We start from the raw sequence: 72,089 nt of genomic DNA on the forward strand, positions 1-72,089 counted from the left end.
ATATACAATTAGGTCCCTCTGTTCCTGCACCTCCTTTAGAGGCTCTGCCTTTATTTAATACAGACTCACTACATTTTTCCTACTGAAATGAATCACCTGATACTTCTCTGCATTGAACTTCAGCTGCCACTTGCCGGCCTAATCCAGCAACATGTCTATGTCCTTTTGAAGTTCAAGACTATCCCAATCACAGTTGACAATGTTTCCAATCTTCCAATCATTTGCAAATATTGAGTTTCCTCATCTCCCTGCACACCACAGTCTAGGCCATTAATATATATATCATTTGAATAATGTTTTGTTTTTCTATTCTTCCCATCACATTTCCCCACCTTGTATTCCATCTGCCAAATGTTTGCCCATTGATTTAACCTTTCTATATCCTCTTGCAGACACTTTCTGTACCCCTCACAACCTGCTTTCCCACCAATCTCTGTATTGTCTGAAAATGTGGTGATGCTCTCTCCATTCATCTGAGTGATTAATATAGATTGTAAATAGCTGAGAACCCAGCACTGATCCCTGTGACACTCTACTGGTTACAGTTTGCTAACTTGAAAGTGACCCACTTCCATAGGATAACAGAGACTGACGGACAGAGAGTTAATGACAATCACATTATTATAGATTGACAGAGAGCGAGTTCCACACTCAGCCAGTAACAGAGATTCACAGTGTGTTAATGCCACACTAGAGTAAAGTATTGGAGACTAAAGGATAGAGAATTAATTCACACTCACATAAAGTAACAGAGACTGTCAAAGAGAGAGTTAATTCTATATTCAATTACTCTCAACGAATGAAAGAAATGCTGCACTCATATACAGTAACAAAGGCTGACAATTAATTCCACTCTCACATGCAATAACAGAGATGAACAGAGAATTAATGCCTCACTTACATACAGTAATATAGAATACCAGAAACAGAATTAATTCTGCCCTCTCACACTAACGAAGATGGACAGAGATGTAATTCCACACTGAAACACAGGAACAAATACTGACAAATGAGAGTTAATTGTGCACTCACACACAGTAATGGAGATGAGGGAGAGTTAATTCCACATTGACATACAGCAATAGAGGCTGACAGATACTGAATTAATTCCACACTCATACAGACTAATGTTTAATGATAGGTAGAAAGTTATCATAATTCTGCCCTGAAACATAGCAACAGAGACTGACGGATAGAGAGTTAATTGTGCAAATTGACAGATATCGGGGATTAGTTAATTCCACATTCACATACCGTAACAGAGATGGACAGAGAGAGAGAGTTAATTCCACACTCTCATACAATAGCAGTGACCTGGTTCACACTTGAAGAATTCATCTGACATGCATCATACGGCCTCTTCATTGTTTCATCATATTTTCTATCTTCCTCATTATCCAAGGAGCCCTGGCTTTGGTTCCCCTCCCTTTCCCCCTTATTGGAAAGTACCTGGTCTGTACCTGAAACATCTCCTGAAAGATCACCCATTGCTCTGTTACAGTTTTTCCTGTCAGTCTCTAGTTCCATTTTACCCTGGCTAAATCCCCTCTCCTCCCATTGAAGTTCGCTCCCTTCCAATCACTCTTACCCAAGGGTCCACCCACAGACACTTGGTTCACGTGGCCAACCTTGGCCCACCTCATTCCCCAGCACCAGATCCAGCAATGCCTCCTTCCTAACTGGACTGAGAACATTCTGGTCGAGGAAGTTCTCCTGAACACATTTCAGAAATCCCCAGATACCATCGCTTTATAGTTCTTATACATCTCTGTGATTTCCCTGCGTATTTGCTTCTCTATCTCACCACACCTCCATTTTTTTCCCTCTCTCTCTTTTCTGAACACTTTGTAGCCTTGAATATGAACCTGATCCTCACCATTTTTAAACCACGTTTTCATCATTGCCACCACATCATTTTCCCACATGGCTCTTTGTGCTTCTAGCTCACCAGCTTTATTCACCAGACTTTATGCGATTACGCACATACATTCTAAACCTGTCCTTGTATACCTCTTAGATTCCTTCTTCATCTACTCCTATCTTATATGGTTCTACTTCCTTCTCTAGTTATTGCTCTTTTCTACTTCTTTATAGTGGTGCCCACCCCCCTGCCAGTTCAGTTCAAACCCTCCCCAACCTCACAAGTGACCCTCCTCATGGTGCAACCTGTTCCTTTGGAATAGGTGTTTCCTGTCCCACAACTGGTCCCAATGTCCCAAGAATCTGAAGCTGCCCCCCCACCTCCTGCACTGGCCTCAAGCCATGTATTGATGCTCCCTATTTATTTCTACTCTCGTTATCACATGGCACTGGCAGTAATCCAGAGATTACCCCCTTCGAGTGCTACATTAACTCCCTCCCCAGCTTCTGAAATTCTGACTGAGTGACCTCAATACCTGTCCCCACTGTGTCATTGATACTGACGTGTACCACAACCTCTGGCTCACTCCCTTCCCCCTGCAGAATAATCTGCACTCTCCCCGTGATGTTCTTTACCCTGGCCCCAAGGAGACAACACACCATGTGGGACTCTCAATGACAGAAAAGCCTGTCCGTCCGCCTGACTATGAAATCTCCAATAATGGCTGTGTTTCTACTCTTTGCTGTTCCCACCTGTGCAGTTTCTTGCCCATTGATGCCATGGTCTGGACTGCACTCCTTCAGGGTGTCACCATTCCCAGCAGTCTGCAATTCTGAGTACCAGTTTGACAGTGAGAACAGTGACTGTGGGAGAGACAGGTTAAAATACAGAGACTTCAGGAGGAAGAGGCTAAAACAGCGAGAGTTCAGGCACAGAGAGGTTGAAACAGCGAGACTTCGGGAGAGAGAGCTTAACACAGGCAGACTTCGGGAGGGAGAGGTTAAAGCTGCGAGGATTCGGGACAGAGAGGTTAAACGGCAAACTTTGGGACAGAGAGGTTATACAGAGACACTTCCGGAGGGAGAGGTTAAATAAGCAAGACTTCGGGAGAGAGAGGTGAAAGCAGCGAGACTCAAGTAGGATTAAGGGTAAAATAAAAGCAGGAGCCCATATTCTATTTAGTTAAGTTATGCCTGGGGAGCTCAGTGCTGTGATTTGCACATCCTGCGCTATGTGGGAAATCCTAGACTCTCCCGGCGCTCTGGATGACCATGTGTGCAGGAGGTGCCTCCGACTGGAGGAACTCGAGCTCCTGGTTTTGCAGCTTGAGCGGCAGATGGGGGCACTACGGTGCATCCATGAGGCTCAGAGGCTCGTGAATAGCACGTTTCAGGACGTGGTCACCCTGCAGCTGAAGGAGGTGCAGGCAGAGAGGGAATGGGTGGCAGCCAGACAGAAGAAGAGGACCAGGCAGGTAGTGAGGGAATCCCCGAGTGCACCACACTTGCAAACTGTTTTTTGGCTTTGGAAAATGATGAGAATGACGGTTCCCCTGAGGAGGCCAACCAGGGCCAAGGCCATGGCACTGTGGGTGGCCCAGCTGCTCAGTGGGGGAGGACAGAGGCAATAGTGGGAAGGGATTCATTAGTAAGGGGAGTAAACAGGCGCTTCTGTGGCAATAGGCGTAACTCCTGGTTGGTATGTTGCATCCCAGGTGCCAGGCTCAAGGATGTCCCGGAACAGCTGCAGGGCATTCTGAAGAGGGAGGGTGAACAGCCAGAGGTCATGGTCCATGTTGGGACCAAAAACATAGGAAGAAAGAGAAATGAGGGCCTGCAAGCAGACTTTAGGGAATTAGTTAAGAAATTGAAAAGCAAGACTTCAAAGGTGGTAATCTGCAGATTACTCCCAGTGCCACACAGGAGTGAGTATAGGAGCAGAAGGATAGAGCAGATGAATGTGTGGCTGGAGAGATGGTGCAGGTGGGAGGGCTTTAGATTCCTGGGGCATTGGGACTGTTTCTGGGGTAGTTGGGACCTGTACAAGTTGGACAGGTTACATCTGAACAGGAGCAGGAGCAGCATCCTCACGGGGAGGTTTGCTAATGCTGTTGGGGTGGATTAAACTAAATTGTCAGGGGGTGGGATCCTGCAAAGTTGTTCAGAGGGGAGAGAAGCTGAGATGGAATGAGAAGTTAAAACACTAGAAAGTGAGTCTGGAAGGCAGAGGAAGCATAGGCTAGTTAAGAAAGAAGTGAGTTTAGCAAGGCTAAGTGGAATGCATTTTCATGCATGGAACCTGAGGAATAAGACAGACGAGCTGAGGGCACAAATTGGCATGTGAGAGTATGATATAGCTATGACCGAGACTGAGCTAAAAGAAGGGCAGCTCAACATTCCTGGTTATAGGGTATTCAGACATGATAGGGGGAGACGGGGCTGTAGGTGGATAGAAGAGGAAGGGGGTAGCAATATTGATCAAGGAATCAATTGTAGCGGTGAGGAGGGATCAGATGAAGCCATATGGGTTGAAGTAAAAAAACACAGAAAGGGCAAACAAGCTGTTGGGTGAGATAGGGAGAGATAGAGGATTAAATATGTAATCAAATTTCAGAGATGTGTAAGAATAAAAAGGCCGCAATAGTCGGGGATGTTAACTACCCAAACATAACTGGGATAGTTTCAGTGTGCAAGGTAGGGAGGGAGCAAAATTCTTAAGTTGCATCCAGGAGAACGTTTTTAGCCAGTGCGTAGAAAGCCCAACAAGGGAGCAGGCAGTTCTGGACCTAATATTTGGAATGCGCCCGGGCTGGTGGAAGGCACATCAGTAGGGGAACATTTTGGAGATTGTGACCATAACTGAGTTAGATTCAGGATAGTTATAGAAAAGGATAAGGTTGGGCCGAAAATAAAAGTTCTAAACTGGGGAAGGGCTAATTTTACGAAGATGAGATACGATTTGGCCCAAGTGGACTGGGAGCAGCTACTTGCAGATAAAACTGTGTCAGAGCAGTGGGAGGCATTCAAGGAGGGAATAGCGAGAGTACAGGGCAAGTATGTTCCTGTACAGACAAAGAGGGGGGGATCAAGTAAAGAGGACCCTGGATGTTAAGGGACATAAATGTTAGGATTAAGGAAAAAAGAGAAGTTTCATGACAGATAACGAGGGCTCAATAAGGCTGAGTCCTAGAGGAGTATAAAAAGTGCAGGGGGAACTTAATAAGGAAATTAGGAAAGCTCAGAGAGTGCATGAGAAAGCATTGGTGGGTAGAATGAAGGAAAATCCAAAGGGTTTTTTTAAAAACATAAACAGTAAGAGAATAAGTAGGGAAAGAATAGGCCCAATCAGGGACCATAAAGGTGACCTGTGTGTGGACCCGTACGACGTTGGTACAGTCCTCAAAGAGTACTTTGCATCGATCTTCACAATGGAAAAGGACAACGCAGGTATAGACATCAGGGTGAAGGACTGTGAAATATTGGAGGAAATTAGCACAGAGAGAGAGGAGGTACTCAAGAGTTTAACGGCCTTAATAATGGATAATCAGCATGCCCAGATGAGATGTATACCAGGCTGTTGAAGGAGGTGAGGGAAGCGATGTCAGGGGCCTTGTCAGTTATTTTCAAATCTGCCCCGACCACAGCGGAGGTGCCAGAGGACTGGGGGATTGGTAACATTGTCCCGTTATTTAAAAAGAGAGGAAGGGATAGATCAGGAAATTACAGGCCTGTCTGTCTAACCTCGGTGGTGGGGAAGTCCTCAGAAAGAACTCTGAGAGACAGAATATATCTGCACTTAGAGAGACTCGGATTAATCAGGGATAGTCAGCATGGATTTGTTAAGGGAAGGTCGTGTTTGACAAATTTGATTGAATTTTTTGAGGAGGTAACCAGGAGTGTTGATGAGGATTATGCATTTGATGTGGTCTACATGGACTTTAGCTAGGCTTTTTTTTAAGGTCCCTCTCGGCAGACTGGTCAAGAAGATAAGTGCCCATGGGATCCAAGGCAGAGTGGCACATTGGATCCAAAATTGGCTGAGAGGCAGGAAGCAGAGGGTGATGGTGGAGGGATGTTTCTGTGGCAGGAATTTTGTTTCCAGTGGGGTTCCGCAGGACTCAGTGCTGGAGCCCTTGCTGTTTGTGGTGGACTTAAATGATTTGGACTTAAATGTAGGGGGTATAATCAAGAAGTTAGCGGATGTCACGAAAATTGGCCCCGAGGTAAATAGTGAGGAGGATAGCCATAACCTGCAGGAGGATATCAGTGGACTGGTCAGGTGGACAGAGCAGTGCCAAATGGAATTCAACTTGAAAAAGTGTGAGGGAATGCACTTTGGGAGGGCTAACAAGGCAAGGGATGACACTGAATTGTAGGAGCTTGGAAAGTACTGAAGATCAGAGGGACCTTAGTTTGCATGTCCACAGATCCCTGAAGGTCGCAGGGCAGGGCATTTGTTACCCATTCCTAACTGCCCTTGTTCAGGGGGCATTTCAGAGTCACCCACATTGCTGTGGGTCTGGACCAGGTAAGGATGGCAGGTTTCCTTCCCTAAAGGGCATTAGTGAACCAGATGGGTTTTTGCGACGATCGACAATGGTTTCAAGGTCATCATTAGACTTGCCCTATGGGATTCCAACCCGGGTCCCTAAAGCATTACCATTACGCCTACATGCCTTTATTAGCTGAGGCATAGAATACAAGAGGTTATGCTTGAACTGTATAGAACACTGTTTCGGCCTCAACTGCATGCAGTTCTGGTCACCACATTATAGGAAGGGTGTCATTGCACTGGAGAGGGTCAGAGGAGATTTACCAGGATGCTGCCTGGGCTGGAGGTTCTGAGCTATGAGTAAAGATTGGATAGGCTGAGGTTGTTTTCGTTCGAGCAGCAAAAGCTGAGAGGGGACCTGATAGAGGTAAATAAGATTATGAGGGGCATAAATAGGGTGGGTAGGAAGGCCCTTTTTCCATTACTAGAGGTGTCAATAACCAGGTGGCATAGATTTAAGGTAAGAGGTAGAAGGTTAAGAGGGGAGTTGAGAATATTTTTCACTCAGTGGGTGGCGGGAGTCTGGAACTCACAGCCTGAAAGGTGGTTGAGTCAGAAATTCTCATAAATTTAAGAAGTATTTAGACATTCACTTGCATTGCCATAGCCTCCAGGGCTATGGACCAAGCGCTGGAAAATGAAATTAGTGTCGTCGGATCTTTGTTGACCCGCGCTTACACGATGGGCCGACTGGCGTCCTTCTGTGCTGTAAGCGTCTCTGAGTCAATGAGTGGCACAGACCCCAAAGTCTCCTGCATTTCCTGCCTCTTCCTACTTTTGCGATGGCCGCCCATCTACTACCCTGAACACACTCCCTTTGAGGTGTTTACCACCTGGAACATACGATCCAGGAAACTCTCATCCTCCCCGATGCTCCGCAGTGACTCCAGCTGCCCCTCAACTTCGGAAATCCTGAGCTCGAACTCGAGCAGCTGCAGGGACTTCCTACACATGTGGCCCCCAAGGCCGGAGGTTCCCAAATGGGTCAGGAACTGCAAGCAACAGGTCTCAGCTGCCCATCCGTGATCGAAAACAAACCTCTATTCCTTCTTATAGAATCGAATGAGTACCTTGTTTAAACTCTAAATTGTATTTAATATCTCTAGACCTGCTCTGCACTAATACTCTTATTACACTGACACTTACTGTCACACTTACCCTGATTGAAATGTTTAATTTTCCAGCTCCTAGTTTAAATCAAAGCCCTAATTTAGAGAAATCTGCAGAAACCAACCAGTTCCCTTCTTTCCCCTGATATCATGCTTTGACTATTTATTATAAACATGGCTGGTTTGCTCCAACCCCTCCCTCACAGCTCTTTATCCCCCCCACCGCTCTCACTCTTCTCTCCCTCTCTCTCTCTCACTGCTGCTCTCAGGCTGCTCTGCCGCTGCTCTTTATCCATCCTCCAGTCTCACTCAGCTCTCACCCTCACTCTCAGCTTCTCCACAGTCCCAAGTTTCTGACTGTTTAGGAAATTCTTTGATCTTTCTTTACTCCAAGATGGGTGATCTCACACATCCCCATGTTGAACAGCATCAGCCACAGTTTTGTTCACTCACTGAATCTGTCAATGACCCTTTGAAACTTGCTGCTCCCACCTACACTACTAACCATGTCACCTAACCTAGTGACATCAGCAAACTTGGATATTGTCTGGAATTTATTAAAATTTAAAAGAGCTCTGAGAATGGGAATAGAACAGCCGCCTGACGTGACAGAGCATTGGTTCTGTCTAAATCCCTCCACTCTGAAAACAACCGCTCACCTCTACATTATCCTTTCTGCCCCTTATTCAATTTTATATCCATGCTGCCACTGCCCATTTAATCCCACCTGCTTGAATTTTACTAACAAATCTGTTATATGGAACTTTTTCAAACACCTTTGGAAGTCCAGGCTCACATCATCAAACTCACTCCCCTGGTCAATGTTCTCTGAAACTTCATCAAACACCATTAAGTACTTCAGTCATGATTTTCTGTTCATCAATCTGTACTGGTTGACATTTATCAACCCATGTTCTACGAATGAATTTTATTCTGGATTATTGTCTCTAAACGTGTCCCCATCACCAGCATTAGACTAACTGGTAGTTTCTGGGTTTATTTCTCTCTATTTTAAACACAGATGTAACATTAACAACCTTCAGTTCTCTGGCTTCACTCCCATATCCAAGGAAAGATGAAAAGATTGTGGTTTAAGTCTCCACTATTTCCACCCTTCCCTCAGTAATCCAGGATGTATGGCATCTGGATCGGGTGACTTTTCTGCTGTGAGCGCTGCCAACCTTTTAACTGCCTCTTCTTTATCTTTTTCATCCTATCCAGTTTCTCCACCAGCTCCTCCTTTACTGTGACATTCGCAGCATCCTCTTGTTTTGTGCTGACAGATGTAATGTTCTCATTTAGCACCTCAGCCCTCTGCGTCCATAGGATCTCCTAACCAGCCACCCTTTCAGTGACTCTCTGTTTTTTGGTACAAGTCTGCATTGTTTTCTCTTGTGTTACCTTCCAATCCTTCCTCATGCACTCACTCTCTGCTGATCTAATTTCCTTTTAATTAGTTCTGTGCTGTACTTCATTTATTGTGCTTGTTTCTCTGATGTTTTATGAATCTGGCATTTATCATCAGCCTGCGTTTGAGTTTCTACAGAGCATAGGATGCACCTAGTCCCCACTCTCAACAAATTCATGTTTTCAAGTCTTCACTCTGCAATTCACTCTCTCTGTGTTTGAACTCACAGGTCACTCAATTTCTTGTTTGAATCTAATTGTACCACTTTCTTTATCACAAAGTAACTTACTTGTTCTGCAATGATGTATCTATTCCACTAAGTTCAATAAATCCTGTTCTTAACAGAATGCTTTATCTGGACAATATTTAGAATAATCTGCTGATTCCCAGATCGTTGGTCTCGGGGTCTGAGCTTGGTTTTGGATCATGAGCTCAGTTCCTATTGCCCGCACCTCTCCTCAAAATGTTCCTGCAATGTTTTTGTCCTCTCTAACTCTTTGCCTCCTGACCTCCCCTCAATCGCTGCTGAATTCCAGAAATTAAAACACAGAACAGCCCCTTCATATAAACCACTTCGAAATGAAGTCCTTCTTCCCCATTTAACGAGCAATTCGATCGAAGGTTCAGAGATGTTAAAACGATCATGTCAGAGAGAGCAACTATTTCCGATGTTTGGGAATCCAGGAATTGAGTGGGTGTTCGGGCGTGGGACGGTGGGTGGGTGACTGGGGCTGGGGGAGGTTGAGGGGTAGATGGCGGCAGTGGGAGCAGTCAAAAATGCTGAGCTTTCCGGAGGTGAAATTCGAAAACAGTGGAATTCCCCAAGGGTCAGCATCCGAACTATTACTTTTCTTGTTATATACATGACCTGGCCTTGGATATAGGGGACACAGCTGGCAAATTTGCAATGATGCAAAACTTGGCGACGTATTAAATAGAGAGCAGTAGAATGCAGCCTTCAGCAGGACATAAACATGATGGCACAGGCAAACAGTTTGAATTGTTAAAAAAATTTCGATAATTGTGAAGTGAACTTTTGGAGAAACACACGGAGATGTTGAGGATGGTCGTGTAAGTCCATTAGATGGATAAGAAAGTGTGTTGGCTGTTTAACTTCATAAGTAGAGACATAGAATACAATACACGGAAACGCCTTCAAGAACAAACCTAATAGAAGTATGTACAATAATGAGGGGCTATGAATTAGCAAACAGCGAAACCGTCACTTGAGCAAGTGGCTCGATTGCCAGAATCGTTGGTTGAAAATAATTGGCCAAAGAAGCAGAGGGTTAAAGAGGAGAAATGTCTTCGGACAGAGGGTTGTTAAGATTTGGAATGTGCTCTCTGAAATGCTGGTGCGATGAGATTCTGTAGGAACTTTCAAAAGGCAATTGGATCTGGACTTGGAGATTCCAATTTACAGGGTGATGGGGAACAGCTGGATTCTGGGACCAGATTGACCGCGCTATCAAAGACCGACACAGGCTCGATGGGCAGAGAGGCCTCCTGAGCGGTACGGTTCATTGTAACCCCAATTTCCCCAATTAGAGTTGAAACAGCACAGAATGAGGGCACTCGGCTCCATATGGGGAACAGTAAAGATTTAAAAAGATGCATCTAGCGGAGATGTAAATCGCGGAGTGATTAACAACTGCCGAGGCTGAAACCCACATCTGCGAACAGAAGGAAATCAGAATGTTGGCAGTTGTTACAGAGCGATATTGTTGAGCTGAATGTTCACACTGGAAGGCTGTAAAGTTCCTCATTGAAGGATGAGCCGCTGCTCCTCGAGCGAACCTTGAGCTTCATCGGAACATTGCAGGAGTCCGAGAACCGAGTGATCAGGGTGAGAGCCAGGTCGCCAGTCATTCTGTTTCACCAGCTTGACTGTGTGGATGAGTTGGTTGGACTTTCTGTTAATTTACCGCACATTCTTGGCTATCAGTTCTGTCGCAGGAAAATGCCACTTCAACACTTTCTGTCAAAAGTAACCCCATCCCAACTCTTACTGCCCTGAGAAACTGCCTCTTAGACATGTGATGACCAGCTATTGAGTGAGCGCTGCCTAACTTCCCTGACCATTAATTCCCCCGAATCGAATTAAAGTTGACTTTCTGCAACTCCTATAACACAGCTAAAATATGGTCAAGTAATATGAAGCTGTAACCCTCCCGCCCACCAACCCACCATTATCTGCCCTCACAACACGCCCCTACCCTCACTGCATCCCCACAACTGCCACCACCCTAACCACCCCCCCCAACCCACCCTACCAGCTCTGCCAGTCTGAATGTGCTTACAGACAAGATTGCAACTCCATGTTGAAATCAGGCTGTGAACATTTTGACCCGATTGGGCTGTGTACAAACGAGGTCACATGGTTTTTATGGCTCTGAAAGAAAACTTGCCTCGAAGACTGTGTTTTAAAAAGTGGGCTTTTTTTTCTCCTTTGAGAAGAGAAGGACCAACTGCTTGAGCAGCAAGACAGGAGCCTTTTGCAATCCAGAGTCAGTCCACAGCCGGAAGTTAGAATTAACTACTCCTGAGATGCTCTACACGCTGGAATACAGTGCACTCAATTATTCCATGAGACCGCCTGAAAAGCAGTGGCAGAGTCATTGATGTTTTCATGTATCAGTGATTGGGTAGCGATTGTATAACCCTGACCCCATCTCAAGACTCCACACCCTGTCCTTTGCCTTGATACATTGACATTTAAAGTTTGGCCAAATTCCCCCCTTTCTGAAGAAGGGTCATTAGGACTCGAAACGTTGACTCTGATGTTTTTTTTCTCCCCATAGATGCTGTTAGACCTGCTGAATTTTTCCAGCATTTCCTCTTTTTGTTTCAGTTTTCCAGCATCCGCTGTGTTTTGCTTTAATTTCCCCTATTTCTCTTTTTTGTGTCATGGTTTTCTCTTATGAGTGTGTGTCTGCGTGTGTGTGTCTGCATGTGTGTGTTCGTGAGAGTGTGTGTTTGTGAGAGAGGGAGATCACGTGTGTGTGTGTGACTTATGGTATCTTGAAAAATTAATTCGCATAATTTCATATTCCATACTGTATGTTGATAAGCTTTACTGTTCTATTTGGGAAGAGCTTTTTTATAATAAACAAATGAATTTATTGTTTATTGAAATAATCCACTTTAAATTCTCTTTTCTTCTCGGTAACAGTGATGAAAGTAAATAATTGGCCATTTTGGTGAGTGAATTGAACATTTGAACCAATGTTGCAATCTGTGGAGTAGTGGCACTAGGTATCGGCGCACTCCTCCCATCCCGCTCGGAACAGGGTGCTCACTCAGAAACTCAGCTCCAGGTCACTGTCGATTCCTTCTGTAAAGCAGATGACATATTGGGCTTCCCACTAAACATGCAGAAAACTAAGATCCGATTCCAATATCTGTGACTGAGGAAGACCCCCCGAAACGGCTGCACACAAAGAGCTTACTGAAAGGTCAAATTATGTTGTTTCAGTAAGTCATAGAAGTGCCCTTAGAGCAGGTTAAGCAGCATTTCCTGTGTTTCAATGATAAATTCTGATCTGAATTTAAAAGGAAAGGGTAAATATTTGTAATATTCATGAGATCCGTCCGCCAGATGACTGAGGCGAGCTCATTTCTTGATCTAATCACAGAGAGGTACAGACACACAGAAAAAATAATAAACAAATGGGTTAATTGGATTCCAATTCCGCTCCCCTGGTTAATGTTAACAAAAGCACCACTGAAATGGATCAACAGACGGATTTTTCAGAATTTATATTCTCAATGACTGACCGAGGAATCAGAAGCTGGGAACATATGAGAGTTACCTGGTTGTTAGCATAGTTTAATAGGAGCTGAGTTGACCAGCGCTTGATCACATGTTTTTCAAAGAAAAATAAGGTGAAGCGATCGTTATTCCAGTAACGTGGACCAGCGGGTACAGAGCTGCACACGTGCTTTGGAGGAGGGCAAGTCTCCCCTGTCGTCAGAAATGGGACTGAGTCTCCACAAAAATTATTCGCAACATCACCTAGTGAACAACACATGCAGACACGGAAGACGCTCAAGCGAGCGGACTTGCCGATACCGAGGACTGAACCAGGGACCTTTTCAGTCTAACGTTCCCCCAACTGAGCTACTTCAGCTGATAGAAGCACTTTCTTCGAGCCAGAATTGAACCAGAGACTGAAGGATGTTAGTATTACAGGTACCTACAGTCCTCCGCTTATATTAGAGAACATGATCGTATAATGGCAAAGGACAGCCAACACCTCGTTTCAGTTCCCTCCAGGTTTCCAGTTTTTCTTGATGAAGAGGGGGTGCAAAGCCCAACGAAGCATCAGTTCATTGCCATAATCTCTCGGCCAGTCGCTACACAGGGATTGTCCTACAAACAGCGTTCTTCATCCTTTGAGTGAATTGCTCCCTGAGGTCACTATTTAATGGCTTCACTCTAAGTTTAAGGTAATATCCATTTATTCTGCACTCCCTCGCCAGAGGAAATCATTTCTCCACGTTAAAACCTATTAATCATCTCAATTACCTCAACCAGATAACGCCTACAGCTTCTCAACTCAGGACTATGTATGCGTCACAGTGGGAGCACACCTAACAGCAGATCAGAAAACTGAGTGTGTAGCGCACATGGTCATGGCTACTTTTGCACCAAATCTGTATCTGAATTATTGGAATCCGCTTGTGATAAACACTGTCACCTTTCACTGTTTAGCAGATGAGTTTCATAGAGCCACGTATGTGATTCCCTCAGTTCCGCTTTTGCACAAAGCTGGGGAAATGCATCACAGATGTCAGTCTTCAGCCAGCTCCATTCACTCCAAGTGAATTCAAGAAATGGCTGAAGGCACGGGTAACCGCAAATGCTTTGGGCCCTGACACCATTCCTGCAGCAGTACTGAAAACCTGTGCTCCAGAAATAGTCTCGTTCCTCGCCAAGCTGTTCCAGTGCAGCTACAGTTTTATAAAATAATGGCTGGGCCATGAGCAGAACCTTGTGTCGAACAATGATCAGCACACTTCAGAAAGATGTGGCGACATTAGGGAGTGCACAGGAAACATTGGTGGGAAAATGATTTCACTGAGAAACCTCAGTTTGATGGGTACATTGGAGAAGCTGGGGCTGTTCCCCTTAAGTAGGGGATACTGAGAGGAATGTACAAAGTGGTGATCATCTGAAAGCCTGTTTGCTGCAGGATGAGGAATTTGGGAATATAGGAATATAAGGAGACAGTTCAACATCAGTCGTGTTCAACTCATGACTGGTCCCTATTTTCACTTCATCTATCCACTGTGGTTTCATAATCCTTAAATATCCTACATCTTAATAACAATAAAAACTTGTACCCAGTTTCAGTATCGAAAACTTTCAGCTGATCCTAAGCTTCAGTAGCAATTTTCAGAAGGTTCCACATTTTTATGAACTTTTGTGTGAAGAAGTGTTTCCTGACGTCACCCTTGAACGGCTTAGCTGAAATTGAATGTTATGTCCTCTTGTTTTGGATTCCCCAAAACAGGGAAAATTGTTTCTCTGTATCTAAACTATCAAGTCCCTTAATCACCTCACATGCTTCAATTCGACAACCTGAACAAAACACATGCGGGAACCTGGGTTTTATAAATAGAAGAATTGAGTACAAAAGCAAGGCAGCTATGGAGAATTTTTATAAACACTGAAATAGAAAGAAACTGGAGGCGACTGACATGGACAATGTTGGATAAATGGCCTCATCCTGTGCTATAACCATTCTATGATGCTATGATTCCAACCTACCACCACTCTTTAATCCTTTTAGAAACATCGAAGAAGGAGTAGGCTATTCAACCCTTCGAACCAGCTCCGCCATTCAATATCGTCATGGCTGATTCCCTATCTCAACGCCACACTCTCGCTCTTTCCCCATGCCCCTTGATGCCTTTCGAGTTCAGAAATCCATTTCTTTCTTGAATATATTCAGTGACGTGGCCTCTGTGGTAGAGAATTCCACAACTTTACCACCGTCTGAGTGAAGACGTTTCTCCTCATCTCAGTCCTAAATGGCCAACCCCGAATCATGAGATTCTTACCCTTTGTTCTGTACCTCCCAACAAGGAGAAATATCCACTATACATCCAGTCTGTCCAGCCCTGCCGGAATTGTATAGGTTTCAATGAGAACCTCTCTTATTCTTCGAAACTCCAGTGAATACAGGCCTAGTCGGCCCAATCTTTCCTCAAACGACAATCCTGCCATCCCTGGAATCATTCTGGTGAACTTTCGATGCACTTCCACTTTGACAAGTATATCCTTTCCTCGGGAAGGAGACCAAAACTGCACACAACACTCCAGGAGTGGCCGCACCAAGGCCCTGCACTGCTGCAGCAAGACATCCTTTCTGCTGTGCTCAAGAGGCCTTGCAATGAAGGCCAATATACCATTTGCCTTCTTAACTGCTTGCTGCATCTGCGTGCTTGTTTTCAGTGTTTGGTGTACAAGGACACCCAGGTCCATTTGAACATCAACATTTCCCAATGTATCAACATTGAAATAATATTCTGCCATTGTGTTTATCCTACAAAAGTGGATAAATTCAACATTTATCCACCTAAAATTGCATCTATCATAAATTTTGTCACTCACTCAACTTCCCTTAATCGCCTTGAAGCCTCTTTACATCGTCCTCACCATTCACACTTCGATGAAGTTCCGTGTCGTCTGATAACATGGAAATATTACATTTGATTCCCTCATCCAAGTCAATGATATGTATTGTGAAAAACTGGGGCCCAAGCACTGATCCCTGTGGTACCCTACTGGTCACCGTCTGCCATTCTGAAAAATACCCATTTATTCCTACTCTCTGTTTCCTGTCTGCCAACCAATTCTCAATCCACACCAAAATATCACCCCCAATCCCATGTGCTTAAATTTTGCACACAGACCTCTTACATGGGGCTTTATCAACAGCTTCCTGAAATTAAAAAGTACACCACATCCACTGGTTCTCCCGTATTTATTCTGTTAGTTACGTCCTCAAATAAACTCCAGCAGCATTGTCAAACATGATTTCCCTTTCATAAATGCCTGTTCATTTTGTCTAATCCCGTTGATGTTTTCTAAGTTTCTTGTTATCACATCCTTTATGATAGACTCTAGCATTTTCCCTCATGTCAGGCTAACCGAACTGTAATACCCTGTTTTTTCCCCTCCCCCTTTTTTAAGTTGTGGGGTTACATTTGACACCCTACAGTCTGCTGGGACTATTCCAGAATCTACAGAAATTTGGAAGATGGTAACCAACGCATCCATTATTTCCATGGCCACGTTCTTTAGTACCGTGGAATGTAGATTTTCAGGCCCTGGGGTTTTATTGGCTTTCAGTGCCATTAATTAATTCAGCGCTCCTTTTTTAGGAATACTAATTCTCTTCAATTCCTCCTTCTCACTTGACCTTTGGTTCGCTGGAATTTATGGGAATCTACTTGTGTCTTCCTCCGTGAGGATAGAACTAAAGTAGTTGTTGAATTGCCCTGCTACATCCTTGTTCTCTATTGTAAATTTTGTTGTTTCGAAATGTAAGGGCCCTACATTTGTCTTCATTAATCTTTTTCTTCTGCGTACTTATATAAGCTTTTACAATACTCTTTATGTATCTTTCAAGTTTACTCTCATTCTCTATTTTTCCTCTTTTAATTAACCTCTTGGTTCTCCTTTATTGAATTCTAAACTGCTTCCAATCCACAGGCTTGCTACTTTTTCCAGCAAATTTATATGACTGCTCTTTGGAACTAATACTATCCTTAATTTATTTTGTACACCATGGCTGGACCACTTTTCCTGTTGTCTTTTTGCGCCAAAAAGGAATATACACATGTAGCAATGCATGAATTCATTCCTTAAGTAGTAATCATTGCCTACCCACCGTCATGCCTTTTAATGAAGTTCCCCAATCGATTTTAGCCAAATCACTCCTCATGCCTCCGCAGTTTCCTTTGTTTTGATTTTGGACCATAGTTTTGGATTGGATTACTTCATTTTATAACCTAAGAAAGAGTTCTTTCATATTATGGTCACTGTTCCCTCACGGACTTCGCACAACAAGATTATTCATTAACCCCGTCTCATTGAAAAAAATAAACAAATCTATTATAGCCTGTTCCCTAGTTAGTTCTTCGATGTACTTGTCAAAAAAGCTATTTCAAGCACAATCCATCATTTACCACAGTATTATTGATAATTTGATTTGTCCACTCTATATGTAAATTAAAGTCACCCATGACAACTGTAGCACACTTGTTACATGCATTTCTAATTCCCTGTCTAATGCCGCCCCCTACCTTACCACTTCTGTTTGGAAGCCTGTATACACCTCCCGCGAATGTTTCCCGCACCTGATTGCGTCACAGCTCCACCTAGATTGATTCTGCATCTAGATTTTCTCTCAATATTGTATTGATGTCATCGTTAACTAAAAATGCCACGCCACCTACTTTTCCTTTTTGCCTGTTCTTCCTAAATATCGAACACCATTGGATATTCAGCTCCCAGCATTGGTCACCCTGCAGCCATGTCTGTGTAATCACAATCATATCCTATGCGTTGACATCTATTTGCATTGTTAATTCACCCACCTTATTGCAAATGCTCCATTCATTCAGCTACAGTGTCTTTAGGCTTTTCTTTTTACACATCTTTCTTTGTACTCTGGCCCTATTTGCTGCAGCCTCCGTTTCCTCTGCCTTCTACTTCTGATGTTTTTGCTTTTCTGTCTTTCATTTCTATCTTTGTTTCCCTGTCTCGTGTCTCCCCTCTCAGGTCCCCATCCCCCTGCCAGTCTAGTTCATCCGACTATCATTCTGGCGAAGCTGCACTGCAGCCTCTACATTACAGATGTATGTCCATGCAACTTCAGCTGCTTCATCAATGACCTTCCCGGCAAAGTAGATTCAGAATTCGGGATGTTCGCAGATGATTTACGCAATGTTTAGTACCATTTGCGAGTCATGAGGTTCTGAAGTTGTCCGTTGCATGAACAGTGAGGCCTGAACAATATTCAGACATGGGCTGATAGGTGGCAAGTAAGAATTGCGCCTCATCAGTGGCCAGGCAGTGACTATCTCCAGCCAGAGAGAATCCAGTTATCTCCCCTGAAGCTCAATGGAATTAACATCGCTGAATAAAGCACCATTCACATCCTGGGTGTTATGATTGAGCAGACACTATATTGGACTAGACATACAAATACTGTGCTTACAAAAGCAGTTCAGGTGTTGGGAATTCTGCAGAGAGGGACTCCGCTCCCCCAGCCCAAAACCTTTCCCACATCCACAAGGCACAGGTCAGACGCCTTCTGAATACTTTCCATTTGCTTGAATGCTTGAAACTCCAAGAGCACTCAAGAAGCACGACAACATACGGGACAAAGCAGCCCGCTTGCTTGGCACCTAATACACCACCTTTTACATCCAATCCCTCCAACAGCGACGCACAGTGGCGGCCGTGTATACCATCTACAAGATGCACTGCTGTAACTCACCAAGTCTCCGTCCACAACAACTTACAAACCCGTGAAATCTACCGCCTAGGAGGCCAATGGCAGCAGATGCGTGGGAACACAACCACCTGCAAGTTCTTCTTCAAGCCACACACCATCCTGACTTGGAGCTGTATCGCCGTTCCTTCACCGTCACTGGCACAACATTGTGGAACTCGGTTCCTAACATCATTGTGAGTATACCTACACCACATGGACTGCAGCGGTTTCAAGTTCTCGATGATAGTCAGGGATGGGCAATAACTGATGACTTAGTCAGCGAGAGCCAATTCCGGTGAAGGAATAAATAATAATAAACAATATGAATAATCTTTTTGTAATGTTTCCATTGTCTCTCAGCCGCAGTAGCTTCTGTGGGGGAGACTTCTTGATTTCCAATACTCTTCGCGTGAAGACGTTCTTCTTGTCAACGCCCCTGAACAAGGTAAATTCCCGCTTGGTTTGCAGACTGTCCACCAGGTTAAATAACGAAGCTAGCGAGTCATTTAATCATCGTGCGCATCAGATCAAACCTTCAATATAGTTATTCAAGGAATTACAAGAAATGTCGAGACAATCCGTCTGCCCTCATAACTTGGGTTTGATATCACAATGATAATTTCAGATTTCCATTCTGCATTACGCTGTCCCATACAAAAACTGGATTCAAACTCACGCGTGGGAAACATAATGGATTCACAGCTTTAAACTCTGGACCACCTCGCCACATGCATGACACTTATCTAACGACGTCATGGAGCGTTGGCATCCATGGACTGTTGAACTAAATGATCCTCTTTGGCACAGGTCCTGAATATTCAGCCAGATGATCAAAATGGAAATGGAGTTTCTGTTAGCCGACGAAATTTCCATCGCATCAGTTCAGGGACTGGTGTGAATGGACTGATGCGAAACATTTCAACACCATGTCCAGCATGTATCTCCACAGTGTGAAAACCTACTGCGGAAAAACTGAAATAGACAAACATTCCGCAGCAAAAACAAACCCCTCCCAGAGATTCCTCACAGAGGAATCCATAGACCATCGAAACACACGCTTCCTGACCTACATTGTCTGATCATTGAGACACATGTATCTGCTCCTGCCTGGCTTCATTCCATGAAGGCAGAGAATTTATATTGTTCCACTGAGCCGTGAAAGTGTCTCTAGAGCAGCTTAAAGAGAATTCCTTCTGTTTCACTGAGATGTTCTGAATTGATCTTTTTCTTTAAGTCGCAAAATGCTTTATTATTCAACACGTCTGTCCATTACAGGGCCGATGAAAGATCCAATCAGTGAGGTGCGCATTCACCGTTGTAAAAAATTATTTCAGGAGGTGTGAGAGTTGCTCGCGAGGCCAGTCTTTGTTACACATCCCAAACTGTCCTTGAACTCAGTGGCTTTCTCAGCGGGCAGTTAGGAATCAAACTCATATGTAGGCCAGACCAGGGAAGACACCAGTGAACCAGCACTGAGATTAGCGTTTAATTGCAGGTTTTAATTATTGAGTTTAATTTCCATCAGCAACTCTGGTGGGAAATGAACCCAAGTGCCCGGAATATTTCCACTGCTCCAATGTTTCGCCTTAGAGAGAGATGGAAATATCATGTCGAATGGACTCTAAGTTGGATGCCCATGTTATTGTGAACAAAAGTATTGAATCCAAGATCTTACAAGAAAAGTCGAAGCAAAATGACCTCATAACTTGGGCTGGAGAATCACATCAGTGATTCCAGGCAGAGCTTCTGCAAAATCACCGCAATAAGGCGGAAAAAAGTTGATAAAGTAACAACGAAGATGGGACTCGAATCCACACGTGTAAAGCACAAAGAATTAGCAGTCCATCGCCTTAACCTCTCGGTTATACTTTTCGCATGAACAACCCTTTGAAATAAATGATCCTCTTTGGTACAGGCCCTAAATATTCGGCCAGATGTGTAAAGATGGAAATGTAGTTTATGTCATTAAAATATATGTGCCTCACGTCAGATCAGGGACTGTTGTAAACCGACTGATGTGAATCACTTCAACACTTCAACCTAATATCCAACATCTAACGGCAGATCAGAAAAATGTGTGTGTGTCGCACATGGTCATGGCTACTTTTGCACCAAATCTGTGTCTGAATGAATGGAACCCGTTTGGGATAAACACTGTCGCCTTTCACCACTTAGCTGATGAGTTTCCGAGGGCCACGTATGTGATTCCCTCAGTTCTGCTTTTGCACAAAGCAGGGGAAATGCATCACAAATGTCAGTCTTCAGCCAGCTCCATTCACTCCAAGTGAAATCAAGAAATGGCTGAAGGCACGGGTAACTGCAAAGGCTTTGGGCCCTGACAACATTCCTGCAGCAGTACTGAAAACCTGTGCTCCAGAAATAGCCTCGCCCCTCGCCAAGTTGTTCCAGTGAAGCCACAGGACTGGCATCTACCCGGCAATGTGGGAAATTGCTCAGGTCTGTCTTGTCCACAAAAATAGCAGGAAAATCCAACCGGCAAAAACCGCCCCATCAGTCTTCTCTAGTTTATCAAGAAGGTGAGGGAAAATGTCTTCGACAGTGCGATGAAGTGGCACTTACTCAGCAATAACCCGCTCACTGAAGCTCACTTTGTTTCCTGCCAGGGTCACTCAGCTCCTGACCTCATTGCAGCCTTGGTCCAAACCTGAAGAAAACAGCCGAACTCAAGACGTGAGGTGCAAGTGACTGCACTTGAGTTCAAAGAAGCTTTTGACCTAATGCGGCATCAAGGAACTCCAGCAAAACTGAAGTGAAAGGAAATAAGGCGGGAAACTCTCCACTGGTTGGAGTCGTCCCCGGGGTTTCTAAAACATTGGAAAATATTTTTAGCATGAACTGTAATGCGCTTATGATTGATGCACTTTGTGTGACAATGAAAGGATTCCTTGTTTGCGTTCTCTTCTGCAGGTGGCTCGTTGGTCTAGGGGCATGATTCTCGCTTTGGAATTTTTGTTGAGTTGATATGCGAGAGGTCCCGGGTTCAAATCCCGGACGAGCCCATCTTAATGCAGCTTTTTTATTTCGCGCTCGAGGTGGTGGCAGTTCCGGAAATCAGGACCAGGTTTGAACACCCGGGGAGTCATTGCAGGGAATGCATCACTTCAACACACCTGATATAAATGAATGCCAAGTTTAAAGAACGTTTCTCCGTGCCATGAGACTCTGAATTTATTCTAATGCATCAAATGAGGGAACTGTCTATTTGTGGATTCACTTGGGAGGCTGATTGCACTCAGTTTCAATCTTGACTGAAAGGACAAGCAGAGCTGGGAATCCCAGTGTTTCATTTTAATTTACCACATTTTAGCTGTGTTCCGGTGCTTGCAGTGAGCTGGGAGGGGTTTCTTTTTGCGACCAAATGCTTGTATGTTCCGGTCTTTCCGCGCTGGATTTTCACACTGTGTAGAAACATGTTGGATATTAGGTTGAAGTGTTGAAGCGTTTCACATCAGTCGGTTTACAACAGTCCCTGATCTGATGTGATGCACATTTATTTTAATGACGTAAACTACGTTACCATCTTTACACATCTGGCCGAATATTCAGGGGCTGTACCAAAGAGGATCATTTATTTCAACGGGTCATGGATGCAAAAAGTATAGAAGGGGGTTTAATAGGCCGCATTTTGCGATGAGCTGGTCGAGAGGATAAGGCGATGGACTGCTAATCCATTGTGCTTTGCACGCGTGGGTTCGAATCCCACTTCCGTCGTTACTTTATCAACTGTTTCCGCCTTATTCCGGTGATTTTGCAGAAGCTCTGCCTGGAATCACTGATGTGATTCTCCAACCCAAGTTATGAGGCCAGCTTGCTTCGACTTTTCTTGTAAGATCTTGGATTCGATACTTTTGTTCACAGTAACATGGGAATCCGACTTAGAGTCCTTTCGACATGATATTTCCATCTCTCTCTAAGGGGAAACATTGGAGCAGTGGAAATATTCCGGGGACTTGGGTTCATTTCCCACCATAGTTGCTGATGGAAATTAAACTCAATAATTAAAACCTGCAATTTAGCGCTAATCTCAGTGGTGGTTCTCGGATGTCTTCCCTGGTCTGGCCTACATATGAGTTTGATTCCTAACTGCTCGCTGAGAAAGCCACTGAGTTCAAGGACAGTTTGGGATGTGTAACAAAGACTGGCCTTGCGAGCGACGCTCACATCCCCTGAAATAATGTTTTAAAAGGGTGAATGCGCACCTCACTGATTGGATCTTCCATCAGCCCCTGTAATGGACAGACGTGTTGAATAATAAAGCGCTTGTGACGTCAAGAAAAAGATCAATTCAGAACATCTCAGTGAAACCGAGGCTCAAACCCACATCTGCGAACAGAAGGGAATCAGAATGTTGTCAGTTTTTACAGAGCGATATTGTTGAGCTGAATGTTCACACTGGAAGGCTGTAAAGTTCCTCATTGAAGGATGAGCCGCTGTTCCTCGAGCGAACCTTGAGCTTCATCGGAACATTGCAGGAGTCCGAGAACCGAGTGATCAGGGTGAGAGCCAGGTCGCCAGTCATTTCGTTTCACCAGCTTGACTGTGTGGATGAGTTGGTTGGACTTTCTGTTAATTTGCCGCCCATTCTTGGCTATCAGTTTTGTCGCAGGAAAATGCCACTTCAACACTTTCTGCCAAAAGTAACCCCATCCCAACTCTTAATGCCCTGAGAAACTGCCACTTAGACATGTGATGACCAGCAATTGAAGTGAGCGCTGCCTAACTTCCCTGACCGTTAATTCCCCCTGAGCTTCTTTGCTAAGTCGAATTAAAGCTGAATTTCCGCAACTCCAATAACACAGCTAAAATATGGTCAAGTAATATGAAGCTGTAACCCTCCCGCCCCACCCACCAACATCTACCCCCACAACACGCCCCTCCCCTCACTGCATACTCCCAACTGCCACCACACTCACCCCCCGGACGCACCACCCCACCCACCACCCCCCCCCGCCACCCCCAGCTCTGCCAGTCTGGATGTTCTTTCAGACAAGCCTACAGCTCCATGTTGAAATCAGGCTGTGAACATTTTGACCCGATAGGGCTGTGTAGAAATAGGGTCACATGGATTTCATGGTTCTGAAAGAAAACATACCTGGGAGACTGTGTTTTAAAAAGTGGCCTTTTTTTTCCTTTGAGAAGATTAGCACCAACTCCTTGATGTTGTCACGGATCAGTGCTGGGGGAGCGACTGTGGAACACTGACCCCATATCAAGGACTGCACACCCTGACCTTTGCCTTGATCCATTGACGTTTAATGTTTTTCAAAATTGTCCCCTTTCTAAAGAAGGGTCATAAGGACTCGAAACGTTGACTCTGTATTTATTTCTCCGCACAGATGCTGTTAGACCAGCTGATTTCTCCAGCATTTTCTGTTTTTGTTTCTGATTTTCAACATCCCCATCATTTTGCTTTAATTTCCCCCATTTCTCTTTTTAATATCATGGTGTTCTATTATGAGTGTGTGTGTGTGTGTTTGTGAGAGAGGGAGAACGTGTGTGTGTGTGTTTGTGAGAGAGGGAGAGTGTGTGTGTGTGTATGTATGTGTGTGTGTGTGTGTTTGTGAGAGAGGGAGAGCGTGTGTGTGTGTGACTTATGGTATCTCGAAAGATTAATTCGCATAATTTCAGATCCATACTGAATGTTCATAAGCTTTATTTTTCTATTCGAAAATACCTTTTTTATAATAAACAAACAAATTTATGGTTTATTGAAATAATCCACTTTTAAACCTCTTTTATTCTCGGGAACACTGGTGAAGGTAAATAATTGGCCATTTTGGTGAGCGAAATGAACATTTGAGCTAATGTTGTGACCTGTGGAGCAGTGGGACTAGACCAAGGGCGCACTCCTCCCATCCCGCTCGTAACAGGGCGCTCACTCAGAAACTTAGCTCCAAGTCACTGTCGACTCCTTCTGTAAAGCAGATGACATATTGGGCTTCCCACTAAACATGCAGAAAACTAAGATCCGATTCCAATATTCGTGACTGAGGAAGAACCCCAGAAACTGCTGCACACAAAGGGCTTACTGAAAGATCAAATTATGTTGTTTCAGTCAGTCATAGAAGTGACCTTGGAGCAGGTTAAGCAGCATTTCCTGTGTTTCAATGATAAATTCTGATCTGAATTTAAAAGGAAAGGGTAAATATTTGTAATACTCATGAGATCCGTCCGCCGCATGACTGAGGCGAGCTCATTTCTTGACCTAATCACTGAGAGACACATACACAAAGAAATAATAATAAATGAGAGGGAAACAATGGATTAATTGGATTCCAATTACGGTCCCCTGGTTAATGTTAAAAGAAGCACCATTGCAATGGATCAACAGACGGATTTTCAGGAATTTAAATTCCCAATGACCGATCGATGGACCAGAAGCTGGGAACACATGAGAGTTGCACGGTTTTAGCATAGTTTAATGGGAGCTGAGTTGACCAGCGGTTTTTCATATGTTTTTATCAAGAAAGGTGAAACCGACCTTTATTCCAGTAACGTGGACCAGCGGGCACAGAGCTGCCCGTGTGCTTTGGAGGAGGGTAAGTCTCCCCTCCCCTCAGAAGCTGCACTGGGTATCCCCAAAAACTGATGGCATTACCAGCTGGCAAATAACACGAGCAGCAGCTGCCCAGGTTAAAGGATTTGCAACGTGTTGCCAAAACCTGGGATTGAACCAGGGACCTTTAGATCTTCAGTCTAACGCTCTCCCAACTGAGCTATTTCGGCTGACAGAAACACTTTCTTCGAGCCAGAATTGGCCCAGATACCTAAGGATGTTAGTTTTACAGGAAGCTACAGTCCTCCGTTAATATTAGAGAACATGATCGCATAATGACAAAGGACAGCCAACACCTCGTTTCAGTTCCCTCCAGTTTTCCAGTTTTTCTTGATAAAGAGGGGTTGCAAAGCCAAACAAAGCATCAGTTCATTGCCATAAGCTCTCGGCCAATCGCTACACAGGGATTGTCCAACAAACAGCTTTCTTCCTCCTTTGAGTGAATTGCTCCCTGACGTCACTATATGATGGCTTCACTCTCAGTTTTAGGTAATATCCATTTGTTCGGTATTCCCCGACAAGAGGAAATAATTTCTCCGCATTAAAACCTATTAATCATTTCAATTACCTCAACCAGATAGCGCCTAAACCTTCTCAACTCACGATTATGTAAACGTCACAGCGGGAGCACATCTAACTGCAGATCAGAAAAATGTGTGTGTATCACACTTCGTCATGGCTAATTTTGCACCAAATCTGTATCTGAATTAATGGAACCCATTTGTGATAAACACTGTCGCCTTTCACCGTTTAGCAGATGATCTTCATAGAGTCACGTATGTGATTCCCTCAGTTTTGCTTTTGCACAAAGCTGGGGAAATGCATCACAGATGTCAGTCTTCAGCCAGCTCTATTCACTCCAAGTAAAATCAAGAAATGGCTGAAGGCACGGGTAACTGCAAAGGCTTTGGGCCCTGACACCATTCCTGCAGCAGTACTGACAACCTGTGCTCCAGAAATAGTCTCGCTCCTCGCCAAGTTGTTCCATTACAGCTACCAGACTAGCATCTACCCAGCAATGTGGGAAATTGCTCAGGTCTGTCTTGTCCACAAAAAAAACAGGAAAATCCAACCGGCAAAAACCACCCCATCCGTCTTATCTTGTTTATCAAGAAGATGAGGGAAAATGTCTTCGACAGTGCGATCAAGTGACCCTTACTCAGCAATAACCCGCTCAGTGAAGCTCAGTTTGTTTCCTGCCAGGGTCACTCTCTTCCTGACCTCATTGCAGCCTTGGTCCAAACCTGAAGAAAACAGCCGAACTCAAGACGTGAGGTGCAAGTGACTGCACTTGAGTTCAAAGAAGCATTTGACCTAATGTGGCATCAAGGAACCCCAGCAAAACTGAAGTGAAAGGAAATAAGGCGGGAAATTCTCCACTGGTTGGAGTCGTCCCCGGGGTTTGTAAAACATTGGAAAAGATTTCCAGCATGAACTGTAATTCGCTTATGATTGATGCACTTTGTGTGACAATGAAAGGATTCCTTGATGGGGTTTTTGCTATGCCACCTGCTCGTTGGTCTAGGGGCATGATTCTCGCTTTGGGATTTCCGTTGAGTTAATATGCGAGAGGTCCCGGGTTCAAATCCCGGACGAGCCCGTCTTAATGCAGCATTTTCTATCGCGCTCGAGGTGGTGGCAGTTCCGGAAATCAGGACCAGGTTTGAACACCCGGGAAGTCATTGCAGGGAATGCATCACCTCAACACACGTGACATAAATGAATGCCAAGTTTAAAGAACGTCTCTCCGTGTCATGAGACTCTGAATTCATTCTAATGCATGAAATGAGTGAACTGTCTATTTGTGGATTCACGTGGGAGGCTGATTGCACTCAGTTTCAATCTTGACTGAAAGGACAAGCAGAACTGGGAACCCCAGTGTTTCATTTTAATTTACCACATTTTAGCTGTGTTCCGGTGCTTGCAGTGAGCTGGGAGGGGTTTCCTTTTGCTACCAAATGCTTGTAACTTCCGGTCGTTCCGTGGTGGGTTTTCACACTGTGTAGAAACATGTTGGATATTAGGGTGAAGTGTTGAAGTGTTTCACATCAGTCGGTTTGCAACAGTCACTGATCTGTTGTGGTGCACATTTATTTTAATGACATAAACTACGTTTCCATCTTTACACATCTGGCCGAATATTTAGGGGCTGTACCAAAGAGGATCATTTATTTCAACAGTTCATGGATGCAAAAAGTATAGAAGGGCGTATAATAACCCGTCTTTTGTGACGAGGTGGCCGAGAGGTTAAGGCGATGGACTGCTAATCCATTGTGCTTTGCACACGTGGATTCAAATCCCACCTTCGTCGTTACTTTATCAACTGTTTCCGCCTAATTGCGGTGATTTTGCAGAAGCTCTGCCTGGAATCACTGATTTGATTCTCCAACCCAAGTTATGAGGCCAACTTGCTTCGACTTTTCTTGTAAGATCTTGGATTCGGTACTTTTGTTCACAATAACATGCGGGTCAAACTTAGTGTCCTTTCGACATTATATTTCCATCTCTCTCTCAGGGGAAACATTAGAGCAGTGGAAATATTCCGGGGACTTGGGTTCATTTCCCACCATAGTTGCCAATGGAAATTAAACTCAATAATTAAAACCTGCAAATAAACGCTAATCTCAGTGTTGGTTCACTGATGTCTTCCATGGACTGGGCTACGTATGAGTTTGATTCCTAACTGCCCGCTGAGAAAGCCACTGAGTTCAAGGGCAGTTTGGGATGTGTAACAAAGACTGGCCTTGCGAGCGACGCTCACATCCCCTGAAATAATGTTTTAAAAGGGTGAATGCGCACCTCACTGATTGGATCTTCCATCAGCCCCTGTAATGGACAGACGTGTTGAATAATAAAGCGCTTTGTGACGTCAAGAAAAAGATCAATTCAGAACATCTCAGTGAAACCGAGGCTCAAACCCACATCTGCGAACAGAAGGAAACCAGAATGTTGTCAATTTTTACAGAGCGATATTGTTGAGCTGAATGTTCACACTGGAAGGCTGTAAAGTTCCTCATTGAAGGATGAGCCGCTGTTCCTCGAGCGAACCTTGAGCTTCATTGGAACATTTTGTGACTGGATTCAAACTCAAAATCCTGTCTCAATGACATCTCAAATAAAGCTGTCGGCTGCTTGAAAACGCAGCAGTTAAACTTTCTGCCTGATCATGAGAGCGACTGTGACGTTTACAAAACAAAATCATTTGATAAAATAGTTCAAAAACCATCAAGTTTGAAATCCTATGAGGAAAAGTCAAGCTATTATTGAGAACTCTGCTGAGAAAGCTTCAATGGACAGCACAGAAATCAGGTGAAGAGTCTGAGTAAATCGACACCAGCGAACAAGTCAACATCAAAACTGAAGCAACTCTTGTGAAGATCAGTGAGTAAAAGCTGAGTGCTCCGTGCACCATCAGCTCATCAAGTAGATGTATTGTCTGGATAAAGCGTTCTGTTTAGAACAGGATTTATTGACCTGAGTTGAGCAGGCACGTTATTGCAGAACAAATAAGTCACCTCTAGATTTTCCCTGGAAAACATAGAAACTAGGAGCAAACTTCTAGTTTGTTGATATATTGTATTGAAATAAACTGGAATTACAGTGCAAATGAATTGATATTCAAAATCAAATCTTACTTTCAGGTTAATTACGTGGAGCAATTAAATTACAAACAAGAACACAAGTGACCTGTGAGCTCAAACACAGAGAGAGTAAATTTCAGAGTGAAGACTTAAAAATTTCAATTTTTTGCAAGTGAGGGTTAAGTGCAGAGGGGGAAGGAGCTGCTGTGTAATTTTAACCGAGATACTGCAGCAAAAGTACAAGAGGGAAGGAGTGGAACTCTCTAAATAGCGAAAACTTTACTTAACTAGACAATTCATTTCAGTGAAATGTTGGGACAGCTGAGAGCTGTTGCCTACACATCCTGTGCTCTGTGGGAACTCCAAATAAGACTGATGATAATAGTCAGATTCATAATACATTAGCGAACCAAGCAGAATACAGAAAGTGCAGAGGAGAAATGGAAAAAGGAAATTAGATCAGAAGGGAGAGCGTATGAGAAAAGATTTGCAGGTAACAACTGAAAACACTGAAGATTTTTTACCAGCATAAGGGCAGTCACTTTAAGTGGGGCTGATTTGGAGATCCTGTGTAGGGAGAGGGCATGGCTGATGTACTAAATGAGAACATACAAACAAACTAATTAGCAGCAGGAGTAGGCCACTCAGCCCCTCGAGCCTGCTCCGCCATTCAGTAAGACCCTGCCTGATCTGATTGTAACCTCAACCTCACATTCCTTCCTACCCCCAATAACCTTTCACTTCCCCCCCTTGTTAATCAAGAATCTATCTAACTCTGCGTTTAAAATATTCAAAGACTCTGCTTCCACCAGCTTTTGAGGAAGAGAGCTCCAAAGACGCTCGACCCTCAGATAGAAAAGAAATCCTTAACTCTGTCTGAAATGATCGACCCCTTATTTATAAACAGTGACCCCTAGTTCCAGATTCTGCTACAAGAGGAAACGTGCTCTCCACCTCCACCCTGTCAAGACCCTCAGGATCTTAAAGGTTTGAATCTAGTTGCCTCTTACTCTCCTGAACTCCATGTGATACAAGCCTAACCTGTTCAACCTCACCTCATAAGACAACCGGCCCATCCCTGGTATTGGCCTCGTAAACTTTGCACTAAACCTGTCATCACAAAACAAGCGGATGCTGCTAATGTCATTGGTGGGGAAATTGGATAGGATGAAAATAGATGAAGTGGAAGCTATCACAAGGCTGGCACCGCTCACAGTAGAAAAGCTGCTCGATCCGCATCGGATACACCTTGGATTACTGAGGGAATGAAGGGTGGAAATAGCAGAGACTCGAGCCACAATCTTTCAATCCTCCTTGGATATGGGAGTGAAGCCAAACAACTGCAGGTTGTTGATGTTACATCCGTGTTTAAAATGGAGAGGGATAAACCCAGTAACTACAGAGCAGTTAGTCTCATGCTGGAGGTGGGGAAACGTTTAAAGACAATAATCCAGAACAAAATTCATTGTCGCTCGGTAGAACATGAGTTGATAAATGATAACCAGCACAGATTGGTTAACAGAAAATCAGCACTGAAACACTTAATAAAGCTCTTTGATGACGTGTCAGAGAACATTGACCAGGGAAGTGAGCATGATGAAGTGTGTCTGGACTTCCAAAGGGATTTGAAAAAGTCCCACATAATGAACTTGGTAAAATTCCAGCAGCTGGGATTAAAGGGGCAGCGACAGCATGGATACAAAATTGAATAAGGGACAAAAAGGGTAAAGTTGTGGCGAGCTCTGAAGAAGAGCCATACGGACTCAAACGTTGACTCTGTTTCTCTCTGCACAGATGCTGCCAGGGCTGCTGAGTTTTTACAGCACTTTCTGTTTTATTGTAAATGTTAATAACTTCCAGCCTATATTCAAGTTTGCTGATAACACTAGTTTAGGTGACATGGTTAGTAGCGTATGTGGGAGCAGCAAGTTTCAAAGGGTCATTGACAGATTCAGTGAGTGAATAAAACTGTGGCCGGTGGTGGTCAACACTGGGAAGAGTGAGGTCATCCATCTTGAACTAAAAAAAGATCCGAGAATTTCCTAAACAGTCAGAATCTTGGGACTATGCCAGAGGAGCCGAGAGTGAGAGCTGAGTGAGACCAGAGGGTGGAGAAAGAGCCTGCATAGATATGTAGATGTTCAAGTGAGTGGGGATAAAATGGAAGTACAATGTAGTAAAATGTCAGGTTGACCACTTCTGCAAGAAGCATAGGAGAGAGGAATATTACTGAGATGGAGAGAGACTGCAGAATCCTGTGGTACAGAGGGATCCTTGTACAAGAATTACAAAAAATGTTTGGATGACATTGCAGAATGCTGCAGTACAGATGGATATGGATGCCGCTGTATAATAATCATTGAAAAAAAGTTGTCATTTAGGTGCATCAAATACTTAGGAGGGCAGGTGGAATGTTGGTCTTAATTGCAAGGGGACTGGAATAGAAAACCGGAGAAGCCTTGCTGCAACTGTTCAGGGCATTGGCGAGACCACACCTAGAATGGTGCTGATTTGGTCTGATGACTGAAGGATGGACATACTTGCATTGGAGTCAGTTCCAGAGAAAGGTGACTGGGATATTTCCTCGACTGAGAAGGTTTTCAAATGAGGAAGTTTTGATCAGGTTGGATCTAGACTCACTGGAATTTAGAATAACTTAACAATGTGATAGTGAATGAGCATCTGGCAATGAGTGACAGCAATATGTTAGAGACAGACATTCAGTTCGAGCACAAAGGTCATATACATGCTGGTTATCACCTCAAGTAAGGCCAATAAGGACGGAATGAGTGATAAACTGAGCACGTTAAATTCCCATCGGCTATTAATAGGTAAAACAAGACAGGAAACAATCAGAGGCAGTCAAATAATAATTTAGTGCAATCTGTACCGAAGGAATGAAACTTTTATGATAATTATGGTTAAGTATTATTATGATTAATACTATTAATAATGGGGACGGAATTCCATAAATTAAACCAGTGATTAAGAAGGAATGACAATTTCTGTCCAGATAATGATGAACTGTGTATTTGGTGCGATGATGTCTCCGCTATGCTGATAGTTTTGTCCTTCTCGGTGGTTCATGTCACAGGGAGGACGCTGCTGTTCAAATAAAGATGACGAATTACTGCAGGGTGTCCTATAGATCGGAAAACCTGCGGCTAAGTTCCCCTCCGAGTCACTCATCATCCTGACTTGTAAACATATCGCCGTTCCTTCACTGTCGCTGGGTCAAAATCCTGGAACTTCCTTCCTAACAGCACTGTGGGTGTACCTACACCACACGGAATGCAGCGGTTCAAGAAGTCAGCCCACCACCACCTTCTCAAGGGCAACTCGGGATGGGCAAATAATTCCGGCCCAGTCAGCGAAGCCGACATCCCGTGAATTAACTTTAAAAAATATGACCTTGACGATATTGTTTCCATCTAAGAGGATGTTTTTTCTATTCAGATAATCATACAGTGATAGTGAAGAGGAGGTGGCCACTCAGGACATTGCGCCTGTGCCAGTTCTTTGGGAGGAATGGGCTGAGGGAAAGGGGAAAGCATTGGCTGGGATGTGTTTGCAGCATTTCCAGCTTGTATCCATCTGTGAATAAACACCATATCAGAGATTTGTTGAAGATTGAATTTTTGCACTGGAAGCAAGAAACTGTTGCAAATAACAGACATGATTGTGGGTAACAGAAAATGCTCCCTTTTGGCATTAATGAGAACGTAAATAGCAGAGGATGGTTTCGATCCATCGACCTCTGGGTTATGGGCCCAGCACGCTCCCGCTGCGCCACTCTGCTGCTTGATTTTTAATGTCTACTGTTCCATTATGGTGTTAAAGTGTTTCACATGTTTAGAATATATTTCCTGCTGTGGAATTGTGCTCTCTGGTGTTGAGAAATGTTCTTTGTTGTTGTGTAAAATGCTTCCCTGCAGTACAAACGTGTTCCCGGTTGTATAAATATGATGGCCGAGCCAGCGAATCTCACGTCCATTGAATTTAAAAAAAAGTTCCGCTCTGTTGCACTTCTCAGCTCTGGCCAGTAGATGTCAGCACACTCAGAGAGCGACAGAACAGACAAGAACCGTTCACATTTTATTGGACGGCGAAGGGAGGTATTTGGAATTACTAACGGTGAAGATGACATTTCATAATATTTTGTTATACCAAGCAGAAGTTATAATGTTGTGCTGAAACCGTCAGATTGTTGTTTTGTATTTGAGAGTGAGATACATTCTTCATTGCCCTTTTCTGGCCCATTTTGTGAACGTGGGATTCAATATCTATGTCACTTACTGGTACTGTGTGAAACTGAGAAACATTCTGAAGCTGTCAGTCTTGGTTACTGTATGTGAGTGTGGAAACATTGTCAGTGGAACTGCAAATGTGTTTGGATTTATTCTGACAGTCACTGCCTTGGACTCTGGTACTGAGTCGAGGTAACATGGAAACAACATCTATCTCTCCTGCACTCTTTGATTGATGGATGGAAAGTGTGACTCTGGAACTATTTCTGCTGTCTGTGACTGTGAAATTGATGTCCTGTCTGTGTCTCTGCGCTCTGTCAGTGATAATGTACGGACTGTGTGGGAGGAGCTGGCGGGAATCTTCATTCTAGCTTGGCTGGAGGAAACACCACATTTATTCTGGTTCCTTCAATTATTTGCCTGTTGGAAAAAAATATATTTTAGGACTCAAGTACAGATGGGGTGGAAGGTACAGATTCCATCAGTTTAACATCCATAAATAATCATTGTGAATGGTTTGAGAGGCTTTAGACAGGCTCTAGCTCTGATTGGGCAGTCCATTCTCAATCCAAATCTTCAACCATTCGGAGAGCCAGGTAGCAGGAATTGGACGTGCCGATTGGCTTATATTTTCAAAATCGAAAAGCCTGCCAATTTGACGGAAAAAAAAGATAATAGCCGAACGGCTTAATTTCCAGGCAATTTTAATCTCACACTTTAGGAGCTGTAATATTGCATTTTGCGTCACAGAATCCTGGCGCTATTTTAGGAACAGATTAAATGTGTCAATCTCTTATCTGTAACCGGCGGTAACAAAGCAGCGATTTAAAACAGAGCCAATCTCAGCTCACTGGAAACGCAATGACATTGGTTACCAACCGACTCCTTCACACAGGCTTCATCGGGACAGAGAGAAACGGCTGATTTCTGATCCTGTCCCCTGAAAGCGGCCGGGAATGTTACAATCGGAAGAGCGGAGCGCTCCAGCAGCCACACGCTCAGCATAGCTGCTCTTTCTCAGGGACCTGTGAACACGGCCCGCGGGGAGCTGCAGTCCAGCCCGGGAGGAGCGAGACTTGTGACTTTGGCTTTGTTCTGGGCTCTACCGCCGGTCTTTCTACAAGCTTACACACACTTACACCACGAATGAAAAATTCATCCCGCACTCGCCCTTCCCCTGTCTTTGGGGAATGCAGTCGGCCACTTCTGAATGGTCAATGTGTTCGGAATCTCATTGGGTGGCTTTTGTAACCAATCAGAGAGCAGCTTATTTCACCAACTTTCAAAGATTAATGAGAAAATGGGCCGCAGATTGATTGAGCCAAACTGGCAGAGCTGAAACGGGTTTTCAAATTGAAAATAAGCGCCAATGTATTTGAGAATGGCTGAAAAAAGAGACATGTCAAAGCTTTTCCTTCTGCACTCAACAGGACACTCCCAAGAAAACCAATATAAGGGGAAGACACCAATTTATACTGATAGAGAATATACTTCAGGGTGGAAAGTGACCGTCTTAGGTCCGGTCATGAGCTTGTGTGATACACAGCGCGAAATGATCTGATCAGGGTAGCCATTACCCTGCAGGATGCCTTTGATGAGCCAGGTTTCAGCATCAAGCTTGCACGGTGAGCAAATGGCTCGGGCCCTATTTACAAGGTTGCCGATGAGACCAATCTTACAGAGCGTGGGACTGTAAGAATCCCAACGCGTATATTGACCAGTGAAGGTCGGCTTACGGTAATCCTGGTAGAGTATCCTCTGGAAGATTTCTCAACTAGTGTGTCAAGGAAGGGGAGTTATTTTGACTGCTCCATTTCATAGGTGAATTTGAGCGCAGGATGGAGCCCATAAAGACATGTAAGGAAATTGTTACATGCAGCTGCGGATTTAAATATAACAAACGTATCATCGACATATCGGAAATATGCGAGGGGGAGGAGGTGAGGCGTCTTTCCACCCAAGGCCCGAATTTTACGTTCGAAAAACGTGAGTGATGAAAATGTTAGACTTATTTTATTTCGTTAGTCCTTTATTTTCTTGTTGGAAATCTCCCCACACTTTCTGTTCTTTATCTAATTTTGGAAACCACAGAGATTAACTCTGCGGGTCCGGAATTGTGGTCTGATCACGGATAATGCTGAAAAATAAGTCATTACTGCGATGGCCGGGAATCGAACCCGGGTCAACTGCTTGGAAGGCAGCTATGCTCACCACTATACCACCATCGCACACTTCTTTAAATCACAGTCAGCATTTATAGTACCGGGAAACACACTATATCTTTGGCATCTTGTGTATGAATGATAAACTGTTTTGCAATAATTCTCACCATGTTTATGTTGTTTCACACTCATTTAAAATGTCCCCAAAGAAGTTACCTCTTTGCACGTCTCACGTGCAGCCAGCAGATGGCACCAGTCCACAATAAATTGGCTCCTGCTGTTTCTGTGGACACATCGAGACAGGAAAAGGTCTGTTGCTGCCCGGGGAACGGGCCGTGAAACAGACAAAGATAGTGACCAACTACAACGGCTCCATGTAGATATCCACAAAGTTCCGAACAGTAAAAAAATGCAACTTATCCTGGAAGGGGTGATGAAGTTCTCTCTGAAATAACTACACCAACACTTCCCTTAAAATAATTGATTTGTTGTCACAAATTCAATACCAACCGTTTAAATTTCAGCCGGTATTCATTTCCAGTTGTTAGACAGACACTTTCACTGACCGGTTCAATCTTTGCAAAACTTTTCGAATTCCCGCTCAATAAACTAAATTACAGACCCGTGATCCGATTTTATCTTGTTCTTAGTCCCAATCATTTGGAATAGAAGCTGTCCTAGAAATGGAAGCAGACTGTTTGTCTGTTTGTAGAAGCGACTGGAATGAGGCGGGGATATTGCTGACAGGTCTGGATTTAAAAGATGCGGGTTTCTAACTATAGATAAACAAGATGTTCCATTGAGCAAGATTTGTTTCGAGCTGCTTCACGTTCCTCTTTTATGTAGCCCGCCCCGACCTGACTGAGAAAGGGACAGAGAGTGAGAGGCGGCGGATTGCTGGTTTAAAGGACTGGGGAAAGGCGGAGCAAAGCGGCATCGCAAAGTGCTTCGTGATAATATCCAGGGCATCACCAAACCAGCAATCCGCCGCCTAGCTCGCCAGGGACGCACTCTCTATGGATGCGGCAGCTGAACAACTCGACCCTTTCTACCAAACACACAACAAAGGCTCTTTTAAGAGCCACCAAAAACGTCACATTAAGAGCACTGACTTGGGAACGGGAGAGAGAAATCTAAAGATGAATCAAACATGTCCTTTTTCGGTCATTAGTTCATTTATTAAGGTTGTTGATGTCTTAAGTGGGGAGTGGAGCGGTGTATTACCTCCCCAGACCCCACTCTCCCACTACAGTATAGTGGAAACATGACTCACACCATTTTCTCTTCAACATCTATTGAACCGTGACCTGAATAAAACCCATACAGTTCATGATGTTTATGTGTGAGACCCAGAACTATCGGCCTTCACGGTCATTTCGCCCATCAATAGCTTTCCACCCGCCTGTTACAAACAGATCAGGTAAGGAATCCGAATTGAAAGCGGGTTGTAAGGTATGCCGGGCTGTCTTTTGCAGCGAAGCTAGTATTTTTTAACGAAAATGCTGGAAAAAACTCAGCAGGTCTGGCAGCATCTGTGTGGGGACAGAGTTACCGTTCCGAATGGGCATGACGCTCCTTCAGAGCCAGAATGAAATGAGTTCAGACAGTGAGCAGCCCTTTCACAGACTCTGTGAGTGGCTCTGAAAAGAGCCTTTGGGTTATTAGATTAAAGAATGGCCGCTTCACTTGGTCTTCGAGCCCGCAGCGGCGCTGGTTTTCTTGGGCAGCAGCACGGCCTGGATATTAGGCAGCACCCCGCCCTGAGCGATGGTCACCCCTCCCAGCAGCTTGTTGAGCTCCTCGTCGTTGCGGACGGCCAGCTGCAGGTGTCTGGGGATGATGCGGGTCTTCTTGTTGTCCCGGGCCGCGTTACCGGCCAGCTCGAGGATTTCAGCCGTCAGATACTCGAGCACAGCAGCCAGATAGACCGGGGCTCCGGCACCCACACGCTCAGCATAGTTGCCCTTTCTCAGGTGCCTGTGAACACGGCCCACCGGGAACTGCAGTCCAGCCCGGGAGGAGCGAGACTTGGCCTTGGATCGAGCTTTACCGCCGGTCTTTCCTCTTCCAGACATTTCACAATCTCACAAACACTTTCACAGAGAATGAGGAAATCTTCTCACATTCGCTTCTCTTATAGCTTCGGGAGGAATGGTGCTGCGGGCATTGCTGATTGGTCACTTTGTGCCGCGTCTTTGTTCATATCACCAATCAGATATCTACTGAACTCACCAATCCGGAGACTCACGGAGTGAGGGCGGAAAATACCGGCGCCAAATTTCAACCAATTTTTTTGACAAATTTTCAAAGCCCGCCAAATTTGTATAAAAACGGACAGAACATAGTGTTAATTGGAAACAGGTAATTCAGTATTTAATATACGAATGTTAGATTTACTTAATCTCGCTCTCCCTTTCTCTATTCTACGGTTGATCTGTATTTGTCTGTTTCTGATTTTCAGTCTGGGTTTATCTGAACCTGAAAACCAGCCGAAAATAACAGCTCCAAATTTACGCTTTTCGACATCGAAAAGGCGGCCGATAGATTTATAAAATAAGGAATAAATTTCATGTAGGAAGTCTTATGTATAAAGTGAACTCGGTCTGACGACAAAGTTTTAAAATTCCCCGTCCCTGATGGGACTATTTCACATTTTATCCCAAGTTCCAGATACGGGATCTATTCGGAGAAAATTTCCATCTTTTATGAAACCCTTTAACCAGCCGGCAAAGTCTCATTGACATCGTTCTACAAACGGACGGTACATTGTAGATATTCGTGAGAGTCAAAAGCAAACATGTCTGGTGTAAATTTGCCAGCGTTGAGACTGAAGGTTCCGACACAACCGGGGCTGATAGGAAATGAACTGATCGATTATTGAGACCAAACTTGACCAGAACTGGAAACTGACGCATTTGAGTTTTATTCTCTCTCCAAAGCCAGGGAAAGGGGCCGAATATAAACACGTCTGAGAACAAAGAGCAGAGGGTGAGCGGGCAGTCATTCATTTATGGGGCATTATTATCAGGACCTAAGAATTCAGCGAGTGATAAATCTACATTAGCCCGAATATGAGGGAAACAACAGAGTTCGAAATGTTCAAATTTAAAACATGACAAAGTAAAAATTGAGATGAAATAGCTTTTTCAGAGAGATTGTGGGTGGCTCTTAAAAGAGCCGTTGTGTTTTGAATGTTGTTCAGTCCATTGCGGGGTTTTACTTGGAGCTGGTGTACTTGGTCACCGCCTTTGTCCCTTCTGACACGGCGTGCTTGGCCAGTTCCCCGGGTAGCAGCAGGCGCACGGCGGTCTGGATCTCCCGGGAGCTGATGGTGCTGCGCTTGTTGTAATGGGCCAGGCGGGAAGCCTCACCCGCGATGCGCTCGAAAATATCGCTCACGAACGAGTTCATGATGCTCATGGCCTTGGAGGAGATGCCGGTGTCGGGGTGAACCTGCTTCATCACTTTGTAGATGTAGATGGCGTAACTCTCCTTCCTCGACTTTCGCCGCTTCTTGCCGCCCTTTGCTACCGGTTTCTTTAAGGCTTTCTTGGCTCCCTTCTTGGGAACTTGTTTTTTTTTGTAAAAATATACTTTATTCATAAAATATCTTCAATCACATTCCAAACCATTTCAAAAACAACATTACAAGGGTACAATCCAGGTTAAACTTTTACAAAATGTATCACCAGGTGCATCAGTACAAACAATATTACAATCATTTACAGCCTTTCATTTTGATCTGTACAGCCCGAGGGGCTCTAAACAGTTCCCAGTCTCTCGGTGCGCTGTGGTAGAAAGGTCTTAGACAGCGACCCTTCCCCATTGCGCCTTTGCGGCAGCTGCCCCAAGCTTTAGTGCGTCCCTCAGCACGTAGTCCTGGACTTTGGATTGTGCCAGTCCGCAACAATCGGTCGGGGACAACTCTTTGTGCTGGAAGACCAACAAGTTTCGGGCAGACCAAAGCGCCTCTTTCACCGAGTTGATGATCCTCCAGCTGCAGTCGATGTTTGTCTCGGTGTGTGTCCCTGGGAACAGCCCGTAGAGCACAGAGTCCTGTGTCACAGAACTACTCGGGATGAACCTCAAAAGCAACCACTGCATCTCTCTCCAGACTTTCTTTGCAAAGGCACAATCCACAAGGAGGTGAACAACGGTCTCTTCCCCACCACAGCCACCTCGAGGGCAACGTGCAGAGGGGGTGAGCCTCCTGGCGTGTAGGAAGGATCTGACGGGGAGGGCCTTTCTCACCACCAGCCAAGCTACGTCTTGGTGCTTGTTGGAAAGTTCTGGCGATGAGGCATTCTGCCAAATGACTTTGACAGTCTGCTCGGGGAACCATCCCACAGGGTCCACCCTCTCCTTTTCCCTCAGGGCCTCTAGGACGTTACGTGCTGACCACTGCCTGATGGACTTGTGGTCAAAGGTGTTTTTCTGCATAAATTTTTCCACCAGGGACAGGTGGTACGGCACGGTCCAACTACTTGGAGCGTTCCGCGGCAGCGTGGCCAGACCCATCCTTCGCAACACCGGGGACAGGTAGAACCTCAGCACGTAGTGACACTTGGTGTTTGCGTACTGAGGGTCTACGCACCGCTTGATGCAGCCACACACAAAGGTGGCCATCAGTATGAGGGCGATGTTGGGCACGTTTTTTCCCCCTTTATCTAGAGGCTTGTACATCGCGTCCCTGCGGACACGATCCATTTTCGACCTCCAGATAAAGCGGAAGATGGCTCGAGTGATCGCCATCGCGCAGGAGTCTGGAATGGGCCAGACCTGCGCCACGTACAGCAACAGGGAGAGTACCTCACACCTGATGACCAGGTTCTTACCCGCAATGGAGAGGGAGCGTCGCTCCCACATGCCCAGTTTCCTCTTCACCATAGCCACTCGCTCCTTCCAGTTTCTAACGCATGCCCCGGTCCCTCCGAGCCATATCCCCAGCACCTTCAGGCCGTCAGCCCTGACAGTGAAGGGGACAAAGGATCGGTCAGCCCAGTTCCCAAAGAACATGGCCTCGCTCTTCCCACGATTTACCTTGGCTCCCGAGTCCAGTTCGAACTGGTCGCAGATGTGCATCAGTCTGCGCACCGACAGCGGATCCGAGCAGAAGACGGCGACGTCGTCCATGTAGAGGGAGGCTTTTACCTGAGTGCCTCCACTGCCTGGGATCGTCACTCCTCTTATGCCCGGATCCTTCCTGATGGACTCGGCAAAGGGTTCTATGCAACACACGAAAAGGACAGGCGAGAGAGGACAGCCCTGCCTGACTCCAGATTTAATCGGAAAGCTATCTGTTTCCCACCCATTGATTGAGACTGCGCTACTGATGTTAGTGTAGAGCAGTTGGATCCAATTTCGAATTCCCTCCCCAAACCCCATTTTGGAGAGCACATCCCCCATGTAGGTGTTGCTCCCAGAGATTTTCACCATCTCACACTTTCGCAAAGAATGAGGAAATCCTCTCACCTTCACTTTTTATATCTTCGGGAGGAATGGTGCTGCGGGCGTTGCTGATTGGTCACTTTGTGCTGCGTCTCGTAATGTTGTTCATATCACCAATCAGATATCTACTGAACTCACCAATCCGGAGACTCCACGGAGGGAGGGCGGAAAATACCGGCGCCAAATTATCAGATTCCAACCGATTTTTTTCAAATTTTAAAAGCCCGCAAACTTCTCAAAAACAGGACATAATATAGTACTAATTGTAAAGAGCTAATTCAGTATACGAATGTTAGATTTACTTAATCTCGCTCTCTCTTTCCCTAGTCTACAGTTTATCTCTGTCCGTTTCTGATTTTCATTCTGGGTTTATCTGTATCTAAAAACAAGTCGAAAATATCGGCGCCAAGTTTAAGGAATCCAAACTTTCTTTTTATTCGACATCGAAGACGGCCGATATATTTATAAAACAAAGAAGTGTTCAGATAGAAATTCCCATTAATAGTTAACACGATCTGACGCCAAAGTTTTAAAAATATCCATCCCTGATGGGACTATTTCACATTTTATCCCAAGTTCCAGATTCGCTTATAGAATCCGGAATCTATTCGGGGTTAATTTCGATCCTTTATGAAACCCTTTAACCAGCCGGCAGAAAGTCTCATTTACATAGTTCTGCAAACGGACGGTTTATTGTAGATATTCAACAGTCAAAAGTGAACATTTTTGGTGTAAATTTGCCAGCGTTGAGACTGAAGGTTTCTACACAACCGGGGCTGATAGGAAATGAACTGATCGATTATTGAGACCAAACTTGACCAGAACTGGAAACTGACGCATTTGCGTTTTATTCTCTCTCCAAAGCCAGGGAAAGGGGCCGAAAATGAACACGTCTGAGTACAAATTACAGAGGGTCAGCGGACAGTCATTAATTTATGAGACATTATTAACAACAGCGAATGATTGAACAGAGTGATAAATCTACATTAGCCTGAAAGTAGGAAACAAAACTAACAGAAAACATCATTCGAAAATGTTCAAATTAGAAACACGACAAATTAAACATTGAGATGATATAGCTTTCTCGGAGAGATTGTGGGTGGCTCTTAAAAGAGCCTTTGTGTTTCGGGTGTTTTTCAGTCCGTTGTGGGGTTTTTACTTGGAGCTGGTGTACTTGGTGACCGCCTTTGTCCCTTCCGACACGGCGTGCTTGGCCAGTTCCCCGGGCAGCAGCAGGCGCACGGCGGTCTGGATCTCCCGGGAGCTGATGGTGCTGCGCTTGTTGTAATGGGCCAGGCGGGAAGCCTCACCCGCGATGCGCTCGAAAATATCGTTGACGAACGAGTTCATGATGCTCATGGCCTTGGAGGAGATGCCGGTGTCGGGGTGAACCTGCTTCATCACTTTGTAGATGTAGATGGAGTAACTCTCCTTCCTCGACTTTCGCCGCTTCTTGCCGCCCTTTCCTGCCGGTTTACTCACCGCTTTCTTGGCGCCCTTCTTAGCAACTGGTTTCTTCTTCTCTTCAACCATCTTCAATCTCAATTTCACACTGAAATAAACCAAACCCCTTCCGTCCGCTCATTATATAGACAGTCTGACAGATATATGCTAATGAGGAATGGGAGAACAATGATTCTGATTGGACAATTTTAAAACAAAACGGGGACTTAGTTTGTGATTTTTTTTTGATTGGATAGCTAAACCGACCAATTATATTTAGCTTTCTCCACCAATCATTAGCCTCCTTACTACAATCAGGAAATACATTTTCCAAAGCCCCTCTCCAGCCGGAGTTTCTCAGTGTGTAAGGATACACCGGGAAATGTCGCCTGGCTGTCGGTGCGAGGGGCTGTCCGGGAATGTGGGTTCATTCAGGAATTGTGAGTATCTGGTCTTCTTCTTATCGTGTCCACGGACAGTCTATACATGGCCCAGCCAGAACTGGACACATTGTTGCGCCTTGTTGTTGAATTCGGCAAGATCTGCAACAGTGCAAGGTTCCTCTAGCGATAGGCATTGCAGGAGATGTTGCATAGTTTGTGGCTCAGTTCCACATTCACAAGGTGTCGGGCTGGTTGTATATCCCCATTTTCTTAGTGACACCTTTGAACGACCTACACCAGTCCTAAGTCTGTTAAGGCACTTGAATGTTGCCCAGTTGCAATTAGCTCCTTGGGGAAGGCTTTCATCCGGTAGAATTTCCATCACTGGGGGTTGTTTGAGACTGGCGAGCCAGTCTTTCCACAAGGCGATGCGGGCTTCAGATGGGGTGGATTGTAATGGAACAACACTGTTCATGAAGCTCTTCCTTGACTTTAGGCGGCTGGGTGTAGGTGTATGACCATGTAGAGGGTGCCTCTCATCTGATGTTTGACGGAGTCGCTCTTTCTTGCTGGCTACCGTTCTTCTTATATCAGGGGGAGTGATATCCGCCAGGATATATAGGCTGTTGGTGTTTGTTAGTTTTACACAACCTGTGATAAGTCGGCAGCTTGCATTCAGAACGGCATCCATCTTCTTAGCATGAGCAGATCTTTCCCATGCAGGGCAGGTGTATTCCCCAGTGGAATAGCAAAGAGCAAGTGCACTGGTTTGCAATGTTTTCGGGCTTGCTCCCCATTTTGTGTTAGTGAGCTTATTCTGGATGTTGTTTTGTGCGCTCACTTTTGCCTTTGTCTTTTTGATGTGGTTCTTGAAGGTGAGGCATCTGTCAAGGGTGACTCCTAAGTAGATAGGGTGCTCGCAATGCGTCAGTGTTGCTCCACACCAGGTTACTTTAAGCTGGCGTTTGGCTTCACGCTTTCTGAGGTGGAATGCACAAACATGCGTCTTTGATGGGTTTGTGCGAAGGTGGTTTTCTTGTTAGTAGGTTGTAGGTCCCTCCAAGGCCTCAGAAAGTGTTTTCTCCACGATGCTAAAATCAGTGCTTTGGGCAGTGGCACATAAGTCATCAGCATATATAAAACATGTCTGGTAATGTGTGTAATTTATTCATTCTCTGATCCTGTGTGTGTTTGGAAGGCCGTGGTACAGTATGCGAGTGTCGGGTTTATTCTGTATCTGTGACTTGATGGGACCATGTCTCAGTGTTGGGCTCACTTGGCATCCTGGAACTCATTGTGCATCTGTCCGTTATTGGTGCATGTAAACAAATTCATTTGCTTCTTGGGACTATAAGCCAGAGCGGAATAAAATCAGTATGTGTTTCTCTCGGCCACAGAAATTGTTGGATTGATTCTGTACCTGTCAGTCCCTGTAATTGGATGTTAATGAGATTCTGTATTTGTCAGTCTCTGGCACTGTAGGTCAGTGTGTTATAGGTTCTATATCTTTCAGTCTGTGTTACTATATCTGAGTCTGTGAACTTCTCATTCACTATCAGTGCCTGATACTGTGTGTGAATGTGAGATTAATTATATACCTGTCAACATCCGTTGCTGAATGGCAGTGTGGAGTTCAGTCTTTATCGGCACTGATTCAATGTGAGTCATTCTCAGTAGCCCCATCTCTTGCAATGTTTGACGCAGTTAATCTCAGTGTCACATACAGCACCAAAGACAGCCAAATCTGGAATCTGTCTCAATGGGTTGTACTGGATATGAGTGTGGTTAATTCTCTTTTAATCAGTGGTGCTGTGTGGAAGTTTGCAATCCATTTTCTTTCTGTTGAACTCTGGGACGCTGTGTAAACGTTGGTTCCATTTTCTAGTGCAGTGCCTGATGCTTTGCTGAAATGAAGAATTCATTTTGTCTCTATCAGTCTTTGGCTCTGAGATTCCTCTGTTTTTCTCAGTCTGTGGTACTGTGTGAATGTCAGATTCATTCTGTATCTCTACATCTCTGGGACAATTTGAGATTCATCCTGTATCTATCAGTCCGTGTGCTTTGTGTGATGTGGGATTCATTCTGTACCTGAAATTCTTTGGCACAGCCTATGCACTGGGATTCATTTTGTATTACTCTCTTTCACAGTGCATTTATTGGTCATCATACTGTATCTCACAGTGTCTGGTATTGTGCAAGATGTGTTGAGTAGTCTCTGGTGCTGTCTGTAAGAGAGACAGTTGTTGTTTAGTTCTCAGTTTTTGATGTTGCATGTGACTCTGGGAATAATTCTGTATCTGTCTGTCATATTTATCTCAGGAGTATTGTTCAAAACGCAATGCTTAACATCTTCAAACCTTTAGGAAAGTAGTTTTATCATCCTCATTCTTACTTGGCCTGGCTTATATTTGATCCTAGAACCAAGCACAACAATGACGTTGACTCTGAACTGCCATCTACAATTGCCGAGTAAACAACTCAGTTGAATTCAAGAAGGCAGCTCACCACAACCTACCCCAGGGCAATTAGGAATGGGCCCATATCCCATGAATGAATGAAAAAGCTCACATCTCCTACAATAACCAGTTATCACTAACACTCTAGATGATTGTCAGAATTGAGCCTACCTGACAATATCTCCACTTCAGAGTTAAGTTCACATTTTCATATCAGGCTGACTATCATTATTTTTAATCGAGCAGAATTATCAAGTGGCCTTTCTACAGATAAATGTTAAAAAGTGTCAGACTTATCAACTGCTCTTTAGACCTGTAATTATCTGACCTTGTGTTGTGAGCCTATATCCCATGAATGAATAAAAAAGCAAAAACCTCCTACAATAACCAGTGATTACTAACACTCGAGATGTTTGTCAGAATTGAGTCTCCCTGAAAATTGCTCCAATTTCGAGTTAGGTTCACATTTTCATTTCCCATTCACAATCAGTTTTTCTTTAATCTTGCAGCCTTATCAAGTGGTTTTTATACTGATAAATGTTTAAAAGTGTCAGACGTATCAACTGCTCTTTAGACCTGTAATTATCTGACCTTGTGTAGTGAGTGAGGAGATTCCCCACTGGGTCGTGCAAAGCAGAAATCTGGATGGAAATTAATTCCAATGCCTGGAAATCAGGTAGAATACAAGTCTGAATTTCTGATTTTCATCCTTAGTCGATCAGGCTTCTTGCTGGGAGCGTGAACTTGCAAAGTGGTGTTTGAAACCAAACAAACCACACTAGATCCCTCTTCATTTGTGGAGATAAATCCAAGGAAAGCAGTTATATTTCAGATGGAGAATTGGGATGCGTACCAGACACAGCTCAGGACAACTAAACTTGCACTCAGAGAGTGTAAGGGATAATGGGGAAGAAGATGGCAGATAAATGAATCCCAATATGGAGTTATCCATATTACAGTTGAAACCTCATCAGTAATCAGCACTGGATTAGAATAGCTGAGACTATTAACCTCGGGAAAGGATGGATGTTGAATGGACATGATCAATGTCAATAAAGAGAATCAATTTTGCCCACATGGAAAGATAATTTGATCTCGTTGGACAAGAGGGAAATAGAAAAAAGAACAAGAGGAAAATTAAATAGGCCGGTGAGGAAGAATATGCCAGTGGGAGCAGCTCAGCTGCTCTTGCAGAGAGCTGGCACAGATACTATGGGCCGAATGGCCTCCCTTTGCTGTAACAATTGTGAGATTCTATTCTATATATTATGAGTGTAAGCCTGACTTATGTTTAATATAAAATGTGTTTCAACTGGAGTTAATAGCTGTGGGTATTAATCAGATATTATGTCAGAGTTTTGGATTAGAGTTCCATCTCTGCGAACACAATCCTGAATGTCCATATATCATACAATCTAATACATTTCCCAGGATGTATGATCAGCTTCATGCAGATTGTAGATACACTGAGGTTTGGGGAGTGGTATGTAATGCATTGTTCAGTCTGCAGTCTTAGTCCTTTAACTTTGATTCTGTCTCTAATTTTCTCAGTAAATCATGGATGGTGGGCCCTCCTCTTAGAACATATACATTCCAATCGGAGCAAAAAATTCCATGAATTCTGAGATATCCCTTTAAATATCTGCCACTGCCTATCCCTTCGCCATGATCTCATTGAATGACGGAGCAGGCTCGAATGACTGAGGGGCCGAATCCTGCTCCTGGTTCGTATGTTCCTAACTATGTTAGTACCAGAATTAACCAAAGTAATCCCACTCTCACATACAGCAGTAAAGATAAACAGATGCAGAATATGTTTCAAAGATTCCCAGATGTTGACAACGACTCTCACATTCCTATTCAATACCAGAAACTGACAGATACAGACTGAATTCTACACTCTGATTGCGGATCAGATGTTGGCATGTCCAGAATTAATCTCAAACACCAACCGGGTTCTGGGAGTGAATGCGAATTGCACACTCGGATAGCAGCACAGACTGAAATATATACAATCAATGCCACACTGATTTACAGCGCCAGAAACTGAGAAACTCATGAGTGAATCTCATTTCCAGTTCCATAAACTGAGAAACTCATGAGCGAATTTCATTTCCAGTTCCATAAACTGACAAGCACAGGATACAGCAGACACACACTGTACCACAGCTTCAAGAACAGAATGTACCCACTGTACTCTATCCCCCTACCTCACACAGTATCCGAGTAAGTGGCACACATTAGCAGAGCGTCAGAGAACCAGAAGGAAACTTGCATCCCCGGACGGTCCCTCGCACCGACAGCCAGACAACATTTCCCAATATATCTTTACACACAGAGAAACTCTGGCTGGAGAGAAGCCTTGTAGAATATGTTGCCTGGTTGCAGTAAATTGGCTAATGATTGGTGGAGAATTCGAAATCTGATTGGATATTTAAAGACACCAATCAGAAAAATAAGAGAGAAGAGGCTGTTTTAGTTTTTAAAAAGTGTCCAATCAGAATCAAAGTTCTCCAATCCTTCATTAGCATAGACCTGGGAGACTGTCTATTTAATCGGCGCTCGGAAGGGATTTGGTTTATTTCTGTGTCTGAAACTGAAAATGGTAGATGAGAAGAAACAGGACCGGGGCATGCGTTAGAAACTGGAAGGAGCGAGTGGCTATGGTGAAAAGGAAACTGGGCATGTGGGAGCGACGCTCCCTCTCCATTGCGGGTAAGAACCTGGTCATCAGGTGTGAGGTACTCTCGCTGTTGCTGTACGTGGCGCAGGTCTGGCCCATTCCAGACTCCTGCGCGATGGCGATCACTCGAGCCATCTTCCGCTTTATCTGGAGGTCGAAAATGGATCGTGTCCGCAGGGACGCGATGTACAAGCCTCTAGATAAAGGGGGAAAAAACGTGCCCAACATCGCCCTCATACTGATGGCCACCTTTGTGTGTGGCTGCATCAAGCGGTGCGTAGACCCTCAGTACGCAAACACCAAGTGTCACTACGTGCTGAGGTTCTACCTGTCCCCGGTGTTACGAAGGATGGGTCTGGCCACGCTGCCGCGGAACGCTCCAAGTAGTTGGACCGTGCCGTACCACCTGTCCCTGGTGGAAAAATTTATGCAGAAAAACACCTTTGACCACAAGTCCATCAGGCAGTGGTCAGTACGTAACGTCCTAGAGGCCCTGAGGGAAAAGGAGAGGGTGGACCCTGTGGGATGGTTCCCCGAGCAGACTGTCAAAGTCATTTGGCAGAATGCCTCATCGCCAGAACTTTCCAACAAGCACCAAGACGTAGCTTGGCTGGTGGTGAGAAAGGCCCTCCCCGTCAGATCCTTCCTACACGCCAGGAGGCTCACCCCCTCTGCACGTTGCCCTCGAGGTGGCTGTGGTGGGGAAGAGACCGTTGTTCACCTCCTTGTGGATTGTGCCTTTGCAAAGAAAGTCTGGAGAGAGATGCAGTGGTTGCTTTTGAGGTTCATCCCGAGCAGTTCTGTGACACAGGACTCTGTGCTCTACGGGCTGTTCCCAGGGACACACACCGAGACAAACATCGACTGCAGCTGGAGGATCATCAACTCAGTGAAAGAGGCGCTTTGGTCTGCCCGAAACTTGTTGGTCTTCCAGCACAAAGAGTTGTCCCCGACCGATTGTTGCGGACTGGCACAATCCAAAGTCCAGGACTACGTGCTGAGGGACGCACTAAAGCTTGGGGCAGCTGCCGCAAAGGCGCAATGGGGAAGGGTCGCTGTCTAAGACCTTTCTACCACAGCGCACCGAGAGACTGGGAACTGTTTAGAGCCCCTCGGGCTGTACAGATCAAAATGAAAGGCTGTAAATGATTGTAATATTGTTTGTACTGATGCACCTGGTGATACATTTTGTAAAAGTTTAACCTGGATTGTACCCTTGTAATGTTGTTTTTGAAATGGTTTTGAATGTGATTGAAGATTTTTTATGAATAAAGTATATTTTTACAAAAAAAAAAGCAGGACTCTGCTCTATGGGCTGTTACCAGGGACACGCACTGAGACAAACATCAACTGCAGCTGGAGGATCATCAACTCGGTGAAAGACGCCCTTTGGTCTGCCTGAAACTTGTTGGTCTTCCCCGGCTGACTGTTGCAGACTGGCACATTCCAAGGTCCAGGGATATGTGCTGAGGGAAGCACTAAAGCTTGGGGCAACCGCCGCAAAGGCGCAATGGGGAAAGGTCGCTGTCTAAAGCCTTTCTGCCATAGTGCACCAAAACAAAAATAAAAGTAGCTGGAAAAACTCAGCAGGTCTAACAGCATCTGTGGAGAGGAACACAATTAATGTTTCGAGTCTGTGTGTCTCTTCATCAGAACTGAGGGAATATTGAAATGAGGTGAAATATTAGCTGGTTGATGGGGTTGTGACAGGTAGAGCTGGGTGGAGGGCCGCTGATAGGTGGAGGCAAAAGAGAGGTTGCCAAAGATGTCATAGACAAAAGGACAAAGGGGTATTGACGGTGGTGATATTATCTAAGGAATGTGCTAATGGTGACATTAAGGGTAGAAAGCAGGACGAGCAAGTGACAGATGGTGCTAGTGAGGGTGGGGTGGGGTGGGGTGGGAGGGGGGAAGGGATCGAAATAGGCTAAAAGGTGGAGATGAAACAATGGATGGAAATACATTTTAAAATAATGGAAATAGGTGGGAAAAGAAAAATACATTTAAAAAAATATAAATTATTGGAAAAAGGGGGATGGGAAAGGGGGTGGGGATGGAGGGGAGAGTTCATGATCTGAACTTGTTGAACCCAGTGTTAAGTCCAGAAGGCTGTAAAGTGCCTAGTCGGAAGATGAGGTGCTGTTCCTCCAGTTTGTGTTGCAGCTTCACTGGAACATTGCAGCAGGCCAAGGACGGACATGTGGGCAAGAGAGCGGGATGGGGTGTTAAAATGGCAAGCGACAGGGAGGTCCAGGTCATGATTGTGAACAGACGATAGGTGTTCCGCAAAGCGGTCACCCAGTCTACGTTTGGTCTCTCCAATGTAGAGGAGACCGTATTGGGAGCAGCGAATGCAGTCGGCTGAATTGAGCGAAGTGCAAGTGAAGCGCTGCTTTACTTGAAAGGAGGGTTAGGGCCCTTGGATTTGAGGAGGGGGGGAGTAAAGAGGCATGTGTTGCCCTTTCTGTGGTCGCAGGGGAAGGTGCCGTGGCAGGGGGTTGAGGTGTAGGGGGTGATGGGGGAGTGGACCAGGGTGTCCTGGGGGAAGCGGTCCCTATGGAATCCCACCAGGCAAGGTGAAGAGAGGAAATGTTTGGTGGTGGCATCATCGTGGAGTTAGCAGAAATGGTGGAGGATGATCCTTTGAATGCTGGCGGGGAGAAAAGTGAGGACAAGGGGGACCCTATCATGGTTCTGGGAGGGAGAGGACAATGTGAGGGCAGAGGCGCGGGAAATGTGTCGGACACGTCTGAGGGCGATGTCAACCACCGTGGGCAGGAAACCTCAGTTAAGGAAACAGGAAGACATGCTAAAAGCACTGTTTTGGAAAGTGGCATCCACAGAACAATTGCTGCGGAGACAAAGGTACTAAGAGAATGGGATGGAGTCCTTAAAGGAAGCAGGGTGTGAGAAGTTGTAGTCGATGTAGCTGTGGGAGTCGGAGGGCTTGTATTGAATTTTGATGGACTATCACCAAAAATTGAAACAGAGAGGTCAAGGATGGGAAGGGAAGTGTCAGTGATGGACCATGTGAAAGTGATGGAGGGGTGGAAATTGGAAGCAAAGTTAATACATTTTCCAAGTCCAGACGAGAGCATGAAGCAGCACCGACGCAGTCATCGATGTGCAGGAGAAAGAGTTGTGGGAGGGGGCCTGAGTAGGACTGGAACAAGGAATATTTCATATGCCTCATAAAGAGACAGGCATAACTGGGGCCCATGTGGGTACCCATAACCACACGTTTTATTTGGAGGAAGTGAGTCAAGTTCAAGGAGGAATTGTCCAGTGAGAGTACAAATTCAGCCAATCGGAGGAGAGTGGTGGTGGATGGGGAATGTTCAGGCCTCTGTTCAAGGAAGAAGTGGAGAGCCCTTAAACCATCCTGGTGGGGGATGGAGGTTGATAGGGATTGGACATCCATGGTGAAGAGGAGGCAGTTGAGGCCAGGGAACTGGAAATTGTTGATTTGATATAGGGCACCAGATGAATCGTGGATGTAGGTGGGAAGAGACTGGACAAGATGAGAGAGAACGGAGTCATGATAAGAAGAAATGAGTTCCATGGGGCAAGAACATGCTGAAAAGATCGGTCTACCCGGACAGTCCTGTTTGTGGATTTTGGGTAGGAGGTAGAAGCGGCCGTCCGAGGTTGGGAGACTGAGGTTAGAATCTGTGGAGGGAAGATCTCCAGAGAAGGTGAGGTCAGTGACAGTCCTGGAAACAATGGCTTGATGTTCGGTGGTGGGGTCATGGTCCAGAGGGAGGTAGGGGGAGACGGCCATAATACAGTTAGTATTGAGTAATTGACTCGATGATCAATGATTTTATTACGAGTGAGCATAATGGAATACAATTCAAATACAACTCTCAAAAATGTGAAAACTAAAAAATACAGATATCTGAGATTGTAGAAAGTCCAAATTTAACGGGATGAGAGACAGTTTAATAACAAACAATCTGCTGGGAAAGGACGCAAAATGAATATCGAAATGGGACAAACAGAGCTTCAAACGCAAATGGTCCCCGCTTCCGCCACACGTTCACTCGCACCCAACGCCCCTTGCCCCCCGCGCCGACACAGGTTCGGGGATTTTGTTCTCTCTGTGATGAGCGAAATTCCCATTGATTTCAACGGCTGAATTGCTACGGAGATCTGCGCATGCGCACTTTAACCCCGCCCCCAGTGTCGTCAAATTGAGGATAACAGCGCATGCGCACTTATACCCACAACAATGGCCGAGAGCGTCATTCACTCAGTGAGCGGAATAGGATTTAATTCAGCAGCGATCGGAGACATCACCGCCCCAGAGGGAAGTGAACAAACAGCATCTGCTTAAAGCAGCGCATCGGTTTGGAGCCGCGTCCGCAGATATGCTCAGAGATTGGCATTGAGTGTCCGGGCAGCTGAGGCGGAGGCGGCGGCTGTTTTTAATGGGCTCCCTGGAACACGAGCTGCTCCCGGAACATGGAGTGAGCGGGGGGAAGGGAGAGGCCATTCTCGAGCAGTGTCTGGACAGAGTGAGAAGAACTCGCCATTGAAGATCATTGCTGCTTTCTCTCCCCAAACCCGAGTGAAGCTTCCTGGCTTAGTTCCGGCTCCCACTGTCCCTTGTTATTGGACAGAGAATGGCGGGGAAATAGCCGCACAGTAACAATGTTTCCAGTTACACAAAGAAGATCAATTTCAGGCACCAGGTGAGAAGTGTGAAAGAGACATTTTAAACAGTACCTGCTTGTTTCCGGGTGTACAGTTAGTTCAAAGGGAGATGTAAAGAGAAATTTGACCCTTGCAAAGGTCATTTCTCCATCAGATAGCCTAATTCAATGAGCAGTGCACAGGACAGGTTGTCTCTGCAGGTCACAAACTTGTTACAAATCTACTTAAAATAACAGATGAGTAGAAACTGATTGTTCCAGTACTGCGTGTGCTGCTGGTTTTGCTCTGTTGATTCTTCATAATAATTATTACTTGAAAAAAATACATTGATCACTTTTGTACCTTCTACTTCACCTATTCTTCAGGTGAAGGAGTTATATTTCCTGTGTGCACGGAAAGAATTGAAGGAACCAGATGATTCCTCGAAACAAGGAAAAGTGCAGCCTGATGGTTCCAACTCACAGTAAGTACAATATCACTCACAAAGCACAGAGATATTGCCAGGCCTTTAGGCCAAAATGAAACAGTATAGAGACCCACATAGGTCCAAAGGTTGAGAGGTGCCCTTTCAATAAAATATTCAAACAGAGCATTGGTGGGAGAAGTTGTTTCCATTGCACTTCAACCTAGTACAACTGAGAACTAGATACATCAATCCCAGGGCAAAAGCAAACCCAATATTATTTTTAAGTACACAGTGTCACCTTGTCCACAAATTAAATACCAATTATTAACTCCATCAGACAACATTTACCCTTTTGTGAGATACAGAATGGATTGCTCTTAGGTATCGCAGAGTGTAGACCGGGCTACAGATTAAATACCAGTTCCATAATCTCATTAAGTGTTAGATGAGAACATCGAGTTAAAGTATCAATTTCCTTTTAAAAACTGCACGAATTACACACCAGGCCATGTATCAGATCGATGTATATGTTATCATTTCAATTTGTTTTCACAGAGATACAAATAGAACAGCACTACATATCCCATACAAAACTACTGAATGTAACCTACGGCTGTGAAAGAAAACATTGAATAAATATTTTACAAGAAATCAAATGGTAAACAAATATTGATACCATAATTTATGAAATCCCAGTTACATTCAACACCAGAGATGCATAGATAGAAAATAAATCCAAAACTCACTCACCCACCTAGAAACAGACATTTAAACAATAATTCCAAGCACACATCCAATCTGGAGATTGACAAATACAAAATTAAAGCTACTTTCATATACACTGTCACTGACAGAAAGAAGCTGAATATAGTCCACTGTCATATACAGTACCAGGAACTGACAAAGGTATCACAAAGTCCACACTCACTTATTGTACCTGAGACCGATGGCCAACAATAACTAATTCACATTGAGCAGTTAAGATTGAAAAATATAGAATACAGGTTTGGAAGGTGCTGTCTAAGGAGGCTTGGTGAGTTCCTACAGCTCATCTTGTAGATGATATACACTGCTACTACTGTGTGTCGGTGGTGGAGGGAGTTAATGTTTGTGGATGTGGCACCAATCAAGCAGGCTGCTTTGTCCTGGGTGATGTCAAGCTTCTGGAGCTCTGTAGGAGATGACTGATACAGAAGGAATAAGGCATTCACATGCAACACAAAAGACTGACAGAAGCAGGTTGAATGCAACAATATTACACTCCACAGGAAACGGAAAGAAAGCAAAGAATAAAACACACTTTTCATTTCACAGCAGAAAACTTGAAGCAAACTGAATAGAGCAATCACAGGATCAAAGAATTGCATTTATGTAGCTCATCCTGCACTCGTACAAAGTACCACAACTGACAGATACAGACAGAAAACAGCATTTGAATACAATACCAGAGACTGATACATTCACAATGAATCAGGTACACATATAATTATTCAAAGACTGATGGCAGCAGAACTAACATCAAACTCTCACTCACTTCCAGATACTGGCAGCTTCAGAATGAGCTCCACATTCAGTTGTAATTCTGGGGACTGACAGATGGAATGGATCACAAAATCACATTCAGTTCCACAGACTGATGGGTACATAATTCATCCCATGTTCACACACAGTAGCATAGACAGATACATTATTAAAAACTCTTTCGCAAAAAGCACACAAGACTGACAGATGCATAACTAAATTAACTGTCCCATTCAGTACCAGAGAATGGCAGAAAGAGAAAATAACCCACACTGACACACATGACCAGAGTCTGTCAGATACAGAATATATCCCACACTCTCATCCCAAATCAGAGACTAACAGATGGAGAATTAAGGCCATAACGACACAGCCCCAATGGATGACAATTACAGAATTAACCTAATAATGGATGAGAAATGGAGAGATGCAGATTGACTCTCACACTTGCTGAGTCCCAAGGGCTTATGATCACAGAATGAATCCCACAGTCACACAGAACAGTGGCAGACAGTGAATGTGACCACACTCACAGAGCAGAGACTGGGAGATACAGATTGACATCAGCACTTGCATATAGAAGCAGAGACTGACAGACACACAATAAATCTCTCACACACACTCAGTCCAGAGATTGACAGATGCAGAGTGAACCCTGTGCTCTCACATGGTACAAGATTTGCAGATAGAGAATGAATTCCACCATCTCACAAAAAAACAGTGACAGATATTGAACAAATCTCACTCGTGTACAGTTCACAGAACTGGAAGTTACAGCATGAATCCCAGAATTGCATTTAGGACCAGAAACAGTCAGATATAGAATTATTCCAACAAGCACATTCATTACCAGAATATGATAAAGACAGACAATTATCAGCTAATGAATTAGTCCAAAACTCTCCTAGTGAAGCAGAGAATGATGAATACATAATGAATCCCACAAACATTCACTTGCAGTGACTGGCAGATACAAAATGATTTACATACTCACAGACTGAACCAGTGATGAGCAGATACTGAACAAATGTATTTCACACATAGAGCAATTACTAATATTGTTTGATTTCTTCTTTGTATGTTTGTGTCACTAGAAAGTCCAGGAGTTTTGACCCTCCCTAATTGTCATTTTGAAGGTGATGGTGGACTGCCTTCTGTCTGATGCTGTCTGTCATCCATAGGTGTGGCAAATTTGTTGTTAGGTAGCAAGTTCCAGGATTTTGACCCAGTGATGATGACTGAATGGTGACATATTGTCAAGTCAGGATGGTGTTTGAATTGGGGGTGACTTTGCAGGTGGTGTTGTTCCAGGCACCTTCTGTCCATGTTCTTCTAGGTATAACAGGTTGCGGGTTAGAAGGATGCTGTTGAAGTAGTCTTTTTGAGTTGCTGCAGCAGATCTCATAGGTGGTACAAACTGTGTGAGAGTGGGGGAGGGAATAGACTCATGAATTGTGTGTCACTCAGATACTTTATCCAGAATATTATTGATCTGCATGAGTATTGTTGGGAGTACACTCAGTAGTGGAAAGTATTTAATCACACTTCTGACTAGTAGGTTGTAAGTTGCAGAATAGGCTTTAAGGAGTGCAAAGGTCAGTTACTCACTGTGGACCTGCTTTGACCTGTTCATCAAGCTGTAGTAGTTGTGTGGCAGAGTAAGATTAAACCTTTCAATCATTTACCATAAACTAACAAGCACAAAAAAAAGATGGTCACACTCGAGTGAGATATCCCATTGCAGGGAAAAAGCCACACTCGCTTATCATAGACGTGCAGGCAAAGCACAAAACCCACAGTCACATTTCAATTATAAAGAAGTCCATAATAAAATCAACGTTCACAGGTTTTGAACAGACAGGGAAATGAATACAAATGTTCACCAATCAGACACAGACACCGAATCATAGCAACATCTACATTCTACAGGTTAAAAGATTCACAGTAAAACCTACATCTCATTAAACAAAATGAAGAGGTACTGAATAAAAACATATTCTGTTACAGTAACTGACAGGTAAAGAATTAGATCAACATTCTCATATCAGACACACACAATTGCAGAGTTAAATCTAAAATAACATCTAACAAATTGATAGGCACAGAGCGACCGCACATTCACTTGCCAGAATTTAAAAGGTACAGGAGAAAAACCTTTCTTCCATACCAGAGACTAACTTGTACAGAGAAAAATAGACACTCACGTAACTGTAACTGACAGGTGCAGAAGAAGATCCTGATGCACAGACTGGAAACTGCCAGGTAAAGATTAAAGCCAAAAATAACAAATTAGACACTGAGGTTCACAGCAATCCTATATTCACCTGTCAGAAATTTACATATAAAGAGTAAGGCCTTTTCTTCCACACTGGAAATGTCCAAGTACAAAGGAAAACCCAGATACATGTTTAAGAAATTGACAGACCCAAAGCAAAGCCAGCATTCACTACAGCAAAAAACGACAGGAACAAAATAAAATACACACTCATGTAACAAAAATAGGCACAAATAATTAAGTTCACATGTCCAAAACTGAAACAGTTAAAATCCACAATCACACATCAGTAAGTGACTTGCACAATAAAGCCCAGATTCTCATAGCAGAAACAGATGGAGATAGAGCAAACTAATTCTCACTGAACCAGAAACTGGGCAGGACAGAATACAGATTACACCCATTTTTCAAAAACAGACAGGTGGATATAAAATAAGGTACTTGCATAAAAGAGATTGACAGAAACAGATTAAAGCACATTGCCCCACTTAAAGTTTGACAGGTGCAGTATATAACCCAGTCTTCCAAAATACTGACTTGTACAGAGTGAAAACAACACTAACATGGCAGGAAATCACATATTCAATATAAATCCACACAGTCATGCCACTTACTGACAGTTATAGAGTTAGATATAATAAATCAGGAAATGCATACGATCATAGCAGATTCTAACAGATAGAGATTAAAATCCATACACTTAGCAGGAACCAAAAGTTACAGGACAAAGCCCACAATCACATATCGAACAGTGAGGGAATCAGAGTAAAACCAACATTGACATAGATGAAACAAATTGGTCGAATGAGGAAAGGTTGCTCGATTTAGGCCAATACTCAGCGGAGTTGGTAAGAATGGGAGGTCATCTTATTTAAAAATATAAGTTTCCGAGGTGACTTGACGGGGCAGATTCTGGGAGGACGTTCCCCCTCATGAGGAGTCTAGAACTATGGTCCACAGCTTAAAAATAAAGTGTCTCCCATTTTAGACTGCAATGAGAAGGATTTTTTCTCCCAAAGGATGGTTAGACTTTGGAATTCTCATCCACGGAGAGCAGTGGAGACTGGGCCTTTGAATAAATTCAAAGCTGTGTTGGACTGATTTCTGATTGACGAGGGAGTCGAGGCTTTGGGGGTCAGGCAGCAAAGGTCACAATTAGATCAGCCATGATCTTATTGAATAGTGGAGCATATTCCAGGGGCCGAATGACCTACTCCTGGTCCTATTTATTATGTTCTTAAAAAATAAGATTAAATGTGCCAATTGCATGTGAGAAGTTAATAAGAATAGTGTATATCCCACAATTACATGACAGAAAATGATAGGCAGACTAAAACCCACACTCATAACAGAAAATGGCAGGTAAAGGGCATGCTCACACATCAGACACTGACCAATTCAGTATAAAAGGCACATTGACGTTCCAGAAATGGATATTATAATACCATAAAATGCCCACTCATCTCAAAACAAAACAAGAGATACAGAATAAAGCCCACACTCTCAAACTACAGAAAGACACAATGTGAAACTAAACTCACTGGCAAGCAACCAACTTGTCCAAAATAAAACACTTACACATATGCTAGAAATTAACAGGGATGATGTAAGACCATCACTGGCTCAGCACAAACTGACAGCTGCATTGTGCAAAACACTCACACCTACCAAACCTGACAGGTAGATTGTCAAAGTCACATTCACATATGAGAAACTTATAGACACAGGGAGTTTAAAAAAAACACTCATTCACACATACCTGACACTGCCAGAAACACAGTAAAGCCACACTCAAAATAAGAAACTAGAAGCTGCAAAAAAAAAACACCCAATTATGCCAAATATTGATATGCACAGGGTAAAAAAAACCTTCACATATCAGAAATGAGCATGTACAGACAAATTGCACACCATACCACAGACTGAGAAATATGGAGTAAAAAAAACACTTTCCATACCAAATACCAACAGTACAGAATAAAGTACAAAATTACCTACTGACAGACAAGGAGTAAAACCCACACACACACATCAGTGATTGATGGAAACAAAACCTGCATTCACTGAACAGAGATTGGCAAATACAAACAAAGACAGATCGTCACGTATCAGGAACTGACAATAGCAGATGAAAAGCCACATCCACATTTGGGAGGTGGAAAGAGACAGAGTCAAACCCACACTCATGTAGCAGAGACTGACAGGTGCAGATTAAAATACAGACTGACATAGGAGAGACTGACAGGAACATAGGAAAACACTTCCTTTGAAGCTGCATGGTATGGAGATTTAAAAAAACATAAATTGGAGATTAAATGTTATGAATTAATTGTTGTAATCAACTGCCACAAACTGACATAGATTAAAAGTTTTATCCAAATATCAGTTACTGATAGGCCACATTCACATAGCTACAGAGGACAAATATCTGAAGAGACAGAATAGAAATCCAATTGCTGAATAGCGGGAAAGGGAAGAAATTAGAAACGTGTGATCCATTTCACTGCTGAATGTGGACTACAAAATTCTGTCCAAGGCCATTTCCAATCGGCTCTGGGGCTGGTGATCCACCCTGACTAGATCTGCGCTGTACATGGCAAGAAGATATCTGATAGCCTCTCACTACTCAGGGAAATAATTGCAGGATGGGGGCGACTGGAGACCTACCTCATCAGCTTGGGCCAGGAGAAGGCCTATGGCAGAATATCACACGCCTACTTGATGGATCAGCCCTCCAAAATGGAGTTTGGAGAGGGAATCTGCAGTTGGGTCCAGCTGCTCTACAGAAACCTCAGTAGTGCGGTTTCAGCCAATGGGTGAGAATTGGAAATCTTTCTGATAAATCTGAAGCACTCTCTCCCCTCTCCTGTTCATATTTTGCATAGAACCTTTTGCTGAGTCCATCAGGAAGGATTCGGGTATAAGAAGGGTGACAATCCTTGGCAGCGGAGGCACTCAGGTCAAAGCCTCCCTGTACATGGACAACGTTATCGTCTTCTGCTTGGATCCACTGATAGTGTACAGACCTGTGATTGGTTCAAACTGGCCTCGGGAGCAAAGCTAAATTGTGGCAAGAGTGACATCATGTTCTTTGGGGACCTAGGCTGACCATTCCTTTGTCCCCTTCACTGTCAGGTCAGGCTGCCTGAAGGTGCTGGGGATATGGTCCTGGGCATGCACTGGAGACTGAAAGGAGCAAGAAGCTATGGTCAAAGAAAAACTGGGCATGCGGGAGCAACGCTCCCTCTCCATCACTGCTAAGAAACTGGTCATCAGGTATGAAACACTCTTGGTGTTGTACATGGTGCAGGTTTGGCCCTTTCATCACTCCTACACTGTGGTGATCACCAAAACTATCTTCTGCTTTATCTGAAGGTTGAAAACGGACCATGTTCACAGGGACATGGCATACAAACCTCTAGATAAATGGGGACAAAATGTGACCAACATCACCCTCATCCTAATGGCCCTGTTGTGTGTGGCTGCATCAAGCTGTGCATAGACCCTCGGGAAGCAAACAGCAAGTGTCAATATGTGCTGAGGTTCTACCTGACCCGGTGTCACGAGGATGGGTCACTTGTGGAAAATATTATGCAGAGAAACATCTTTGAGGACAGCTGCATCCAGCAGTGGTACCCACGTAATGATCTACAGGTACAGCAGGATAAGGCGATGGTAGATTCTGTCAGATAGCCTGCTCAGTGAACTATCAAAGTCTTTTGGCAGAAAGCCTCATCACCAGAACTTTCAAACAACCTCTAGGCTGTAGCTTGGCTGGTGGTGAGAAAGGTCCTCCCCATCATGTCCGTCCTACAAGCCCAAAGTCTCTCCCCTTCTGCTCATCACACTCGGTGGCTGTAGTGGAGAAGAGACCATTGTTCTGCACCTTCTGGGATGTACCTTTTCCAAGAAGGTCTGGCTAGAGATGCAGTGGTGTTTGTCGAGGTTCATCCTGAGCAGCTCTGTGATGTAGGACTCAGTGCTCTATGGCCTGATCCCAGGGACGCACACCAAGATAAACATCAACTGCAGCTGGAGGATCATCAGCTCTTTGGTCTGCCCGAAACTTGCCTATCTTTTGAGTGATATAGACTGGCACATTGCAAGATCCAAGACTATGTGCTGAGGAACACATTAAAGCTTGGAACAGCCACCACAGAGGTTCAATGGGGAAATGTCACTGCTGAATGCCTTTCACCCATAGTGCACTGAGGACCTGAAGAATTTTATAGCACCCCTGGGGCTGTATGCCTGACATTGATTGTACTTTGTGAATATCAAGAGTAACAGAAATTGGATTGATGCACCTCAGAGAGGAACTTGCTGCAGGAAGGCAAGTTGAATTCTGTTGCAGTTTCTGTAATGTTTCAGTTTGAAAACAATTGCCCTTGGGCTGTATTCCTGACATGGAACATATATTATAAACATCAGGGGAATTACAACTGTGGAGAGGCACCTAGGGGTGGGGACACGTTGAACTTTGTTGCACTTGCGGTAATTTTCAAGTTGAAATGGTTTGCAATGTACTCCTACACATTTTATGAATAAAGTTTATTTCTGGAGGCAAATAAAGAAGAGAAGAAGGAAACAGCTACCAAGAAAGGGTGAAAGAAACCTCTGAGTAAAGGACAGGAATATTCAGGAAAATTTGGGGAAGGAGAGTTACTCCATCTACATCTACAAAGTGATGAAGCAGGTTCACCCCGACACCGGCATCTCCTCCAAGGCCATGAGCATCATGAACTCGTTCGTGAGCGATATTTTCGAGCGCATCGCGGGTGAGGCTTCCCGCCTGGCCCATTACAACAAGCGCAGCACCATCAGCTCCCGGGAGATCCAGACCGCCGTGCGCCTGCTGCTGCCCGGGGAACTGGCCAAGCACGCCGTGTCGGAAGGGACAAAGGCGGTGACCAAGTACACCAGCTCCAAGTAAAACCCCGCAATGGACTGAAAAACATTCAAAACACAACGGCTCTTTTAAGAGCCACCCACAATCTCCCTGAAAAAGCTGCACCATCATTTCCCATATTGAGTTAATGATAAATATCTTGCTGGAGGTTTGCAGGTCAATTTTCCAATGTTTTCCAATCCAGTCACATGTTTCTCCAAAATGCAGTTTCTCTCCCAGCGGAATGTCTGTTTCTCTATTCAGTGTTTGTGATGTAAACTGAACATTGGTCCCTGACCCTTTGTCCAATTTCTTGGCCTCACCTGTTAATGTTCCACCTCCTCCCACTCAGTAAAGGGAATGTGTCAGTCTTCTCCTTTTCCAGTGTGTTTACTTATTGGGAAATGTTAATTCATTAACTTTAAACCGCTGGAGTGCAGAAACTTTAATGTTACTTTCTAACTTCTTACACCAGAAGCCTGGACTCTGGATTCACTCCCTCGGCTGCTCCTGTCACCAGGCATCAATCTCTAATCTGTGATGTGTTATCTTTACAATGATTGAATTGGACTGTGTCCCGTTACAGAATGTTGTGAATGGGTCTTCCTACCTGCCCATTACAGACAGTTTCATGTAGAAGAAACTATCAAACTGAATTGGGAGTGAATTTTAAAACCGAAGCAAAGTTTCACTAAAGTGGTCCCTGGGATGTGGTGATTGGCCTACGATGAGACGCTGATCAAATTGGGCTTTTTTATCTCTCTAGTGTTTGGAAGAATGAGAGGCGATCTCATTGAAACATACAAGATTCTGAATGGGGCTTGATGCGGTAAAAACTGGGAGATTGTTTCCGCTGATCGGGGAATCTAAAACACGAGCACTGTCTCAGATAATGATCATTTAGGACTGAGATGAGGGGAAATTTCATCACTGTGAATCTTTGGAATTCTCTACTCAGGGTTTCCAATGGCAGCTTCCTATGTAAACATGTCATGCTGCAGTTCACCAACCTCACCAGTGGAGGTGTTGCAGTAATTCATCAAACCCCTGGAGTCAGACCACTCAGCACAGAGACTGGGATCTTCCTGTGCTCCATGTGTGGGTTTCAGTGCCTGGGTGAGAGCACCTCACTGAGCACAGGCTGGGAATAGAGACTGTGTGCCTGTGTGTCTCTGCACCACACCTGGTGAAAGTAGCTCATTCAGCACATACAGGGCTGGGATTTCCCTGTACTCTCTCTCAGGCTCAGTTTACTCTGAGTGGATATCCCTCATTCTTTGGTTTGAGTTACAGCTTCTCTCTTACAGTTAGTCTGGGTGTTCCTGACTGAGCAGAATGCCCCTATCCTGTCACACTCACCGCACATATTGAGGTGGATGTGCTGCCTCCCCAGATACAGGTGATCAAGAATTCATGTCTTCGCTACACTTGTTAACTTTACTGACCCCTAGTCATTGAATCATCATTGATTTCCGTGGAATGTCAGGTACATTATCATCTTCATCTGCTGTGAACACTGACCTGACAGTGGAAAGGCATTGGAGGAGGATGGTGAAGTCAACAATGTCAAAGGTTGAGAAGGATGAGGAGGGATTGATCAGCTGGGTCAGACTGCACTCGCCTGCTCCCATTCTAATCTTTCCAGAGTATCACCTGCAATGGCTTCTCTTCCCAATCCTGCTCTGTTACCTCTGCAATCCCCCAGGGATCTATCCTTGGCTCCTCCTATTTCTCATCTATAAGCTGCCCCTTAGTGACATTATCTGAAAACACAGTGTTAGTTATCACATGTATGCTGATAACACCCAGCTCCACTTCACCATCACCTCTCATAACCCCTCCACTGTCATTAAATGATCAGACTTCTTATCCAACATGCAGTACTGGATAAGCAGAAAATTCCCCCAACTAAATATTCAGAAGACCAAAGACCACACTACAAATTCCATTCCCAGTCACTGACTCTATCCCTCTCCCTGGTCACAGTCTGAGACTGAAACAAACTCTCATAAACTCGGCACCTCACTTCACCCTGAAATGAGCTTCTGACCACATACCAGTTCCTTCACCAAGATCACCTATTCCCAGGTCTGTAACATTGCACATTTTATTTTAATGTGAGTGTCGCTGGCTAGGCCAGCATTTATTGTCCATCCCTAATTGCCCTTGAGGCTCACATGTAGGCCAGACCAGGTAAGGACGGCAGATTTCCTTCCCTAAAGGAAATTAGTGAACCAGATGGGTTTTTACAACAATTGAAAATGGTTTCATGGTCATCATTAGACTTTTTTTTATACTGAATTCAGTATCCACCATCTGGCGTGGTGGGATTTTAACCAAGAGTCCCCAGGGCATTACCCGAGGTCTCTGGATTACCAATCTAGTTAATTACCAATAATTACCAACACCACTATGCCACAACCTTCCCACGTCACCATGCCTCAACTCACCTGTACCTGAAACCTTCATCCACTGCTCAAAACCTCGCCCATGCTTTTGTTACCTCTAGATTTGACCATTCAAACACACTCCCGGCCAACCTCCCATTTTTCACCCTCCAGAGAGTGAAGCTCATCCAAAACTCTGCTTCCTGGATCTGAGTTCTCTCCAAATGGCGGTCACCCATCACTCCTGTGCATGTTAACCTATACCGCATCCTGGTCTCAATTATAAAATTCTCACCCTTGTTTTGAAATTCCTTCATGACCTCACCTCTCCCTATCTCTGGAATCTCCTCCAGCCCGACAATGCTCTGAGAAATCTGAGCTCCACTAATGTCAGGACATCCCTGATTTTAATCACTCCACCATTGGTGGCTGTGCCTTCAGCTCCTGGGCCCTAAGCTCTGGAATTTCCTCCTGAAACCACTCTGTCTGTATCTTGCTTTCCTCCTTCCCCTACCTGGATCCCATTCCCTCCATTTGTTTCCCCCTTCCTCTCCCCCGGGTTCCTCCTCTCTCACCCTCTGGCTTTACGCAGTCCAGTTGCTGTTTTAATTGGCATCAGTGAAATGTAGTTTCTGTATTTCCCACAGCAGTGACTACACTTTAAAAGGAATTCATTGTCTGTAAAGCTCTTTGGGATGTTCTGAGTTTGTGAAGGAGAATACATACATGCAATGTTTTGTTTTTTTCATAGAAACATAGAAAGGAGTCACAGAAAACACTGAAGAGGCCATTCAGCCCATTTTGTATGTGATGGCCGCACCCTCTGAAACCCGTCTACAGCCCTGCACCACTGAACGAGCCCCAACCCCCCTCCCATCAACACTGCACCCCCATCTCCTCCTCCTGATCTCCTTCCCCACCCACTGAAACTCTTCCCCACCTGGTAAAGCCCTTTCCCCAGCCTCTGACCCATTGGGAAAGGATCAGCTTTGTAATCTGAGGGCCGAGGATTCCAGTCCCTGTCTCGCTGCTGCTTCCAGCGAAACTTGGTCAATTCCCAGGAAGCCATGAAAAGTGAGCAATTCCCGCTGAATTCTCCTGCTCCCTCAATGGGAGTGAAGGAGATGCTCCTTCAATCTGCAACAATGTCCATCTTATTGAAATTGCAGCAGCCAGTGTGATTTTTTCCTGACTAACAAGGGAGTGAAAGGTTATGGGGACAGGCGGAATGTGGAGTTGAGGCCGCGATCAGATCGATCATGATCTTATCAAATGGCAGAGCAGGCTCGAGGGCCTGATTGACCGACTCCTGCTCCGAATTCCTATCTTCATATGTTCGTACGTTCGAAAACATTCCTCTTCCCAACCCCTTCTCTGCCCCCTTAGCTACTGATCCTCCCTTTGAAACCCTTCCCCATCCCATGAACCAATTCCCGACCCACTTTCCTCATCCCATTAAACCCCTTCCATAGCCTTCGCTACTTCTCCCGCCTCTGATATTTGTGAGATAGCTTGCTCTGTGGATGGTCAGAGTGCTGACACCCTAAGACCCCTATCTTCTCTCAGATCACACATCAACCTTACCCCTTTTATTTTTAATTAAAACTCAGGCATCCCTCCCTCCCCTCGACCTGTACACATTCACTCTCTGTCCTGAAGGGCAGTCCAAGGGATTTTTCTCAGATTGGACCCCACCAGACCCACAATCTCAGACCAGAGAGAGTGAAATGAAAGATCGGACATTTATATCGAACCTTTCCTGTCATGAGAAAAGTCCACAGAGTTTCACAGACTGGGGATTGCTTCTGAAGTACTGACACTGTTTTATAGGAAACATTGCAGCCAATCAGCTTTCAGCAAAGTCTCACAAAGAGTGAATGAGATTTGACGGGGTGAGGAGTTTCTGAGTGATGTTGTTCCAAGACACTGGGAGAACTGCCAGCTCTTCAAATAATGTACCAGATATAACCTTTGGCATTAACAGGTAGACAGGGTCTCAGTTTAACTTTTCATCCAAAACATGACACCTCCAACAGTGCAGCACTCCCCCAGTGCTGGTCTGGATCTACTGGAGTGGGACATCAACCCACAATTTGTTCACTCAACTCCCAACTGAGGCAGAGTGACAATGGATAAATTAACCACTTCTCTTATCTACACAATCTGTGTTCTCACAGCCCAATCTGTGTGAAAGCTGCAGTATTAATCAATTTAAATAAACCTGTCTTAAACCCGCTTACTCTCACTCCTTGCCCTCATTATGAAAAGCTGACTCATGCCTGAGGATTGATCCCACAGACACCTCCAGTATCGCTCCGAATTCCTCATTCTTCACCTGTTAGACTGGACAGTGCGTGTGGAGGAAAGGGACTGAGGGAACTGCCGACTCTGTCCTCACACACAATCTGCACTCTCACACTGCAGCAGGTAGCAGCGATGGGGAGCAGCAACTGGGAGTTACTCCTCTGTGCTTCCCGGGTACTGAGGCCAATTACAGAGTCTCCCAACTGAGTAACTCATCCGGCTGTGATCCACCAACTCGGCACTGCCCTTTTCTTGCTGGTCTATTTGGATCAGCCCTCAACACCCACCATCCCCTCCAGCCGCTCAGATAGTGACTAATCATTCAGGGAATTTACCTGTGCAACTGGTTTACATTAAATTCTTCAGTCTTTCATAAATAACAATTCAACCAATTATATTGTGATGTTCAAACAATTAAACTGTGAAATTGAAAGAGAATAATATAGTTTGAAAAGAATCCTGTCTGAACACTGGCTGTGAAGGGATTGGGGAAATGTGCCGGTGTTTACTATCAGGATGGAGAAACCCATTCCCTGCAGTCGGACTTGCCTGAGTCAGGAGCAGAAATTGAATCAGCAGGAAAAGTGTTTTCATTATATTCCATGGAGTTCTTCAGAGTCAGTATCAGGATGCTGGAGTAGAAATGTTCTGTATCTAATCTCGGAGAGTTTGCTGTTTTTATAATCACACACACACACACACACACACACACAATGAGTCACTCACTGAACTTATTATGGGTAAAAGGTGTTGCCCTTCTTCCTCTATACTCATTTTCATGAGTGTAGCCTTCAGGCAAGAGCTCACTGTGAGGTTTGCTTGCTGAATACCTGAAAGGGAGGAAAAGCAGTTTTGCATGGCTACTGTTCCAGCGAGCCTGCCCCTCTTAAAGGGGAACTGCACTAATTGTAAGGAAGCTGTTGCCAATTTGCAGAAATTGCCTGTAAAACAAAGCACTCAAAATGGGGCGACACGGAAGAGAAAGGGATCCCAGGTTTTTGGAGGCAGCTCTAAAGGCAACAGTCCAGGGCTTGGATGGAAGAGAGAGCCCACTTCTCTGCAGTGTATGGGGAACTGTGGGGTGGGGGTGTTCTGTGCCGGAGGCCCTAAAGCAACACCATCAGAAGGCAATTATGGTGGTCAGTTCCCAGAGTCTAACCCCAATGAGCTGACAGCAGGGTCACCTGAAGCTCAATTCAGGAATGATGATGTCATAGAGCACAGAAGAGTCCAAGCCAGCTCTGTGTAGGGCAATCCAGCCAGTCCCATTGACCTGCTCGATGACCATATCCCTGCATGTTTAATTCCCCCAAGTGTTCAAACAATTTCCTTTTGAAACCATTGTATATCTCTGCTTTTACTAACCTCGAAGGCAGTGACTTCCAGGTCATCACCACTTGCTGAGTCAAAAATAAAATGTGCTTCATTTCTCCCTCCCCCAAACTCTACAACCCCCCCTCCCCGCCCCCGTCCTCAATGTCTCTTGACATAATCTGTAAATCTGTGTACCTGAGTTCTTGTACGATTTGCCGATGGGAACAGGTTTTCTTGTCTACCTTATCTGACACTGTCATAATCCTGTCCACTTCTATCAAACCTACTCTCGATCTCCCTTTCAGCATGGAGAACAACCCCAGCTCCAACCTCCAGCTTCTCCAACCTAACCCTCCAGCTGAAATCCCTTATCCCTGGAACCATTCCGGGAAATCTCCTCTGAACCCTCTCGGGGACCCTCACTTCATTCCTAAAGCATGGTGACCAAAACTGGAAGCAATAGTCTAATTGTGGCCTAACCAGGGCTTTATAAATGTTCATCATAACTTCCCTGTTTTTGTACTCAATACCTCTATTTATGAAGCCCAAAGTTCCAAATGTTTTGCTAATTATTCTCAAAACCTCCTGCCACCTTCAAAGACCCATGTACATAAACCCCCACATCCCTATGACCTTGCATACTATTTTGCACTGCTTTCCTCCTCCTATCCCTTCTTCCAAAATGCATCACCTCAAACTTCTCTGTATTAAATTCCATCTCCCACTTGCCTGCCCATTCTACTAGTCTATCTCTGTCCTGTTGTAGTCGATTGGTATCATCCTGACTGTTTGCCACATCTTCATGTGACATTCCTTAAACACCACAGCAGCCACCTCTCACACTGCTTCATACACCACACTCCCATCACTCACCCATTAGCAATCCCGGGCGGTCAGGACTTGGGTCTAACATTCAGATGCTCCGCCTCAAACACTCAGAAATGCTGCCAACCTCGCACACAGCTCTCACAGACTTTACACAACTCCACCTCCTCCAACTGTGATACCCACATCACTCAAACACAAATCACTCAAACACTCAGCACGCTCACTGACATTCTCTATTCGATCTTTCACAGGACAATGTGATCCATAATCACAGGGAGCGGAGCAGAATCAGAGGAGGACATGCACGCCTGCATCACCTGAGCCCTCTGGAGGAGGCAGTGATCTGTATCATGGAAGCAGCTGTTACAGATGCCGCTGCATTGAATTATAGACAGCTGATCTGGGTGCTCTGATTTATCCGAAGGGAAACTAGGTTTGAAATGCTGAGTACATAAATATGGCTGAAGTTTTAGAATGTGAGGTGTGAAGAACTTTTGCATTTTTAGAGAAACCAAAGTCGTGAATTTCAAAGAGATTGTAAGATGCTACACCGAGCCAACAGAGGTTAAGCCAAACAGTGTGTTCATATTTCCCAAAGATTACTGATAATGGGAGTACTATGGAAGATTTATATTATGGAAAAAGTAAAGTTGCAAAAACATATTGGAACAATGGGATTTACGTTAAAATGCGAGAAACCTGTATAAAACAGCTGAGGTCATATGTGAGAAGAAGGGTTCTAAGGTCTAACAAGTGTGAAAAGCCTCGAGCCTCTGTGTACCAAGGTGCTGTCTCCAGGAACTGAAGCTAAGAGAATCCATTTTAAATATTGCTGTCCAGGGTATTGTCTGCTTTGCCTGGGTCTGTTGAAATCTATGTTGTTTTACTGTTGCCTTACCGGAGGTGTAACTGTGAGCTAGATTAATTAGGGATTCGAGGAGTTATTATAGTCGTAATTTTTAGTCCTATGTATGTGCTTAAAATTGTTTATTTTATTAATAAATGTTTAATTTAGTTTGGTAAAAACCCTCTAAGACTCAGTTGCCTTATTACTACTGAATTCAAGGCACGCATCTCGAAATAAAAAAAACAAATTGCAAGAACAGCTGTGGCAGAGTTTCAAGTTTCTGAGATTGGAGCAGCTCAGCATTTACCATCACTGGGCCATAATACATGTAAAAATGCAGGCAGCCACAGCAACTAGTACTCCATGGGGTCTCAGTTGGCTGGAAAGCTGGTGTGAAACAGGTTGTTGTCAACAACACAGGATTCAATCCCCGCTCCAGCTGGGGTAGATTCAGGAGCTGCCTCTTTACCCTTCCCATAATGGAGATTGTGATGTTGTGGGTCAGTCTGCCTGCGGGCAGAGAGCTCAAGAAGAAGATGTGTTTTAATAGTGGCTGCGCTGTATCTTTTTCATGCAATTTATTTCTCCTGAAGTCCACTGCTCTCCATTTGAAATAATTCCCACTGCTGTTCTATCTCTTTGTCCAGTAATATTCTTTCCAGTTTATCTTTCCAAGTTGTATTCCCATCTCCTAATATTAAGCTTTTTCTATATATTACATTTCTGCCTTTCCTTACTAGAATCTTCTTCAATTATTGTATAAGTTTTATTTGGCTGTGAGTATTATTGCCTCGATTTTCACTGAAACTTTAATGTTTTTATCTGTTCTGCTTCATGTTAAACTCCTAGATGCAGCAGTGAGTCATCTCTTGTTGGGCTTCCGAGGTTCTGGGGAAGAAATGCAGCCTGAACGCAGGGTAACTACCCAATTCCAGTTTTCAACTTTCCCGACATCTTCCTGACAAAACACTTGCTTTGAAATCTCCCATGATTTTTATGCTCTGAATTTTACTCATTCCATTGATTTGTTTAAATATTTCCCTCCAATGCCTTTCCAATATTATCTATCCTGTAGAATGGTGTTTTTTATGTTATTGAACCTGGATGGTCTTCACTGTTCCTTGTGCTTCACCCTGTGTACTGTATGGAGATAAGCTCCACAGATCAGTATCAACTCACTGCCAGCTATTCAAATGTTTCAGATGAGTTTGTAAACTGAATGTACTAATTCAGTTAAAGAGATAGCCAGACAAAAATAAAGGAAAAAAAAGAACAAGGTTAATCAGATATACCAAGCAAAACACATCACAGGCATGTGGACATGAAGAAAACATCCGAAATCAGAGCAGGAGTGGGCTACTCCAGAGCCTGTGCTGCCACTCAGTATGATAATGGCCAACATTTTACCTTATCTCCACCTTCCTGAACTACCCCCATATCCCTTTATCACCTTGCTATCCAAACATCTGTCAAATTATCTCTTGAATATACTCAATGCCTGGGATAAGAAATGCCAAAGATTCACAACCCTTTCAGTGTAGAAATTTATCTTAATCTTAGTCCATAATGGCTGACCCACAATATAAGACTGTGTCCTGTGGTTTTACATTCCCCAGGCAGCACATGTACATAAGCTGGTGGCTATATCGCCTAGTGATGATGTCATGAATTGAATCTAGGAGATGGGGAGGGAGATGGTGCAGCAAACATTGGAATCAAAAGCAAATGTTCCTCTGGATTTTAGCAAAATGTTGCAGTTCTTGAAGCCACCGACGGAGTCTGGAACATCCAGGCCAGCTCATTAAAAACAGGGAATGGAGAAGCTGAGCTCATCACATATAATGTGCTTGGAGCACAGGGTGGGTTCATGTGGAAACTGACCAGATGCATGAACAATTTTGACAATTTATAAAAGCAAAAAACTGCGGATGCTGGAAATCGAAAACAAAAACAAAAATACCTGGAAAAACTCAGCAGGTCTGGGAGCATCCGTGGAAGGAAGCACAGTTAATGTTTCGAGTCCGCATGACTCTTCAACATGACTCTTTGAGTCATGCGGACTCGAAACGTTAACTGTGCTCCCTTCCATTGATGCTGCCAGACCTGCTAAGTTTTTCCAGGTATTTTTGTTTTGTTGACAATTTATAAGGTAGACTTGGGAAGAGAGAGAGAGTGACAGAGAGTGGGGGGATGGGTGGGGAAGGAACAGAGTGAAATAAAACAAGACAGAGTGAAGACAGAGGATTACAGAGTGTGAAGAAGAAAATAAATGTAACTGAGAGAGAGCAAGATAGATTCTTAGCAAGAGAAGAGAGAGTGAGACACAGTGAACGAGGTATGGAAAGACAGGAGGGAGAAAGGAGATAGTGGCAGAGAAGGCAAAAGATGGAGAATTTGGAAGAGAGGAGAAAATGATAATCGAAGCAGAGAGAAGGGGGAGAGACCGAGAAAGTGAGATGGCTATAGAGAAAGGGGAGAGCGAGAGGTGCAGAAATAGTGATAGAGAATGAATTGGGACTGAAACAATCAGAAAGGGAGATATAGCAGTGGCAGAGATGAGGGGCCTCACTCTAATGTTAGGGAAATACCATCTTCAGGATTCACCCACCTGAAGAATTAGTTCTCTCGATCCTATTTAATCCTATAATCAGCTCAAACATTTCCAAATATCATCTCTTAATCTGTTCTAGTTAAAGTGAGTACAGCACTAATTTACACAATCAATTCTCATTGTTTAATCCTTTAAACTTCAGTATTAGTCTGGAGAAACTGTGCCCTGCACCCCATCCTAAGCACCTTGAGGTGTGGGGTTTAGATCTGAATTCATCTGTCCCAGTGGGCTCTTCCTTCTCTGTTTTAGCATACAGGGATGTAATTCATCTAGTTCCAACGATTTACCATTTCCATGTTTCACTGCTCTCCCCTCCTTTCTTTGTTAGATGTCTTGAAATCTACTTGGAATGACATTAATCCATGTGGTCAGTTTACCTGGTTAAAAACTGAGGCCAAGTAACTATCCAATATTTCTCCCTAAACTCTGTCATTACCTGAGCTTTTTCTTGTGCATCCTTCTGAGACTCTTTCCATATTCTCATTTGCCCTTTGTTGTTTCTGTGTCCATCGGATATTTTCCTATTTGATTTTATATTCCTTCATAACTTAATCCTGGAGCTTCTCATTGACCAGCTGTCTAACCTCTTGGTTTGTCCATTTATCATCCTCTCCTTTATTGTCAACGTCCT

General features: G+C 44.3%; 1 protein-coding gene and 6 non-coding genes across 7 annotated transcripts; 3 read left to right on the forward strand and 4 right to left on the reverse strand.

The window, feature by feature from the left end:
* Positions 1–21,371: 21,371 nt before the first annotated feature.
* trnap-ugg (transfer RNA proline (anticodon UGG)) lies at positions 21,372–21,461 on the forward strand. The gene is given in 2 exon segments: positions 21,372–21,407; positions 21,426–21,461. It is a non-coding gene; the product is annotated as a tRNA-Pro (tRNA).
* A 630-nt stretch (positions 21,462–22,091) lies between these two features.
* Positions 22,092–22,173, forward strand: trnas-gcu (transfer RNA serine (anticodon GCU)). The gene has a single exon. It is a non-coding gene; the product is annotated as a tRNA-Ser (tRNA).
* A 2,942-nt stretch (positions 22,174–25,115) lies between these two features.
* Positions 25,116–25,188, reverse strand: trnaf-gaa (transfer RNA phenylalanine (anticodon GAA)). Its single transcript has one exon. It is a non-coding gene; the product is annotated as a tRNA-Phe (tRNA).
* A 2,059-nt stretch (positions 25,189–27,247) lies between these two features.
* On the forward strand, positions 27,248–27,329 carry trnas-gcu (transfer RNA serine (anticodon GCU)). The gene has a single exon. It is a non-coding gene; the product is annotated as a tRNA-Ser (tRNA).
* A 4,997-nt stretch (positions 27,330–32,326) lies between these two features.
* Positions 32,327–32,398, reverse strand: trnam-cau (transfer RNA methionine (anticodon CAU)). The gene has a single exon. It is a non-coding gene; the product is annotated as a tRNA-Met (tRNA).
* Positions 32,399–35,002: 2,604 nt separating this feature from the next.
* On the reverse strand, positions 35,003–35,074 carry trnag-ucc (transfer RNA glycine (anticodon UCC)). Its single transcript has one exon. It is a non-coding gene; the product is annotated as a tRNA-Gly (tRNA).
* A 5,825-nt stretch (positions 35,075–40,899) lies between these two features.
* LOC144670350 (histone H2B-like) lies at positions 40,900–41,997 on the reverse strand. Its single transcript, XM_078532827.1, has one exon. The coding sequence runs from the start codon at positions 41,987–41,989 to the stop codon at positions 41,612–41,614; it is 378 nt and encodes a 125-aa protein (XP_078388953.1). The 5' UTR covers positions 41,990–41,997; the 3' UTR covers positions 40,900–41,611.
* Positions 41,998–72,089: the final 30,092 nt, after the last annotated feature.

The sequence above is a fragment of the Cetorhinus maximus genome, chromosome 31 (genome assembly GCF_964194155.1).
Source record: "Cetorhinus maximus chromosome 31, sCetMax3.hap1.1, whole genome shotgun sequence".
Lineage (NCBI taxonomy): Eukaryota > Metazoa > Chordata > Chondrichthyes > Lamniformes > Cetorhinidae > Cetorhinus > Cetorhinus maximus.

Excerpts from the sequence above, each read along its gene's own strand:
- LOC144670350 (XM_078532827.1), bottom strand. The coding sequence starts at position 41,989 with ATGGTTGAAGAGAAGAAGAAACCAGTTGCTAAGAAGGGCGCCAAGAAA.